At 25.1% G+C, this 72,089-nt stretch overlaps 6 protein-coding genes, 2 non-coding genes and 2 pseudogenes across 16 annotated transcripts in view; 7 read left to right on the forward strand and 3 right to left on the reverse strand.

Moving 5' to 3' along the window:
• The first annotated feature begins 3,833 nt into the window (after window positions 1–3,833).
• LOC112603770 lies at window positions 3,834–3,952 on the forward strand. The gene has a single exon (XR_003115181.1). It is a non-coding gene; the product is annotated as a 5S ribosomal RNA (ribosomal RNA).
• Window positions 3,953–5,070: 1,118 nt separating this feature from the next.
• LOC112603768 lies at window positions 5,071–5,189 on the forward strand. The gene has a single exon (XR_003115179.1). It is a non-coding gene; the product is annotated as a 5S ribosomal RNA (ribosomal RNA).
• A 1,694-nt stretch (window positions 5,190–6,883) lies between these two features.
• LOC112603752 (salivary glue protein Sgs-3-like) lies at window positions 6,884–7,876 on the reverse strand. The gene has a single exon (XM_025352483.1). The coding sequence runs from the start codon at window positions 7,874–7,876 to the stop codon at window positions 6,884–6,886; it is 993 nt and encodes a 330-aa protein (XP_025208268.1).
• A 5,024-nt stretch (window positions 7,877–12,900) lies between these two features.
• On the forward strand, window positions 12,901–24,445 carry LOC112603749 (cysteine protease ATG4B-like). Of its 3 annotated transcripts, none has more exons than XM_025352479.1 (10): window positions 12,901–13,158; window positions 17,720–17,900; window positions 18,724–18,888; window positions 19,582–19,759; window positions 19,832–19,911; window positions 20,000–20,124; window positions 21,569–21,647; window positions 22,008–22,162; window positions 23,754–23,943; window positions 24,165–24,445. In XM_025352479.1, exons 2-10 carry the CDS (start codon window positions 17,726–17,728, stop codon window positions 24,224–24,226), a joined length of 1,209 nt encoding a protein of 402 aa, XP_025208264.1. In that variant the 5' UTR covers window positions 12,901–13,158; window positions 17,720–17,725; the 3' UTR covers window positions 24,227–24,445. The 3 variants fall into 3 exon arrangements, with proteins under 3 accessions (XP_025208264.1, XP_025208261.1, XP_025208262.1); XM_025352476.1 differs by lacking the exon at window positions 12,901–13,158 and adding an exon at window positions 13,165–13,743; XM_025352477.1 differs by lacking the exon at window positions 12,901–13,158 and adding an exon at window positions 13,165–13,510.
• A 1,511-nt stretch (window positions 24,446–25,956) lies between these two features.
• LOC112603760 (small nuclear ribonucleoprotein-associated protein B-like) lies at window positions 25,957–30,861 on the reverse strand. 6 transcript variants are annotated; one of them, XM_025352489.1, is made up of 8 exons: window positions 30,552–30,861; window positions 29,145–29,206; window positions 27,772–27,865; window positions 27,427–27,678; window positions 26,651–26,752; window positions 26,414–26,587; window positions 26,114–26,346; window positions 25,957–26,026 (listed from the first exon to the last, which is right to left on the reverse strand). In XM_025352489.1, the coding sequence occupies exons 2-7, from the start codon at window positions 29,145–29,147 to the stop codon at window positions 26,117–26,119; spliced, it is 855 nt and encodes a 284-aa protein (XP_025208274.1). In that variant the 5' UTR covers window positions 29,148–29,206; window positions 30,552–30,861; the 3' UTR covers window positions 25,957–26,026; window positions 26,114–26,116. The 6 variants fall into 6 exon arrangements, with proteins under 6 accessions (XP_025208274.1, XP_025208275.1, XP_025208276.1 ...); XM_025352490.1 differs by having other exon boundaries at window positions 30,548–30,861; XM_025352491.1 differs by lacking the exon at window positions 29,145–29,206.
• A 152-nt stretch (window positions 30,862–31,013) lies between these two features.
• LOC112603736 lies at window positions 31,014–39,043 on the forward strand. The gene is made up of 14 exons (XM_025352458.1): window positions 31,014–31,192; window positions 32,829–32,880; window positions 32,984–33,087; window positions 33,904–34,095; window positions 34,666–34,815; window positions 34,878–35,072; window positions 35,160–35,388; window positions 35,452–35,728; window positions 36,452–36,645; window positions 37,194–37,301; window positions 37,369–37,501; window positions 38,284–38,514; window positions 38,589–38,753; window positions 38,827–39,043. The coding sequence occupies exons 1-14, from the start codon at window positions 31,185–31,187 to the stop codon at window positions 38,970–38,972; spliced, it is 2,184 nt and encodes a 727-aa protein (XP_025208243.1). The 5' UTR covers window positions 31,014–31,184; the 3' UTR covers window positions 38,973–39,043.
• Window positions 39,044–41,266: 2,223 nt separating this feature from the next.
• Window positions 41,267–49,194, forward strand: LOC112603740 (espin-like). Its single transcript, XM_025352464.1, has 3 exons — window positions 41,267–41,616; window positions 47,608–47,673; window positions 47,769–49,194. The coding sequence occupies exon 3, from the start codon at window positions 47,822–47,824 to the stop codon at window positions 49,007–49,009; it is 1,188 nt and encodes a 395-aa protein (XP_025208249.1). The 5' UTR covers window positions 41,267–41,616; window positions 47,608–47,673; window positions 47,769–47,821; the 3' UTR covers window positions 49,010–49,194.
• Window positions 49,195–54,679: 5,485 nt separating this feature from the next.
• LOC112603753 lies at window positions 54,680–55,842 on the forward strand (annotated as a pseudogene).
• Window positions 55,843–55,884: 42 nt separating this feature from the next.
• On the reverse strand, window positions 55,885–56,283 carry LOC112603754 (annotated as a pseudogene).
• Window positions 56,284–60,700: 4,417 nt separating this feature from the next.
• The window catches only part of LOC112603748, a 16,301-nt gene continuing 4,912 nt past the window's right edge, over window positions 60,701–72,089 (forward strand). The window contains exons 1-14 of one of the 2 annotated variants that reach the window (XM_025352475.1): window positions 60,701–60,877; window positions 62,549–62,557; window positions 62,749–62,757; window positions 64,282–64,308; window positions 65,031–65,072; window positions 65,278–65,357; window positions 66,322–66,373; window positions 66,828–66,875; window positions 67,048–67,086; window positions 68,212–68,232; window positions 68,407–68,427; window positions 69,021–69,029; window positions 70,108–70,176; window positions 70,253–70,261. In XM_025352475.1, coding sequence (XP_025208260.1) covers window positions 60,793–60,877; window positions 62,549–62,557; window positions 62,749–62,757; window positions 64,282–64,308; window positions 65,031–65,072; window positions 65,278–65,357; window positions 66,322–66,373; window positions 66,828–66,875; window positions 67,048–67,086; window positions 68,212–68,232; window positions 68,407–68,427; window positions 69,021–69,029; window positions 70,108–70,151 — 486 coding nt within the window. In that variant the 5' untranslated portion in view covers window positions 60,701–60,792 and the 3' untranslated portion in view covers window positions 70,152–70,176; window positions 70,253–70,261. The remainder of the gene's footprint in view (window positions 60,878–62,548; window positions 62,558–62,748; window positions 62,758–64,281; window positions 64,309–65,030; window positions 65,073–65,277; window positions 65,358–66,321; window positions 66,374–66,827; window positions 66,876–67,047; window positions 67,087–68,211; window positions 68,233–68,406; window positions 68,428–69,020; window positions 69,030–70,107; window positions 70,177–70,252; window positions 70,262–72,089) is intronic. The other variant, XM_025352474.1, reaches the window with a different exon arrangement.

The following is a 72,089-nucleotide window of genomic DNA, read 5'->3' on the forward strand; positions in this document are numbered from 1 at the left end:
ATATTTTAAGTATTATGTTCCCACATTTTATCGTTCCTTAAATCCATTATATTTCCTAAATCCTAATTATGTTTCCTAGTATTATTTTCTAGATTTTTATTTTTTTATAAAATACCTATATGTCAGCCTATAATAATATTCTTGTTCATTAAAAGTCCTTACAATCCTTTTCCTGTATTTATTTCCCCGTTAAATACATTCCTTGGTAATCACATTTTTTTCATTATTATTTCTTACAATGCCTTAAAAATTTCTTGTTTTATAATTCATGTGAATTGTGTTTCTGTGTCTTATTTTCCTATTATTTTCCTCGTAGATAGTTTTTGTATTTTATAAAATCAAATATAAAAAAATTGCAAGATATTGCAGACATTAAAAATTGAAGTACATACATTATACAATATACAATTAATAAGAAAAAATTGTAATAAGATCAAATATGATTTATCTGGTGACAAAAAAAAAAATGTTTAGAATAAATTATTGTTGGTCTTTAATTTTGATACATCATCGATTTATAATCAATAATCATAATTAAAATGTAAACATTTAAATCTGAAAATAAAATAATTTTATGAATGATAATATTATAAAAATATCAAAAATTGATAACCACGACTCACAATACAGTATTTTGAGCACTTAAAGTTAAAATATTTTATTTCATTTTTTATGAAACTATGAAAGTATGCTATACACTATTTAGACAAAAATTATAATTTAATATGCTAATGTGTAACATACTCTGTTCTTTTACCACAATACCACACAATATACTTTCATTAAAACTCTATTCAACTAGATATAAAATAGAGAACAAATTAACAATAAGGCGGAAATTAATAATAATACGTTTAAATGAAATTCAAACAATTTAAGTATAAGTAATACAATCTATGCCCGTAAATCCATAATATCACGCAATAATATGTCATAATTTCATCATAGTTACCTATGAAATAATAATGTTAGTTACATATATATTTTTTAGTTTATCTATAACCGTTATTAAGAATTATTATTCATAGTATATAATAACATGAGGCTACTACTCGTTTAAATTTTGACTTAAATGAATAAAAATTTTCAAAAAAACTATTTTATAATTTACAGTAAAAAAAGGATGGTTCTCATGTAAAAAAATTAAGAAAATTGCTCTTCTGTTTAGTAGGTGTAGGGTGTAAGTACTTCATCCATTAGCGTGACGAAAAACTTAGGGGCCCTAAGGCCATAAGAAACAGAGGCTCTCTTTATAATTTGCTGTAAAAAACGAACCATATTTTTTACTAATCATTTTTTCGAAATGAGCCAATTTATTGGCCGGTTTCTTAGAAATAATTAACATTTTACCTCATGTATTCAATATATTTATAAAAAAAACTTGTCATTTGGAAAAATTCCTAAGGTCATTGACTGTATCATTTTTGATTAATCTGGGCTTATTGAATATTTATTTTAATTTCGTCATTCACACTATCTACAGTTGTTATTTCGAAATTTTCATAAATACTAGAAATTCAAATAGTTGAAAACATATTGTATAGAAATGATTATGTCTAAAAGTAAAAAAAAAAAATCATTAGCTTTTAAGTCAAATATTATTTATAATACTAAAAGACTCACTTTATCGGTACTCTCGAGTCTTGACTTAGTCAAACGATGAACGATAAATATTTAAACGACTGGCGCTTGAAATGTTTATCAGTTGTGTGAGTAAGCAGTAGTACACATGTATAGCAATGATGACTTAAAACTACTTATTTCGTTCGCTGTTTACATTTATGTCTGTGGCAACCACAAATATATGAGGACGTTTGCTTTAGAAAAAAAAGATTGTCAAGTAGTTTACAATAATAATTTCGTTTTACTTTCAGACACATTTTAGTATAACATTTATTTTATTTGAACTATTAGAGGCAAAAATTGTAATCTACTAACAATTAGTTTCCGTAGACATAGATATTAGAGTTGTATTTAAATGTCTTAAATATGAATTATTTTCAAGAACATCTTTATTAAAAAAAGCATTTATTTGCGGGAATAATTTTTTTTTTTTAATATAATTTTTAAACTTGTACATATTTAAACATTATCAATAAACATAATAGTAATAATAATTGAAAATATTAACATAGATAATGCATAATATGTATATAAAAAGATGTCGATGAGACACCTACAAATCAGGATTTCATCAATAGATTATGGAACTGCAAATCCTATAATACGAGTATAATAGATTCTGTCTTAGAAATGATATTCTTAGAATAGCTGTGCTGCAATTACTGTGGACCCCTTACGATAGTTTATTTTTATAACGAATCGCCCATTTTAAAAACCAATGACGTATTTAAAGTTGGATAATATTATACAAGATAATAAATGTCACTACAATACCTACATTTTTTTCACATTTCAAATCAAATTATTTTTAACATATTACTTACAATTTAAATAAAAAAAAAAAAAATCAGTACTTTTTTAAATATAATGATAAAGGTCTTGTCATATTTTGTTAGTAATTATATATGAATAGAAACAGACCACAAATTAATAATTGAAAGCTAAGCTAAAACAAAATCAAAATAATAATTATTCGCAAATAAATAATAATAACAAAATATGTTTGTATCATATTATGGAATGTACAAATATTAACATTTGTAATATAATATATATTCAATTGCGTATTTACGGGTGGTCCAGAGGGTACTAGACCCGCTCCAGAGCAAAAGAAACAGATACATGTTCCTGCAACATAGTTAAGTAATAATAGTATAGAAATTAGACATTTATAATAATGTTATTTTGACGACGGTTCCCAAGTTGCGGCTAAATTTTAATTGTGATAAAGGCAATAAGTATTAGGAGGTACCTTTGTGGTAAAGACTTTATTGCACAGAAAAACGCTTATAAACTATCACAGTTTATATAAATAATTACATATGAACTGTGGACCCCAAGAAAAATTTGAAAATACGCCACTGTAGCCTGTAGGTATTAATACATATATTAGAATAATTATGTTATTATGCAATAATATACATACATGCATCATGCACAGAACACGTATCTAAAATAGAACAACTAGTCGCTAGATTTCGTACAAAGAAGTACTAACTAAGATTATTATAGTCGTCCATTATAGACTCAAATCGGGATAATTTCACAAGTCCTCTCGCTAATATTTCAATAATTATTCATGAACAGTAAATTATTCATTTCGCCGTCGCAGTGGCTACGATATTTCGCAAAGTTATGACAAAATTTAATAATATTGGCTAGGTGTGTTAACAATACGCAACCACCGGAAAATGAAAGCGCGCCAAACGTGCCAGGATTGTACGGGCCGCGACATACTATTATAATAACGAGGTCGGTGAACCAGATTATAGCTGGGAATCGTAATTGAACTTGAGAAGTTAAAACTGTTTTCAAATCACATTATTATACACCAACAAACAAAAATAACAAATTTGAATCATACTCACACACGAGTCGTGTAAAAATCGGTCAATTTAATAAATTTATCAAATAAAATAAACAAGTAATAGATACTGGCAGACGTAACTGATCCGGTATTCGATCATTTCGATCAACGAGCAATAATTAATAAAATCGAAAACCGAATTGATTGTAAGCGGATACTTAATTTTAATTTTTAAATAAAAACAATCAAATAATTATAGCATACAAACAATTTTTTACAATAGCCAATAGGTATTTAATAAATGTATAGTTAAAAACAATTTTAATCTCTCGACGTGACAACATAATATTACCATTTACCTACTTACATCCGGCTAGGTACTATCAGAATACGCGGAACCTTTGCCAACGACCATACCACGTTGAATACACCAGTTCTCGTCCGATCACTGAAGTTAAGCAACGTCGGGCGTAGTTAGTACTTGGATGGGTGACCGCTTGGGAACACTGCGTGCCGTTGGCTTTTTTTTTTAAATTTACTTAATATTTTTATTTCTATAGACTATAATAACCTAATGGCTAATAACTACAATTTATGAAAATATTGTGTTAAATTGTCAAGCCTAAAGAGTTAAAATTAAAATTTTGTGTTTCTTTTGGCGTCACAGCTAAGTGATCAGTCGAAACCTATTACCTACGAAATAAACAGCAGAGCGACTTGCCGACTTTGTCATTTATCTGTTATCTATACATTATTTAAGGTCAACACCCGTTGACATTTATACATTACAGCATCAGGTAAATACATAGTCTGGCTAATAATAGTAGATGCCATGATTTATGAAAATATAGTTTAAGCAATATGTCCACTGTAGGTAGTATTGATGTAGACATTATTATTACTATTAATATTTATTTACATAATATATAAATATAGGTATACACAGAGATGATTGGATAAGTTATAACAATTTGTTAATTTTAATTATTTATAAAAGTTAAATGCGGTATACCTATTGATATATCGTAATAGCTCAGTATCATGTGCTTAATTAATAAAAAAAACTATATGAAACAATGTGTAATTTCATAAGCTATAAAAATATGTTTGATGCACCTATGGTTATTGCTCAAAATATTAGATATTTCTATTAAAATCAAAGACATGTAAGTACCATCAATTTATGTATTACCTACACGAATTAAAATATGAGATGAATGAGATCGGAGCGCAATCTCTAGCCGATCGTACGACTCTTTTCGTGATGTTTTCAGTAAACAGTAAACACTTAGCCAAGTTTAGAAGACGCTACACGCCTACACCCTAAAATTGTATTCCGGTCTTACAAACATCAACACGGATAAATTGCGTCCGATAGAACTGATTTTGTGTTGTAAAGTTTTAACATTAAAACGAAATTATTTATTAACATTTTAACATAACACCGAAAAAAGACAACGCACAGATTATGTTCGTATTTATCTTTAACTTTGATAATATAAATCAATTCATTCCGATATTAAAATTAATAACACGAAATCGAATCTACTGAACTCATATATTTTGTTATATTGTTTTTACATAATATCAGAGACAAATAAGACTTTTTGCTATGTTTGGTCTAATATCAAAGGTCCGTCGCCAACGACCATACCACGTTGAATACACCAGTTCTCGTCCGATCACTGAAGTTAAGCAACGTCGGGCGTAGTTAGTACTTGGATGGGTGACCGCTTGGGAACACTACGTGCCGTTGGCATTTTTTTATTTTTTTTTATCCAATGTATTTTAATTTTTATAAAGCTTTAATTTAAATTTTATACTTGTATTATATTTGATTGCGTTTGTTAAATACCCTGAGGCCTGGGTTTCAAATTAGCTCAATTTCTCCAAGCAACATTTTATTATTAGCATTATTTTACAAATCGCTAATAAACTATTGAGGTTTGAAATTATTTTATTAATTAAGTCGCTTAAAAAAATATATATTTATATAACAAATCTTAAAAATCTGATTATCAAATCAAAAACTTAATATTGAAATTGAATAAATTATTTTTATAACTATTAACATTTTTTTCATTCGCATTATTAATTATTTTTTAACCTCCTGTATTCAAAAATATAAACAAGCATTTATTATATAAATATATTTGTATATAATAAATGTTATAATAACTTTTATAGTATAATATGTTGAATGTGGGCGATACTTCCTAAGGGGCCATGGAACAAATTATTTGAGCATTCTTCAACTTTACACATATAAAGTGTGCCTATAAGACCAATAAGTACTAGATATCTATATATTATACACAGAGAGTAACATTTGGTCTCATCGAATTTTTCGAAATTAAGAATTCGGACACAGACAGTGATATTATGTAGTTTGTAAAATATAGATCGAATGTATAGTTAGTTATACATACAATATTATGTTTTATTTTATTGATAATATATTTATAACGAATAATGTGCTGCAGAAAAAATAAAAATAATAATGTAATGATTTATGAAACTGTAGAAAATGAATGTTTTTATTATAAACTTTGCGATAAAGATACAATCTTAGAATTCAACAATAACAAATTGAAGTTATTCAATAAGTTAATTTTGCCTTTTTTTAAATTTTTGAAATTAATTTTAGAAATTATTTTTTCTACAAAAAAAAAAAAAAACAAAACAAAAGTTGTGGGTATCTTCAACGGCAATAAATAAATAAATAAATACAAATATAAAAACAATACAACAACTAATGAAGTAATAACTAGTGATTTCGAATTATAATCATCTGTGTTATCAGATATCATTTAAAGACTAAAATATAAAAGTATCTAAATAATTCAAGTCTGGATTTTATTACATAAGCCTTTATAATTTATGTCCACAAGTCGTTAATTATAATAAAATAATAATTATTTTTATTTTATCGCTCAAATATCATGAGTAGATTGATATTTATTTAATATTTATTTATTTATATTTATTCGGTATTAATAGCTGGTACCTATAATTGTATTAATGCTAATCTAACACATTGAAAACACCATAGCCCAATTAACCGATAAAAATGACTATATATTAAAATTTATAATATCTTCAAAGTAAAATTATAAATTTTATTGCTACGATATGACATTTTGATCTATTTCACTATATCCAAAAAAGTAGGTACCCCGAGTTAAGTTAAACAGAAATTAAAAGCCAAAAGAACGTCGTAATAAGAACAATAAAGAAAAATACATACAGGTAAACATATACCTAGCCGTGATAGAATGACAAATTTAACATCGTCATTTGTACTGTAAAATTTAATGTATTATAATTTTAATTATATATAGTATTTATATTTCTTCACTTTTTAACGACTTGTGAACCACTTTGTAATTTTGATAATTATTTTTCTCTGAAACGAGAATGGTAATAATGATGTTTTCATGCTGCAATAATGTTCTAGAGCTTCGAATGGCAGTTGCAACCACACGTTGGCTTATTAACTATAAAATCAGGACGGGTAGCAGGAGAGGTTGAGGTTGATCGATTGGCTGGTGAACAACTAGAGATCGGCCGATTGGTAGGCAAATCGATGGAGGATGGCCGATTTACCGGTGACGGTGTGCAGGTGGAGGTAGGTTGATTAGTTTGCGGTCCGATGGAGGTCAACCGATTAATTGGCGGATCGTTGGATGAAGTTGATCGATTTGCCGATGGAAAGTTGGACGTTAGTCGATTGGTTTGCGAACAGGTGGAGGTCGACTGACCTGGCGATGGACAAGTGGAGGTTGACCGATCAGTTGATAGACCGGTAGAAGTTTGCAAGTTGGCCGGTGGACAGTTGGACGTTGGTCGATTGGTTTGTGGACAGGTGGAAGTTGACTGATTTGACGGTGAGCAGACAGAAGTTTGCCGATTGGCCGGTGGGTAATTTGACGTTGGTCGATTAGTTTGCGGACAGGTGGAGGTGGATTGATTTGGCAGTGGGCAGACGGAGGTTGGCCGATTAACCGGTGAACTGGTGGTGGTCTGACATACTTGCTTTTTTTCCACCGAAACGGCCACGTCTTTAACTTCCGGATCGGTCTGCTGACTCGAATCTCGCTTACTGCACACTCCGCTGGTTACGACCGTTCCGAAGTTGATGATGATCTGCGACGATTGTATATCTTCCGGTACAGAATTTCCTTTCCGTTCATCGGAAGTAGGTTTCATTGAACACTGCTCATTCCGGGGATGTTGCTGACGCATATCGTTCACTTTGATCCAGTCTAGGATCGGTTGCGATTTCAAGAAATCACCTAAGCTTATTTGGGGGCGTCCGCTACAGTCATTTTTTCGTGGTTTTGATGTCACCGTTGCAACGACCGGTTTTTCCTCGCGTTTTTCTATCAGCTTACAACAACACCTGACAGACATGCACGGCTGCTCATTTATATAATTTTGGCCCATCGTTTTGATCGTTTGGGGCTTAAGTGTTATGTGATTAAATTTCTTTCGATTATTTAGGTAATGTCACCTTGGTAATTTACTTATTTTTTTAAATATCACATATATTCCTAGAAACAAACTATTGTATTTATATTTTTTTTTACAGTTATAACAACTCAACGTTACTAAGAGAATTTCATAACGCAAATAATAGTAATATGACATTATAATTTTTCCTCCATCTCAAACCCAAAATCAAAAAACGTGCAAAATAGTTTTCATTACTTACGTTTATAATCTGCTAAATAAGTAATAATAGTATAATACTATATAATACTATATTACCTATAGGCTATATAGTATTTATAACCAATGCTAATACCTATACATTATAAATGATGACATTTATTTTCTCGGTAAAAAATCTTCAAAATGTATTCCTCATTACTCATCAATTCAACAATTTTTTATAAGTATTTTAAAATCAAATTACGTAATGACATTATATTTAAATTAAATACTTGGAAATGTGATGGGAAGGTATAAAATTCCTCATAAGCTTTTCTAACTTAAATAAATAAAGTTTACCGTAAAATTACATTTTTTATGAGTATTAATCGTTAGGTTATTATAATTTTATGATAATAGATATTCACTTGTAAAATAACTTTATCTTCAATTGATTTTGATAGTTTATTATGATTCATAAATAAATAACCGTGGATACTTAAAATGTTTATCAAATATTTAAATAAGTATTTTCTACAGCTCATAATTTTTTTTTTAATATTTTGACTTTTTTGGAGCTATTTATAGATATTTTGTGTTTAAAATAATTATTCTCTATAAATGTCAGTGAAAAATTTTCCCTTGGTATGGAATTTTGTAATTAAAATTTATAAAATATTTTATTTTTATAGCTAAGGATTAAAAATTGAATACAATGCATCTCAAAGTTGTTCATACTGTGACCAGAAAATCTTAAAAATATAAATTCGAATTTTATTTTTTTTAAAATATTCTAAATTAAAATTGGACAAAATTACATATTTAAACGAATGAAATTAACGGTTTTAGTTATTTTGCTGTAATTTAAAAATATTATTTGTAGATACTTGAATCGTAGGTACTGTGTTATTTTATTTTTTACATTCAATAGCATTTGCAAATACAACATTTTTATTAAAAACTATTTCAATCTATTGTAGTATTAATTATTATTTACTATGATAAAATAAAATACTTTAATAGTAATATAAATATATCATAAAATATTGACTGTCATATTGGTCTTCGCTCAAAATTATTTTCCTTACATGCAATTATTATTTATTTATCAATGAATTCAAATTCAACGAATCATTACAGTGATTTACTAAATGACAAGGTACTCGACATACACTAAGCAAAGTATCTACAAGGTTTTAATTTCCTCCTTTTTCATTTTGTATTTAACAGTATAGATAATAATAAATAATATAGGCATAGGTATTTACTATAAGTCTATTACTATTTTTGCAGTTAAATTTTGTAACAATTACACATAAGTTATAATAGTTACATGTGCATTCAATAGAAGTTATTTCCTATTGTCTATTTAGTATTTAATACATGCATTACAGAAAAGATAGGTATGTTGTTTAATATATATGCGAACCAGTCACCTGGATAACGATATTATGTAATACTATACTAAATAATAGAACATTTTTGACAGTATACGAGTATTATCTTTAAGGCTATTATAAAGGATTTATTTAGTTTAATATATCTAGTAATATAAAATTTAGGAATACTAGGATTGTGGAAGAAGGGCAGTTATCCTTGGTTGCCGATTTGCACTCCCCGACTGTCACTACTCTCTATTATCTTACCCTTTTATACCTACATAGAAATGCCCATGGTTATAATAATGATATTAACTTGTCCTATTGTATTGTTGTGTAGATACCTATACATAAAATAAATAAGGTAATATGTATATTATATTATTATAATATTAATAAACACAACTACATATTTATATCTATTTCTTATACTTAAATCAAAAAAAATAATTGAAAATTATATAATACGAGTGCACAGCATGAAAACATCAGGAGCCCCTCCCAATAAATTAAACATCATGACAACTGCACTGGTTCTAGGTGTGGTAACATCGCATAGCGGTTGTAAGTTATAACATATTCTAGGTATTTCGCGAACGGTGAATACCTACCTATACTAATACTTATAAATATAAATATATGAAACAATAAAATGAATTGTAATCTGATATTCTTAGACTATATAGTAATATGTAAACAAGTTTATCGTACTGTGGTTCAATTATAGGTGTTCACTGCATGTCTGCATTATAATAGCAGCTAACGTTTTTTTTTTCAAATAATATTGCGTATTACCCCGAGGTTGGCTGCTGGCCTATCCAATAAATTCTTTAGTACCTACTAATTATCCGATAAATTCATAATAATTTTAAATTGTAGTTATTTTAAAGATTTATGTGCGTATTATTTATTTATTTATATATTAAACGGGTTTTTAAAACCCTTTATCAAAATAAAAAATAATTGTACATAGGTAATAATATATTTTCTGCTTAACTTTATTATGATATAATTTAAAAGGTTTATAAATATATGAATAAAAAAAAAATTTAAAAAAAAGTATGCATTAGTAAGTATGACAATTATAATAGTGGAAAAGCATAATAAATTAATAAAGTAAGAATTATTAAATATAACAATAAAAGTATGAGTAATAATCAAGAAAATGACTAAAAATTTCATAACATTTAATAATTAAACAAGTAAATTCGAAGCCATATAAATATTCTGTCTAAATGCGTTACGCAACGTAGAAAAAAATCAAGATGATCCGTCTACAGTTCGCCAATGACAGACTTCTGGGGGAAAATAAGGTGGAAGTATAATTGTTTTTACAAAGAGATACATAAAATAAGTTGGATTTTCTAAATCGGTGAGTTAGCATATTAAAACCAATCAGAGATAATAATTCTGGAGAACGAATAAGATAATTTAATAAGTCATAGGTGAACATATATCGCAAAATTTTTCCTAAAGCCATAAGACGTAATCCCCAATTGAATAATCTGCAGATTTATCCATGTAGGTAAAGCTGGTGAAAGATCTATAGATTTTATACATAAAAATATAATTTATACAGTTTAATATAGTTTAACATTTTAAATTTATAACTGTACCTATATAAATAATTATTTATTATTAAACATAAAATATGTTCATCATATCACAATTTAAACAAAATTAGTTTCATCACTTTCATTAGAAATAATACAGCACAACAGACTATAGACTATACTCAATACTGCTATACCTATAATATCTACTGGTCTACCAATTTAAATATTGTAAGTAACTACGTAGGTACCTAATATAATTTAATTATGCATATACCCGTGTAATTATATTAGTTGTAAGTGTTATAAGAGCTGGCAAGTGAAAAACTAAATCATAACATAAGTATACTATTTAAACTATATTATATCATACATATACCTATGTCGTATTGGGGTATTCGATATATAGCCATATTAATTGTGGTATAATTTTAAAATACAAATTTATATCGACACTTGTCACGGACTAAGATAGAGTTCCATCTATTCCATCTTGGATCAAGATTCTTGGTACCTACATGATACTTACTTATGTATATCAAATATAAATTAACAATAATCATTAAATTAAATTTTAAAAATTAATTATATGATAAAAGTAATTAGGTATCTATTAAATTATTTAATAAAGTACATCCGTCAGATCTCTCTGTTACACTCTATATATCTAGATATAATTTTGGTATTTTAAAGTACCATCTTGATAACTTGATGCAGGTAGTTGATAGTATAAAAAAAAAAAAGTGCAATTATTATTAGATTATATTATATATATATATTATTATTAGACTACCTACTAATTTAAGTACTAATTCCAAAAATGTAATTTCATAGCAGCTTTTATAAGTATTTGTTTTGATATATTATCGTTTATCATATAGGTTTAAGTAGGTAGGTAAGGTCAAAATAATAATCGTCAGCTTTTGTGCTCGGATACGATTTAAAGCTTCGTAAAACAAAAAAGGGTTGATTATGTTTCTGTTAACTTATCAACCGATGCCGAGCAGTTAAAATATTATTTCAGTCCACTAAAGCTTTTGATGGGCAATTGAGTTTAAGTTTATTTATTTTCAACTATTAATCTTTTGACGTTATAAATTTGATAATTTGTGTTCTTGTGTTTACTCTTATGCAGAATTATTTTGTTTTATAAAACTATAAATTTAAATTAAAATTAGGTATTATTTTGTATTTTATTTGTTCAATGTCGTCTGTCGTGGATGTTTTAGACTATATTAATATTATTTAGAAGATAAAAATCGTGAAAAAAAATAGCAAAATGTAGACATGTAGTAAATAACATATCAACGTATAATCATTGATTATAGAATATACTATAATATTAGTATATTAATTAATATACTTATTAATTTATTAGTATATTCTATAATCAATGGTATAACATACCTAGTACCTACTACCTATTTTTGAAAAACACAATAATACATATTGTGTACTTCATAATTATTAATCAGTAATCACAAATCAATAGGTACTCATAGGTATTGAGTACCTATAATACACTTCTATGTACTGACATAGAATATTAATGTTTGGTATAAATTTTAAATTATTAGGTATAATAATACTAGATAATATGTTGCAAACTTACAACCTACAGGCTACGAGTCACCTACGTCCTTATAAAATAAGATATTATATTATGTATTAACGCGGCCTATGCGTTGTATCGTAAGGCAGTCGACCGATAAAACGGGTATAAGAAAAAGAGAAGGATAAAAACCGCATACCGTCGGCGCGGTAAAAAACGTGAAAATCGTACAAAGCTGGTAAGTAATAGGTAGGTGGTATCAGATACCTATTACATCCGCAAAGACAACCGACAACGCGTGCGCAGTGGACAGTCTTTTAGAATGCAATGAATGCATCGTACGCGCGTCCTGTCACTATTTCCTCCGTCGCGTCAGCTGTTGCAGCAATAATTGCACTCTGCGCTGACGATAAATCGAATACGTTCCCTTATCACTAGCTAAAAAATTTATCTTTACGATCGTGAAAACAACAATACTCGATAATATTAAACGGATGTAATAAAGTTGGTGTATCCGTAAAACAATTGTAATTATTATTATATCATTATAACGGCGAACGGACGGTTTGCCAAGAACAAATATATAAACAAGTAATTTAATAATAATATTAATAATAATAATAACAACGTCGTATTCTTATCGTTTTCACGTTCGTGTGCGTGTGCCCCCTTCCGCCCTACCGTCCTCGAAAAAACCGTCGACTGTTCGTAGTTCGCACGATAATAATAATACTATCGTTGTCGTCATTGTTGAATCACTCTCGTCGCTTTCGGCGACTTTTGTCCGCGTCGTCCGGCAGATGTGTTGGTACCTATTTACGTTTTTTTAGTACGCGCCGGCCAGAAGGACGTTTGTCGTCGATGTCCGAACGCGGAAGCCGTATTCTTTCGCGTCTCGTAGATAGCAGACAAAGCTCGTTGTCGTCAACCGTTCGCCCGTTAGGTATCTTATAAATGATTAAATAATTTATGTAGTAGGTATCATGACTTGTGAGCCACCACTTGGCGACCATCGTCACCGACGGATATACGGTTGGCCGTCGGTATTCGTCACAGCACTGGGCACATTAAATATATCACACGTCGCATGAATATCGCTTTTTGTTGTTGTTATTGCTATATTATTATTATATAATTGCAAGTCTTATATTTGGACGTAAACACTCTCAACTCGCTGTAAGTACACCTACCTACAAGCTTAATATTTTTATTTTTGTATCAGTACCGTAACTGGTCTCCACAATAATATTGCTGCTTCATATCCAACTAATACCAGCACAGAGCAATTTATGTTACTTAACCTATATCAATACATACTTGTGCATTTTTATTTTATACAACTTGTGAAATTTTGTTTGGTATTTTTTTGAAAGTGTCCAACAAATTAAGGTTGTGCAATTAAATACCAATCCCATTGATACTTAACAAAAATTGATCTTTACATTTATCCAATTCATTTTATCTAACTGCTTGGCATAACCATAACTAAGATTTTGTTGTAACTGGATATAATCCTGATAAATCAAAGTTAAAAATAAGATCTGGAGTCAAAGCTTCTCATATCTACCTTTCCCACATGACTTAACAATAAAATTCTTACATATAGGTACAATATTAACAACAGCATTTTATGTTTTAGCTTGTAACTAACGAATAAAATATAATTCAATTATTATATCAATGTGTAGCCCAACATTCAACCATATAAATACATATACATTTTCAAAGAAAATAATTAGTCATTTTTTGGGTTATCTCTAGCAATATTTTGCCAAAATAAAAAAAATGATAACTGTGTCACTATATTTTTGCTTTTTCAAATTAATGATATATGATGCATCAAAAATTTGAATCACCACAAGCATAAAATATTACGCAATTTATATTGAATATTTATCTCGTAAGATATTAAACCTAATTATAGTTTATATTTTATAATAGTTATAGTTGATTTGTATAACTAGACATAATAGCCTAATTCATAATTCTAATTTTATAAATATTAGGTTTATTTTTTTTAAATATTAAGTCTCACAAGTGTTTAATACTAATAATTAAACCAGAGAAAAATATATATTTATGATTTTTGTAAGAATTTGATAAAGAAAAATCTTTAGGGAGCCTAAATTAGCCCTCCTCCACTTCACAAGTATCTTCTAATTATTATGAGAATGTAATAATATGTAAATAATTAAAATTAATTTCAAGGCCACCTTTTTTAAATACGATCCATAAGCGCTTATTACTTTTTGCTTATATATATTTTGTTTTGATTAAACTAAAATGTTACTAACTATGCTGGGCTTGCATGTAATTGTATTTAATTGGTAAAAAAATCACTACCCTATTTGATAAACATGAAATTAAATACTATTCTCAACTATATTTTTGAAATAATTACTAAACAGTATATCAAATAAATCCTTTTTAAGTATTGGTATGATGAGTGTTTTTCATTGAATCTCAATTATGAGCATTAAAGTTTTATATAAAACTTCACTATTTAGTATGTAAAATGTTTAATTGTTACACCATTGAATTGTGCAAACTGTGTTTTAAAATACATAGCTTTACAAATATGTTTTGAAATATATTTTATTAATTAGGTATTTTATTTTATTTTTGTTCTTACCAATTCATTAATTTTAAATATTAGCTTGTAATATGTAATGAATTTATTTTATGAAAAATCTTAAAATTTACTTTATAAGATCGGTCTACATTTCTAAATACTTATCTGATTTTTAGTTTCTTTTTGTTTAAAAAAAAAAAATGTGTAAGTAAAATATTGCTAATGAAACAATTAAATTGTTAAATATTTGAACTATAAAACAATTTATCAATATTATATATATCATATATAATATATTATAATTATACAGATAAATTTAAAGGATTGCAAATGGTAATTTTCTGTCGATGTCTAATATACACACAACATAGGAATTTACCTATTCTATTTTCATCATATCGATTGATTTAGTGAAGGAATAAAAATTTTAATTTATCGTCAAATCTACTTGAGATCGACTTTATTATGTTTAAGATTTGTTGATTTAAACTTCTTTTAAAATTTAAGTTTAACAATTTTTAAATTTCTACTTTTTGAGTGAAATTTTATTATGATTTAGAAGGATAAAATCAAAAATATGGAAAAATTAATTTAAAGCTAATTTAAAAAAATTAAAATTTATTTCTAAAATTCTTTATTAGAATGCGATAAAAAAAGAACACGAGTGTTAAACTTAGACCTTAAAGTACATTTAAGATATACTTTAGAAATACTTATTTATAACATATTGATTATAAATTGAAAATATAAGTACTAAATAAATTTAAGAAAATTAATATGCTTAAAAAAACTTTAGTGTAGGTACCTAATAATATATTGTGACATTATGTTCCTTTTCACAAAGTTTTGATCTTTGAAAAATCTATTCATTGGTATTTTTATAATTTGTTTTCAATTTTATATTATTAAATTCATTAAACTGAAATAAATAGCCATATCCATAAATACGAGTATTTAACATCATAAAAAAAAAAACAGCTGAAATTGATTTCAATGTAGTATTCTTTATCTTTATTATTGATAAATTTTAAAATAATCATTCATTTATTCAGTAAATATTTATGATAACTAACATAATTAAGTTAAATTAAATATTAAATTTTTAAAGTAAAATAAATCTGGTGAGTTAAGCCTAATTGATTCTATCACTAAATAAAAATTGTTAATATGTGTTAAAATAATATTTTATATATTTTATTTAAATCTCCGAAATTTAACCATCTGTGCTTAGTAAATTATGTCATAATATAATAATTTTTTTCAATGTAGTAATTTATACTAAATAAATAGCAGTTATTCAGTTGCTATCTACACATTTTTTTTAATGAAAAATATAATAATAGAATATCATAAAGTAAACTTAGACTTTTACTAATTATTTCTTGTGTTGAAATATTGTATCTTAGACTTATAATAAGTACTTATTTTAGTTTTTAACTTAACCTTTTGTATCAAAAATAGCTTTTAAAAATCCAAATATCAATAATAAGTTAATGCTTTTTATTAATGTTTATTTTAATATTTTTATCTATTAAAATGTTTTATAATAATAATATATTTAAAATGATTGAATATCACTAGTTTCTGGCTAATTAAAAAAAAACCACATTTTTTTCCACTTCTTATAAGTAACTTATAGCCTATAGGTTTTCACATTTTAGTATTTCATTTACATTGGTATTTAATAACTAATAATACTGATAACAATTTATTTTATGTTTATTAAAATACTATAAAAATGATACTTTTCAATATATGTAGGTAAACTGAAAGTTTAATTTATATATAAACATTAAGCAGTATAAATAAATATACCTAAAATATTAAATAGAAATAATTAAATTTTGGATATTTATGTAATTTACATGATTTTATGTTTGTAGTCATTCAGACAAATTATAATTAATATATAAAATATAGCATAATATTTAAAAAATATATATTCCTAAGTTTAATATTATATAATTTAATATAAACATTCAGTCAGAAGTCAGTGCCGGTGAGTTATAAAATTTATAATTATAAATTACTGATACATTTTATTAGTACGGTATTATATATATATATATATATGTGTGTGTGTATTTATTTATTTGTATAGCACCAATTAATACAAATAACATTAAATTAATTATAGCCTTTTAAGATATACAGACTTGTTTATTTATATTTTACTAGACAATCATTTATAAAGTCATCTGAAAAACATTCTGGTAATTTATTAATTTAATGATTAATACTTAAAATATTATGATACAATTATTCCTTATTATTACAATATGTATGCTAATATATTATGTGTCCATTAAAAAAAAGTATACAGTATTAGGCATTAGAAATATTAAATCATAATATTAAACATAAATATTAATTCCTAAAATGTAAAATCCTATAATTGATTAGTGTCAGTAAAAAAAAATGAATACTGTTTTTTTTAATATGTCAGAAACAGGTGACACTTGAATTATTTGTTATCTTAAATTTATTAATTATATTTTTTTTGCAAATAAAATCTTTTAATAATAATTTTTATATTGTTTATATGTATTTCAAAGTTGTTACATTTTATTTTTGATCTAGACATGAATGGATTGGAAGCAAATCATTCAAAAACATAGTCGTAAGATCTTGAATAGAATAAGTATGGACTTGATCTTAGAAGCGTATTTGACACACGAATCAAGCCTCATGGATTTAGAAGATATACCTCAGACAGTTGATTCTGTATGGATATTGGGAAAAAAATATAGTACAGTTATTGGTAAATAAAAATTATAGTTAATTTATTATATTTTTTCTGGAGAATTATATCATTATGTTTTTAATGGTATAATTACTTGTTAAAAAGAAGTTACCTAATTAATACTAAAAATATTTTTGTTATTAATACTGTTTTCATAAATTAAAATTATTTTGTAAAATTAAATTTTAATTAAAAACCATGAAACATTACAAATTAAGTTTTTAAATAGAAACTTCATAAAATTTAAAATTTTTTTTGGTTTCTTCTACATTCAATTTGTTATAACTTAACATGTATATTAATATGTATAATATACATTCTAGAGATCAATAACATTAAGGGTAACTTAGAAAATCTAAGTATTGGATTATTACTACAGTTCAATTCATTTATAGTTAATATTTGAGCAAATTTAAATATTATAAACTATACTTTTTATTATATTAAAATAAATTATTTCAAAACATTTTGTACATTTATGTTTTTTATATACATGAACTTAAGTTAAATATTTCTATTAATTATTAGATTTCATTTGACTAGTATTTAATATTATTGTTACTTTTCAGACATTCAAGTTTTTATTGAAAAATGGTAATGTCCACTATATTACTTTTTTTCGACAGAAATCAAAAAAAAAATAATAAATTTCACAGTTAATTTAAAAAAGCAAATGAGAGATTGTTTTTAATTTAAATGTCATTAGTATTCTAAATTTTTATTTGTGTATTGAATAGGTAGATAAAACGGCAAAAATTATTTAAAAAAAGTGTAAAACCATTAAATTAAATTTATTTAATAAATATAATATTATGTATTTTTATTTATTTGTTTTATGTAGATTTACAACAAATTCGGGATGACATTCAGTCCAGATTATGGTTTACTTATCGGAAAGGTTTTCTTCAAATTGGTAATACAAATTTCACCTCTGACAGAGGTTGGGGATGTATGTTACGTTGTGGACAGATGGTTATTGGTCAAGCTTTAATTTTTTTACACCTTGGTAAGTAATCTAAGCAATATTTAAATGTAACTTAACATACATTATACACAATATTATAATGTATGGAGAAAAGTGTTTTTTAATTAATGATATTTGATTTCTAAAAATATTTAAATTACCGCAAAATATGTTTTAATGTTTTATTCAGTATTTGATATTTTGATATGTATATTTAAGATATTTTAAAGTTTCTATTGAATAAATTGTTTTGGTTATATTAAAATATTGTAATAAACAGTTATTGCTAAAATTTAAAGTATTTTGTTTTTACACAATATTTATATTTAATTATATTTAATTTAAAATTGATAAGTAACTCATAAAAAGAAAAAGTTAGCTTGCTTTTAGAATAAACATTTCTGAACTGTTTTTTTTTTTTTAATGTATCATACGTTATTGTAAAGTGTCTATAACATTTTTTTAAATTATATTTATATTTATATATTTTCTCAAATAAATTATCAAACATTTAGAATAATTATTTATTAACTATGCCATCAATATAGCGTGATAATAAAGTATATTTTTTTATTGAATGAAAAATATTACAAATTAAGATGAAAATTGAAATGGAAATAAATAAAGAATCACATTAATATATATTATAATAAATATTAATTTATGTTTTTATACAATATAAAAATGTGTAATACCTATATATAAATATAAATATTAAGAAAACAATCTTTTTAGGAAGAGACTGGCGCTGGGACCCAGATAAGAGGGATATAGATTATTTAAAAATTTTAAGAATGTTTGAAGATAAGCGATCTGCACCATATTCAATTCATCAAATAGCTCTTATGGGTGTATCTCATGGTAAGCAAGTTGGTGAATGGTTTGGTCCAAACACAATTGCTCAAGTGTTAAAGTAAGTTTTTTTTTTGTTGACAAAAAAAAATAATTAAATAGTTTCTATATAATACGTATTATTATTATGTAGAAAACTAGCCACTATGGATGAATTGAGCTCTCTTGTTTTTCATGTAGCATTAGATAACACACTAGTCATTAATGAAGTCAGTGAGTATATAATATTGATGATTAAAATCTCATTTACTAGTTGATTATATATATATATATTTAATTACTTAACTGTTTATTATTTTAGAAAAATTATGTACTGTGATGGAACAAACTAACTCTAGTAAACAAATTTGGAAACCTTTGGTACTAGTGATTCCACTACGTTTAGGTATAAGTACAATTAACCCTGCTTATGTTCAAGGTGTTAAGGCAAGTAATATTATGATGTTTTATTGCAATAAAATATTAATACTAAATAAATTGTATTTTTTAATATAAAAATGTTCCATGTATATTTTAGATTTAACCTATAGTTTATTAGCTTATTTAATTTCTTAATTCATTTGATTAGTAAATTTAAATTAAATTAAATTTTGTCGATATATACTAAAATGTATTGTAGTTCTTTGTTAAATTAGTTTAAATAATTTCTAAAATATAAACCTATAATTACATAGTTAAATATTAATTACAATTACAGTACTCCCTTGTTAACACGAACTCGACGGGACCGCTAAACGATCGGTTCATTTTAAAAAAAAATTGTGTAAACCGATACGTTTAACACAAATTTGTTTGTGTTAAACAATTTATACTTACATTAACGAATTCAAGTTATCAAAGTAGTTTAAATCAAATACGCCTATTAAAGTACAATAGTACTTATAATGTACAATAATATAATAGTACAAATTATTACATCATTTTTCGTATAGTTTAATCCAACACTAATATTAATAAAATTAGTTCATACTGTAGTAACAACATAAATTCAGAAACACACTTTCCAATCATTCATATTTATTTTACAATTTTTTATTTTATTTTATTACTTTTATCTATTTAAATTATCAATTACGCGTAAATATTAAATACATACTAAATTGTATTATGCATACAAGAAATATATAAAAATTATTATTGTACATTACATTTAAACTAAAAAAAATAACTAACAAAATCAATTTAAAACTGATCGATAGAAAAATTGATTTGAACCAGATTACCAGATTGCACAAATATGATGTTTATAATATGTAGGTAATAAGAGGGATAAGATAAGGCAACAATAAAACTACTTACATAGCTGTAATAAAGATTAAATGATATACAAATAATAAAATAAAAAAAGAAAAAGGAATTTTTCTATTCGTGCTCATCAAAAAAATGACATTATGGTTTGTAAATTTTGTTCGAGTTTTGTGTTAGCCAAAAAATTTGTGTAAACTGAGTAAATAAAAAAAAAAAAACCTGTCTTTAAGTATATGTATTTTTCTGGACTGAAAAATTGGTTCGTGTTATCCAATTATTTGTGTTAACAAGGGAGTACTGTATATTAAAAATCATTATTAATTTTTTAAATTTTATTACAATAATAAAAATGTTAGTAAAATTAATTTTTTTCTGTAATTTAATTTAATTTTAGTTTGAATATTTTTTTTCTCTTGCTAAATTCTACTTTATTAAAAAAAATATATTAATCTGTTATCCAGATTTGTATTTAAAATAATTTATTCCTAATTTTTCAACCAATCATACCCAGGAATGTATAGTAACTCGGGCTCTAGTTAAAAATTAAAAATAGAAATAGATAAAACTTCAAGTATTGTAAATGTAATTTCTGAAATTTTAACAATTATTTTAATTGTTTCAGATGTGTTTTACTTTCCCACAGTCGTTGGGTGTGATTGGTGGAAGACCAAATCACGCTCTGTATTTCATAGGTTTCGTAGGTATATGAAACATTTTTAATGGATTTATAATTTTGTCAAAGGGCCTGCGCATGACCATTTTTTGCTCAAAACCATACCATGAAAAACGCACATCTCGTAGAATGATCTACAAAGTGTGAGAGAAGTTTTTCTTGTAGCATGTGTTTTGAATATAAAATCATGCTTGTAATTTTTCTGTCTGATTTTTACTGATGATATGTGCGTATGCATGCTCACACAAATCATTATCATTCCTTATTAGTAATACCTACCACACACTAATAATCATTTACGGCAAATACAATACTCCTTAATTATTGATTTTTTTTTTTTGTTGACGATTACCAGTAATATAAATTTCATTTTATTACTGTAAATTAGGCAATGATGTAATATTTTTGGATCCACATACAACACAGCAAATAGGAATGTTGCCGAACAAAGATATAGAAACTGAACATAAAATTGATCATTCATATCACTGCCAACAAATTAACCGATTACCAATCCTCAACATGGACCCATCACTTGCTGCGGTAAGTGGTATTTTACTCTTATTGACATGGTCATGTGTTGTTAAATATGTATTGCCTAAAATTGTTTTAAGTAAATGGAATAACTTCTTTGTCTGCTGTAACTGGGTCTCATTTATTTATTTAAATTTATTACTAATTAATTTATAACTTTTTGATACATTTACTCAAAGCTAATACTAAGTTAGAGAATTAGAAAAAGTAGGTCAATATTGACATTTTATACAACTCAATGAATAACATTGTTATTGCTGTAATATTTGATGAAAAGAAACATAACAGAAGGTATTTGTTATAGAGCTTTAAATTATAATAACTATGGTCTAAATCTTTAGATTTTTTCAAATTATTACTGAGTATAATATGTATTTAAAAGAGTAAAAAATATGGATGATTTGTTTAACATAGAATATATAGGAAAACGTTTTTTATTTGAAAATATTTTAGAAGCAAGGGAATATTTAATCTTAACAGTCTTGGAATATCTTGGAATATTTTGTAAAAATAATGCTCAGTTTTTAATACATTTTCCACAAAATTAAATAATCTAATTCTATGAAAAACTGATCTTACCAAGGATCAATAAAATGTCTTCATAGAATAAAGAAGTTTGAACTCATTCAACACATGTTTATAAATTCAATTGCTTTAAGAGCCTTCAATATACTTATGAGAAAGTTAAGTTTGTCAAGAATACATCACCTATACTGTATTCAAGTTAAGTAGACAACTCAACATCTCAGCTTGTTTGTTGGAGGAATGCTTTAACTACATTACAGTTATACAGATGGTTAAAAATGGATGCTGCTTGACTGCTACCAGATAAAAATTGGTTGTCACTGAGTTGGCTTCTTAACTCAAATAGAATCTATTTGTCTAAAAACTGATTTAAAGAGAATATGAAATGTTTTATAACTTTAGACTGAAGTAATAAAATATGAATAAAGATTAGTCTTGATTATATATTTATATCATATTCAGAAAAATTATAAAATAATTGAATATAAACATTTTTTATTGTCATATTAGGCTGCTGGTTTCAGGATTGATAAATAATAATCATTATTTAAACATTATTATTAATTTATATTTTATATTCTTTATTTTTTGTATAATTTTATCTTAAATTTTAGCATCAATGAAAGCAATTATTTTTTCATTAATTAAGTGCTTTGATAAAAATTTGTTAATTTTAAAATCCTTAAAAAATTCTAATATATTTTAGTTGAATAAAAATATACTAAAAATCAACCCTACCTAAAAATTATAGTACAAATAAATAACAATATATTTATGTGATAACTTTATAATTAATAATTTGTATGCTTACCTTTGGTTCTATTTTATCTAAGATTTTTGAAAAGAAAGATTTTTTTGTGAGGATTTTCAGCAATGTAAAAATATCTGTAATTTTTGTTTTGGTTTATTCTGCTTTATATACGGTATATTTGATTTTTCATTGTATTAAAATAACATTTTCAATATAGTATAGTATAATACACTACTGATAAGTTATTTTCTCATACAAACATTAGAACTACAAACTTAACCATCAAATAATTAGATTTTATTATAATATCTTTGACAATTTTAGTGTTTCATGTGCAAGACTGAAAACGATTTTAATTCACTATGTCATGAGCTAAAAGTACATTTAGTGCAATCTGATCAATCACCATCACAACCGCTTATCACTATATGTGATGATCGACCATCTGACTGGATGTTAGATACCTCTGGAAATCTATCTACATCGTCTGAAAACGTTGCTGTATCATTATCAGGTAGGTGACATCTTCAAAATGCTGTTTGTTTCACAGAACAAGATAAATTATTAAAACTGTAGCACCAACCAACTTAAAAATAATCCATCAAACTAAAAAGTTGAGAGTAAATTGTTTGCATGTATACATGATAAATATTCTGAAATTACGAAAAAGAGATTTTCTTAATACCTAACTGCTATTAAAATGTATATTAAAATACTTATTGTTTTTCTTTTCAGACTTGGAACTAAACGAAAAAAAATTACTAACTGATTCAGATGATGACTTTGAGCTATTATGATATTCATATGAACCAAGAGGATTCTTAATAATTCTAAATAAATGTATTTACACTAACATCAAAAAATGATATGTACCTTCGAAGAGATTATGTTCAGTTCTATTCCTGGTTGGTGCCACAATGAATGATTTAGTTGCCCTTCCAATTAAATATTCTTTTGTAATAATATATTAATAGTTATTATTATATCATTATTTTTATTATTATAATTATTATTAATTTATTATTAGTATCAGTTATGTTTTATTTTATTAAATATTTTGTTGTATAACACTTGAAATAATATAAATTTCTAGAAAATTATCAAACTTGTTGAAAGACCGGTGATGTGCAAATCTTTATTTTAAGATTTTTAAATGATCATTTATTTTGTTATTTAATTTTCATATAATTTATTTAGGAAAATATTATAGCTTAAAAGCCTTAATGTAAAACTAGTCTGTTATGTTTAATTTCTCATATATGTATACTTAATCATAAAAAAAAAAAACGAAACAAATTGTTTTTTTATGTACATTAAATATGTTGAATTTATCATTATTTTGTCCCATTAACCCTATTTTATTATTTATATGTTTATGTGTGGTTAGTATACACAGTCAATCATTGTTTAACTTGGCTCCTGTATAGCAATAAAATATTTGCAATAAAATGCGTTAATAACAATTGTTAAATTGTGTAATACAAATAAATAATTTAATTTGTAAATGTACATGAAAAGAAACCAAATAAAAATAAAAATTTATTTTATTTATTCTTTGTGTATACTTTCATTTATCAAAACCTAGAAGTATTATATTCTGTATACTAGATTTTATGTATAAATAACAACAATAATTTAGGCTTAACGGTTATGTTGGAGATACAGTGTTTTATGTTGGACATTATTGGACGTATACTGGATATAAGTAAAAATGTGTTTCATTAAGCTCCATTAATCCAACATTTCTTTGGTCTGATAACTACTTGATTACCGAGAGTCTACTGCAGTTAGTTCAAACAGTTATCTTATTACTCTAATAGTATTTAATATTTATTAATCATGGTTTTGGTTAAAGATGAATTTTTTTTAGAAAAAAAACTTTATCCATAGCAATTGTAGATTATGATTTAAGAATTTTTTTAGTTCATAACGCTTAATAGATATTTTAACAATATGAATACCCATACCAGATACTCATCAGCATATTGTATAGTAAATTTATCATTTATCATTTAACTAGTACTGATCTACCTTTATAAAAAACCTTTGTATGCTTGTATACATAATTTTATGTATAATATAACCTCAACAGCAAACTTTATGTCCAAAACTAATTTTTAAAGTGTTTCTTTATATGAATTTCTGTACCTAAAAGATATTCAAAAAATATCCATTTATATAATTATATAATATTTTTTTAGTATCTAACGAGAGAAATTTTTATTTTTATCTTTTAAAACAATACAATTAATTTTATTTATTGATAATAAAGACACAGGCTCAATAAGCTTTCGACTTGGGAATTACTTTATTTTTTTGAGTCAATTACTTTGGTAAAAAAAAAACAAAAAATACAAATAGGCAGGTAAAAAAATTATAAGTATATTAAAAAATTAGTACTTATGCAAAAATTATATTCCGTAGTTAAATAATTAATTTTGACACAATAATTCTTTATTGAATAATAATGATATTAAATAACATAAATTCTATTTTATATGATATTAAATTAATTGAATATTGATGTATTTTATGAAAACTTTAAATAAAATAAAGTAAAAATTTATATTGCTCAACTTTTTGACCATCCTTGTAGCCTAAAAAACAGATAATTGTTAAACAAAATTGATCGATTGATGTACCTAAAATATATTTTAAATACTTAGTACCTACTGAGTATTTACCTTTTATTTACGTAAAAAACGGCGTTTGTTACTTTTTGACAAGGGTGGAATTAATAAAGGCGGTCCCATTAGACCAATTTCAGGCATTGGTGGTGGTCCACCTTGAGCCACACCAGACATTGAGGACTGTCCATTTTGACCTATAACTGGCTTTGTTGGTGATTTACATTTACCCATAGTAAGCATTGGTGGCTGTCCATCTTGACTTATACCAGGCATTGGTGGCTGTTCATCTAAAATTTATTGAATGTCTTATTAATGGAGCTATCACTAATATTAAATAAATTAGAAAAAACATACCTCTTATGGTTGGTAGTAAACGAGGCCTTATTGGTGGTCTACCTTGAGTCACACCAGACATTGGTGCCTCTTCATTTTGACTTCCGCCAGACTTTATTACTAATCCACCTATACCCATAGTAGACGTTGGTGGTAGCCCATCTCGACCTATACCACACATTGGTGGCTGCATATCTAAAATATATTATAAAATGTATGGAGTTATAATTAGTAGTAAATAAATTGAGAAAAACATACTTCCTATGGTTGGTGGTAAAGGAGGTATCATAGGGGAGGGAAAGTTTGTTGCTAATAATTGACCATCGTTCATATCCATAAAAGCAGTCGGTGGATTTGACACTGGTAATAAATAAACAGCTATAGTATATCTTGATAAAAAAATATTTATTATTTTATCCATATTTAATATAGTATAAAAATAATTGTATTGTATTATATTGTATGAGCTTTTGCCTTTTAGACAAGCAATTAAAGTGATAAAACTTTTTTTGGTTTTATAAGGTATATGGACATGGAGTAAATTTTGAGAATTTCAAAACTTGTAAGGTATAAATATTAAAAATATTATGTGATTTTTTTTATAGTAATTTTAAAACAAATCATAAATAATAAATATGATACTTCCATCCACTTTATGACTATAAGTAACACTAATGTAGAATAGGTATGAACTATAAATAGTTCAATTAAAACATCTAGGTACCTTCTGGAAAGTTACCATTTTAAATAATTTTGTTAGAAATAAAAATTGTTAAGAAAATTTTTAAATTATCCATGTAATTAAAAAATTTAAATAAACATAACACATAATATAAGTAATAAGTAATCAGTAAGTAACAAATCACTAATAAGTAAGATGTATATGATTATAAATTATACACCTATCTAACAAACTTATTATAAAATAAATAAATAAAATGTTGATCAACCATCAATAGCATGATATGTTGTAGCCATCATTATGATATAATAAGTTATGTGTATTATACAAATGTATAGTTTAAAGATATTACCGGACATCGTAGTTGTTAAAGGCATTCCTTTTTCGGCAAAAAGTTTTGCTCCAGAACCAAATTTACTTGTGACTGGTACTTTAGGAACCTCATTTTCGAGAGGAGGAGGCCCTTCAACAGTTATAGATACTACATTATGCCCCCGTAAAATAATGAAACCAAGCGTACGACTTTCTTCGATTGGTCTAACAGACTCTAGAATCCGAAATTCTTCGCAATCGGCCAAAATCAAATTCATAAATTTATCGAAAGCTGTAAAATATAAACAAAGTCATAATACATATAGGTGTAAGCAAAATTTATTATCAAATGTTTAACTATTTTAATTGCATTTAAATAAAATACCTTTAAGTATGCCGATAAACATTCTTGAATCTTGTAAGATAACACGCACTCTGAAGTTAACGTGCTCCATAATTTTGTTACTCCTTGTTAACGGCTAAAACAAATACAAATTATTTAATAATAACAAAACTTCCAGCATTGAAAATTAAAAATCAATTAAATAGTATACGACAAAAACATTTAAAGTATCTTAGTATTAACTGTCTTAAATAGGTAATCTTCTGAATTTAAAGTTAACTATTTTTACCTATGCTTATTTGGTAGGAAGCAACATCCCGCTATCCTATCACTGTATAGAAGTCAATTATATTCTTCTATACCAGCGGTCGCCAGTCGGTAGTCCGAAGACCATTGGTGGTTCACGCTAAAAATGTTGTCGTTCACAGAAAAATTTGAACATTATTTGTAATGTTGTGTTTATAATCGTAATATACAGAAGTATTGTATAATGTCGTATTAATGTTCAGTTTACGACAAATAAGAATAAACTAGTAATAATATTGTCTTTATTATCTTACGTTATAAAATAAATAGACCTAATATCACTATCGTAATACTTTCTAAAAACAGTAATAATTCGAATCCAATCTTCATTTTAACTTTTTTTATTATTATTATTATTTTTTTTTTTTTTTTGTAATCAATAATAGTAAAACTAATTTAAATAATTTTGTTGTAAACAAAAAAAAATCCTTTTATTGATATTTTGTAAAATATATATTAATATAATTTTTTTTTTAATTTGGTATTTAAGACATGAGTATAAGTGGTCCGTAAAATTTAGAATTATGGATTTAGTGGTCCGTGAAGTCAAAAAGGTTGGCGACCGCTGTTCTATACTATGTAATTATATACTTTATAGCATAGATTCCCAACCAGGGTGCCGCAAACTTTATTTAGGGTTCCGCGAAATTATTTGAAATATATTTTTTAAGAAAAAACGATTTCATGAAAATAATAATTAAAAAAAATAAAATATTTGTATATACTATATATCTACGTCTTTCTACTTTTATTCATACTTATGCACTGCTGAATAAAACCGAAGTACCTAGTCTATAGGCCCTATAGACTACTAAACCTAACCCTATACTATAGGGTGCCTCCGGATTTTTAGAAAATGATTAAGGGTGCCGTGAGTCAAAAAAGGTTGGAAACCTCTGCTTTATAGGTTAGAGAACATTGTTTTTGTTATATTTCTCATCAATAATAGCCCAAAAGTTGTTATGAGGGATGAGTTTAAATGCAAGTCAATAAGATTTATTATATCTTATCTGTTAAAAAATTGCAATAGTTACTATGAATTACATCGAAACTGGAACATACGTAAAGCTTAATATCGTTATCGAAATTAAATGTACAGGTATACTAACCATTATGTTTACTGCAAAAATGATGTCGTATTTTAAGCTATGGAGCAAAACTATTCAAATATCTGCAATTAATTAAAATTATTGAGTGCTGTACGTGATCAGTAGTAAGTATAGTAAGTTTAGGTAGATAAAAGAAACGCTGAATCGAACCGACTCGGCATACAATTTAGTTGAGAATTATAAAATTGCAATGCAAAAAAAAACTTGTTGAGTCACAAAAAGGAAGATAAAGAGCATCGTGGTCATCACGCATTATCAACAGATTCATGGAATTAACCTTCAATAATAGTTAAATATAATATTTTTCAAAATGGTAATACTGTAAATACATTTACTGTCGATGTTCGTTTAATTTTGAATTATATTGATCTACAAAATATGTGTATACTATTATTTTTTTTATTATTTTTTATTTATAAAGAAAAGATACATAATTATTTACAAAAATTGTGTATAAATATAACAGTTGTAAGTACAATATAAATCGATAAAAATGTGTTTACAGTATAAAAAATAATTTGGATGTAAGTATGTTAATATAAAATAAATGTGTACCTATAAAATACAACAAAGTAGTAAGTATTAATAATAATAATAATTTGGTAATATAAAATTAGATTTAATCACATATTTGTTTAATATTATTATTATTATTATTATTATTATAATCAAGTACATTTAAATTAGCAAAATTAAATTAGATAATAAATAATTATATCAGCATATGTACAGGTGCGGGTTGATTTAGTAAAGCGTATGTTCGTATGTTTTGTAAAAAAAAAAACATTACTTCTAATGTTTTTATGATAAATTATTAAAAAATTAAGTTTTTAATAAATGGTTATGTTACATTTCATTATTAAATAGTTTGAATAAAAATTTTAAATTTTAACAGTTTCTATGTCCACATATCAAAAAAACCTAAAATTCCATCATAACCAATAATGAGGCTGTCTTCCAACCATTGAACTATACATATTTTAAAACAATCAAATCGTAAGAAAGCAGTTTGGATAGATTTGAGATTTTTAGTAAGTGTAATAGAATTAGTAGACCAGACGGGGGTGGCATATTCTAATCGGGGTTGAACAAAAGAGAAGTAAATACAAGCGGGTTATTAAATTCTGAGTAACAGCGTTTACGAAATTCTAGTTTTGCTATTCATTTTATTAATATGGTTTGTCAAAGTTTAATTTATATACTCAATTTTAAACGAGAACACACCGTTCTTGTCGTTTATCGTTGTTGGAGGCGGAACCACGCGGCGCCTCTCACACAAAATTAATAATTATTTTTTAATTGATCACCATCTGTAGGCTACTATCGATCTACCGTGCATACAGAGAAATTCAATAATTCAATATTACTGACAACGTACACTGTACAATATTATACATTTATACCTACGCATTTTCTACCGCATCATTCACTTCACTACGTATACAGATAATTAGCGAGACCGATGGCGGCTGAAACCGTCTGGAGCGTGATGAATGTGCGGGATTTTTGATCTGTTTTCGTTTGCCGGTCGATGCGTTCTTGTTTGATATAGAGTGTAGTATAAAAGAAGATTTCTAATGGCTAAATCATTAACTAATGATATACGTCGAGACAACGGCAACAAATTGATAATTGACTTATTCCATATTGCAAGGACCGCATACATCAAACGTGAAAAAGTATAGAAAATTGTATTTATTGTTATATGTAATTACTAATTATTAATTAACAACCGCTATTTAACATGAATAGCTCGTTTAGTATATGATGATTAGCTACCACTTTTTGATGCGAACCATGGTTGTTGTTTATTATCTACAACCGTGACGCGGACTCCTTATCACTTTATCAGTTACTCAGTGATCGAAATCCATGTGCTTAGTCATGACTTACAATTTACTGCAGTTCACACTGATCTGCGAAGTTGTTTGATCATACCAATTGAGTTATTTTAGATTTCAAATTTTTTAAGTCAATGGTTGAAAGCGTGGAACAGAATTGATTTAACATTAATACAACGAGTGCATTTCTTGATTAAAAATGGATAAGTGAGTCGGAATTTAACTTTTGTTATTACTATCATAATACATCTCATTAATTATACTTATAGCTATAAAGTTAGAACAATGACTTTAGTTTTTAATTTATGCCATACACTTAAATACACTTAATCTATAAACAAAAAAACCTAATTAGCTGATAAAATATAAAATATGTATAGCTTAATGCTGTATAGTGATTCCAAGTCTATGTTAAGTTTTACAATATCATGTTAATATTTGCTTATAATAATTGACTTCATACAAACTAAACAACTATAATGTTTTATGATGATCATCTAATGACTGTTTGTATTATACAAAAACTATAAAATCTACTTACATCAAGCATATAATAATAAATTTGTCTTCAACATTTTTGTTTCATTTAAAGTTATTATAGAGGGTACCATCGCTGGATGATTTCCCTTATCATGTGCCTCATGTGTATTTTTATTATGTATATAGGGTTATATCAATTATCCATTTTACTTATTGTATCATGTAAATACAGATGGTAAATTTTCTTAAAAAAAAAAAAAGTTATTATATATTTTTCATTCATATCTGCATGTAGATTAAACAATTTAACATATACCTAGTGAAGGTACATGCTCATAGTAGATACCTATACTATAAACTAGATAATGATAATTATTTCATAACTAGTGGTACCTATAACCCAACTAAGCTTGAAATAAAATGAATAAATATAAAATATGGTGTAATATAGGTATATATCAGTTCATGGACAAATTTACATTAGTGTATTTCACTTAGTAAATTAATTTGACCGAGTTAGATCATTTTTCTATGGTAAATATAGAATTCGATATATTGTCGAATGTGTTGACTTTTTTGATATTTTTATGAACAATATCTGAAACTTACGTCAATATCATTGGAGTAGTTTTTTGAATCTATAAACAACACGTATAGACATCATCATTTGATTTACATATAAATAATATTTGTTTATGTTAACATACTGTAACTTGTAATAGCAAAATAAAATAAAAAGTATGAATATCATTACTAAGGCTTGAATTTGCATGTTTTTTCTGAACAGTTTAAAAATAGCTAGGTAAGCTACAAGTTTTATTTGTAGTCAATAAGTCCGAAATATAAAGTTATATTTTGCATATTTCTGTATTTTATGATTTTTAAATGTATAATATGTAATATTTTGCTTATTTGAATAAAAATAACGAATTTATAGTTATATTTATAGTTCATGTAATTTGATGAAGTCATTTTCTTATCTTATCTGAGACCTATCGAGACAAGTAGTCATATTTTATTGAGTAGGTTTTAGTGAATCATATGTTAATCATGTTTGTTGTCATCTCAGTGCGTGTCACTTTCATTCGATTTTATTTATTTATATTTAATGAAAATAAAAGACTTTTTTTTTGCATATTTTTTATTTTATAAGGTATATTTCTACAAAACAAAAGCATAATTGAATATTTTATAGTGCATATTTCTGAAGTTTTTTGAGTGTACAAATCTGAGCCATAAATTTATTACTATATATTACTTTGTGACTTTAATTTTAATTAATTCTAAATATTTATAAGTACATTAAATAATTGTCATTAGGTTTTTATAGTTTAAAATTTAAAGGGATTGGTTTTTTTTTCAGCGATTTTGTTCATGAAATTTGTATGGTTGATTCATCAAAGCAATTACTAAAGGTTAGTTAATATTTATAATTATTTTAACTTAAAAATATATTTTAATTCAAATTTAAAGTATTATTGAGTAAAAAATTAATCTACTCTTATTTTATGATTGCAGGAAGGCTTTATTAATTTATGCAAAAAATATGGTTCTATTAAAAGTATAAATATTCACAAAACAAATTATGAAAATCAAGCATTTATTCAGTTTGAAGATAATGAGTTAGTAATTTTGCTTTTTATAAATGAAATATGCATTTAGAATTTTTTAGCGTTGCTGTCGTATAATCATCTACAATCATCTTTAGTTCTTAAATTGTATACTTTTGTGATTGCCAGTGTCCATAGTTGATCATTACTACCACGTTACATGACCACTGGCGATCATTTATGAATATGATTTTAAATAATTTATTTTTCTATGGCATTACAATAATGCAGAAAAAAGCCCAGTAGTGTAGTGGAATTATTTATAATTTATTTGATGTAATAAATATATTATTTTTATTTTTTAAATATAATAGTATAGCAAATTAGGAATAACATTAATAAATATAAGTGAGTGTCGATAAACTTTATACTATAACACAGTAAAATGACAGTCAATGTGTTAAAAACATTATAATTATTTTATTTATTACAATTTAACCAAGGCTTAATATGATAACCTAATACAAATATTACTATGAAAGTATTAATCTAATGCCTGTTATAGGCTTTTTTCAATACTTCTATGTTAAAGATACTTCATTTGAAATTATTTGTTAAAATAAATATTAGATCAATGCTTTCTTGATAATACTCATAATAAGGTATAATTTGACTCGGTTAACTCAGTTTTGAAAATTGAAAAGTATGAAATACGGTTTTGCAATATACTCTATTATAGTTAAAAACCATATTTGGTTGCGCACTTATATGTAGAGTAATTATATAGCTTATAACTGTATAAACTAATATATCATATTGTATAGTTATTTTTTAACCTAAATGGAGTATGCAATAATAATTATTATAATATCTTTATTATTTTTATAGTGTTGCAGTCAAACTTTTAAATGAAAAATCATATTTGCCATCCTTCATATCAGTAGATCTTTCCAGTCGAACACAAAAAATGATGAATTTACAAGATGAAAAAGAATTTCAAGAAGATCAAAAAAAATTAGAATTGAATAATAATCCGGAAACAACCAGTAATAATGATGGAATAAATAAAACAGTAGCTGAGTTAGTTTTTAATAATTAATTAGTTTTATGTTACAAAAATAATATTAATTAGTTATTTGTGATTTTCTTTTAATTTATTTTTAATGTATTGATGATAAATACTTCTTCAAGCCAAGTTACCACAACTTGTGTACTTTCTCGGTACACCAATAATCAATGGATGAGTATATAAATGTTTTAACAACTGTATATTCAAACATATTTGCTGCTTTTGAAAACTTACTATTAATATATAACTGTAGAAGTTTTCAATTCGGGTGCATAGTAAACACCTATAAGTGATAAAAGTATTTTGAAAATATTTATCTTATACATGAGTCTTAATAACTCAGGTTTATGAGAAAAGGTTCAGGATGATAATTGATTATTTACTATGAAATTGAATAATCACTGATCATTAGTTATTACTAATTGTCTATTTCTTTCAAATTGAAAACTTTAAAGATGATTTATGTTGCTAAGTGTGCAGTTAAAATCCTCATCATTTTTCTTAAGTTTATTTTAACAAATAATAAATAGTATATGGGTTTATTTATTATAGAATGATATTATTATTTGTTTCATTAACAGAACTTTAGTTTATATTGGACCTGAGATTTCTGGAAGAAGTTTAATGGAGGATTACAAACAATTTAAAACAGAAATCAAATTACCTTATAATCTGGGAAATGATGATCTTTTTGGAAAACCTCTTAGTACAAAATGGGAAAAAATAAAAGAGTATTTATAATATTATCATGAAGTTAATTAACTTTTACAAAATATTACTAATTAAATTGCAGGCCTGAATTTGAAATTAATAAACTTGATTTTTATAATCGTTTTGAAAATTGTATGGGTGGTGAAATTAAAATTGAAAAAAAGTTAAGTCCAAACATGTTTACTGGTTTGACTACAATTTTTAATGATGGTGAAAATGTACAAGATAAATTAAAGACTATTAGCAATGATATTGAATGTTCTGATATTTTAAATGTGTAAGTTTTTGATTTATTTTAAAATGCAAATAGTTAATATTATTATTATATTTTATTGGTAATTAATTATTGAAATAAAATATTTAGAAATAATCTGAAGTATGGAATGTTAGTGGGTGCATTTGATAATGCAACTAATTTGTATGGTCGTGGATATGTGACTTTAGTTGCTGGAAATAGTGTTAATGTCGCTTTGAGTGATTATGGTAGAGTAATCAATACAAAACAAATTAGGGTACTACCTGAAAAATATAATCGGGTGCCTGCCTATTCATTTAAAGTACATACCAAAGGTGACCATGTTCCACAATTAAAAGTAAGATTTCTAGTGCTAATCTTAAGAAATTTTTAAATTTCTTATTTATTTTTCATGTTGTAGAAAACATCTTATACTTTCAAAGTGTGCAGTGTTTGTCCTGAAAGAATTGTGTTGATAATATTTGATGAAAATAAAGAAATTAAAGTGCAATTGAAAAAATGGCAGCCTACTATAGAAGAATCTGGTGTTTCATACATTGATTTTAAGAACAATAGCTCTGTAGAATTACTCAAGTTAAAATATATGAACTCCGTATTTATTAGATCAAAAGAAAAGCATCATTTTGACTTTTTTTTTTCATCTTGGAACAATTTAGCAGCCTATTGCTATAAAAATTGTAATAATTATTTTTATACTTAATTATTTATGTATTTTATGATTCTATTTCATATTAACTATATGGTATATGACATTTTTAAAATATGTTATCCTTTTTTTTTAAAAATATATTCACTAATCAAACAACTTAAATATTTATCTTCATATTCTTAAACATTGCAATAAAATTACTAGTTAATTATTTTGTGTTTTAAAAAAAGTGTTGCTCCATTTTTTTAAAAATTTGAAATATATTTTCTTATTTTGTTCTATTTTTATTTGATACAATTTTTATTAATCGATATTTTATTTAAAACCTATATAAAGTCTTTATATAGAAAAAAACTAAACTTTAAAAATTATTAAATAAAATCTTATTGTATAATCAATCATGCAATTAGTAGAATGGCTATCTTGGATATTTTTTAAGTCTAATATTTCACCAACTCACTCATAACCTAATAAATGCATTTATTTTCACAGTTCTAACTAATAGTTAATACTAAATTATTATTTGTTGACCATTATTCATCTACCCACCATGGTTAGCTCAGAGGTTTTTACATCTCGATTTTCCCTTCATCAAATCATTATATGAGACATCTATGTTATTTTTGTTTTTATTACAAAATGAAAATAAATATATTTATTTTTTATTATCAGTTCAAAGTAACTTAACAAATACACTTTGTAAAGCATATTGTTTTTATTTTAAAATATTAAACAATAATTTTTTTTTTAGCTCAGCCTTTAAATAGAAAACCAGTTTATGGTGAAATTGTAGGTTTTAAATCTACTTTAACCAATAATTATGTCAGAGGTAGAGTTCATCAATTTTTAGAAGACGATATTTATTGTGTGAAGCATATGGATGATCCCTTAAGAGAAAATATCAAATCATCTGAAATGATAGAATTACAGTTTAAACATAAAAGTGTATGTATTTTTCAAACTTAATTAAACTAATATTCATTTGTTCATTTGTGTGTTTATATATATAATATATACCTTAGTAATTATTTAAACAGTAAACACAAATTAAATTAATTCTAAAAAGAAAACGCTCCAGTATAATCTTAAACAAATAATTGAGCTCTGTCTATATTATACATTTTTATAAATTTATTTAATTTATACTAAGATATTGAAATAGATGGCTATTTTGGTGAATATTGAATTAATATTATTTTTATTTTGAATTATAGCAGACTTAATTATAATTTTTTCACAGCACTTGTATTTTCTTTACATTATTGTGAACTATTGTTTCTAAAGAAAATGGAAAAATAAAATATTCATTACTGTACGTACAATTGGACACTATTTTGAAATTTGATTACTTTTTTTTACCCTGTTTGATAATTAAAATTATTTTAATAAGGCTAAATATTATATGTATATTAAATTGAAAATGTGTGCTATAAAAATTTTGTAATTAAGCAATTTTAATATGTGTGATTATTTTCAAGTTATGTTTGTTATAGATACCTGTAAGTGTTTTAAAAGTAGAACTGAATAATGCTTTGCCATATCCTATGCTGTTTGATGCTAAAAATTTTGTTGAACATGTTATTGGTATTCGTCTTTCTGTGGTAAGTTTACACTTAAAATCAAGAAAAATGAACAGTAATTTTAATTACATAAAAACTATTTTATTAGCACTTTGATGATTCGAAAGCAGAAGGATGGAAACATATAGATTTAAATATTAAACCTATAAAAGAAAACTTTAATTCTATTTTATATAGTTTAGCTGAACCTTTGTGGCTGAAAGATAACATTACCATGAATAGTATGTATTCAATTATAATTTAATTTTTTATTTTTAACATAGTAAAATACATGACAAATTTGTCATGGTAAAATATAAAATAATGTATTTATTTTAGGTATGTAAAACATTAGTACTTTTAGTTTTGGATTTATTTAGTATTCAATAATTGTTGTTTGGTTATCGTAGATAGGAAACCTAATGTGTGTAACCTAGTTAAAGTATGAAAAGTAGTTATCTTCTATCTCAATTTGTATTCTTTAGAATTTTTATTGAATGCACATCAATAGTGTTTATGCATTGCATAATAAAAACTAATAATTTTTATTAGGTTTCAAAAATAAAAGTAAAAAATTGTCAATTTTATCATCTATTATTGATTCCTTAAAATAATAAAATTTTAATGAGGCTTAAATTATTTTGAAATTGGTAAAAATTCTATTTTTATATATCATTTTATTTACTAAAATTGTGTTTTTATTTATGTACAATACTCTCTAAGTGATCGGTGTAATTATCATTGTTCAATTATTTTTTGAGTATTAATAAAACTTATCAAATATTTCATTGGTATCTAATTCATTATCTTTTTATTTGTTATTTATCAGTATGATTGGGATTTTAATGACGTAAAAAAGGACCAAAATTGTCTTTTATGACCTAATAGCTGTATAATACTTTTTTAATTTTAAACACAGTAGTTTAACATTAGATTAGATATTAAATTACAAAACTTACAAAATTATTCAAATTAATGAATATTGTTATTTTTAGTATTAATTTTTTTTTTTTCATATATATAGGTTCTTTGGAAAATTTTCCTAAATACATGGATTTATTCAGCATCGAATTGGTTGAAAAATCTGTTGTAAACTTGAAGTTTGTTATGTATCATGATGGAGTATTTTATATGAGAGACAAATTATTTGGAAAATCTTTTTCAGTTTTATCTTATATGATTAGAGAGTATTGTAGCTTGAATATGAGTCCTTATTTACCACATATTAATGAAGTATGCCTAGGCCATTTTCCAGGTATTTATTACTCTAATCTATTCACTTTTTATATGGTTATTTTAAAATATATATAAATATTTTTTTAATTATAGACGGTTTGTGGTACAGAGTAATATGTGATCAAATGAAACCTGGTGAATTGGTTAAAGTACATTCTATAGATTTGGGAAACGTTGCATACTTGAATACTACAAATTTAAAAAGACTTCCAGAAGAATTAATGTTTTGTCCAACTCATGTTTATCTGTGCATTTTAGGTAAATACTGAATTTTTAATATTTAAAATTATAAGCATCATTGGTGGTTTAATTGCAGTTTTTTTTTTTTTAGATCCTTCCATTCAAATAAATGAAAACAATATTGAACTATTACAAAAATATGAAAATACTGATTGTGAATTAACTATTTTAAAAAGTCTAGGTGGTAAAAATCATTACTTATTCAACTGCCCATTCTTCGAAGAGATTCTTCAATGACTTATAGTTACTAGTTTTAACTATAGTTATAATATTTTAATAAAATAGTTTTAAGATAATCAAATTATATGGACAACATATGTAATTAAAATAATGTATAACTATCATAAATTAGATTTAAAAAATTGTATTAATATTTTTATTGCTAGATATTTTATAAAAATTGATAGTGACTTAATTTTTTGTGATCGATAAATTTTAGTGTGAACTAAATACATAAATAAGCAGTTAAAAATTTGTTTTTAAATAACATCTTACATTTATAATTTATCTTGTCAACATTTTGATCATATTATTGATTATTTGACTACTAATTTAAGTTATGATTTGTAAAAGTTTTGTTATTCAATGTAAATTATTAATTTGTCAAATTAAATAATTGCATTTACAACATTTATGAGATTTTTTTTTAATAAATCATTATTGAAAATACATTATATATAATATTTAAATAAAATATAAATAAATCAAGTTATTGATGTTTAAATTTAATTTTCACTTTTATTGTTGGTATTTATAGTTGAATGATTGGAACATTACGTTCACTTGTTATTTATGCTTCTAATAAAAAAATTAATTTAAGGATTAAACTTGTATTAGCTGTAAGTTTTAAACTAGCTTTATAACTTATTAAATATTTAAGATAAGTACCTTCATACTTTTTTATTACAATCACTTTTTATTTGGAAATTTAAATTAAAGGTTTATCAATAATATTAATATTTATTTTATACTTATTAGAGATAAGCTTTAATTATATCGAATTTGATCAAATCCTCAATTTTTTTTTTTTTTTTTATTCATAAATAATAATAACTATAATTGTATCATTGTAGTAAATAGGTTATACTGTAGACACAGTTATTAAATAAAACTTTGATTGCTCAAAATAAATTTATTTCCAATTTTCAAGCTTAAATATTAGGTATTAACTACTATAATAAATTTGATAAGTAAAAAAAAAAAAAAAAATGGTCTTACTTCTTTCGATAATGTTTTTATTTATGTAGGTAGTCTATAAAATATATAAACATGAAATGTACTCAGATCTCATACTATTTTGCTATCCCATAAAATAAATACAAGACAGCTAGAGTGTTATGTTGTGTATACTAACTACTAATTATTAAGCATCATACTTGAACGAGAAAAATAATTATATGCTAATTAAATCTAATTATTTATTATAAAAGAAAAGTATATAAATTGAGTACTCAATCAGGAAATGAAAAAATGAACTAATTGAGTTCACACCAGAAAAAAGTTAAGTATTCCTAATCGTCTTAAGCGATGCTTGGTTTATTTTAAATTTTAAGAGATACCTATAGATTATATCATGATTGCGATCTTCTTCTGTTATTGTACGAGTACACCAGTACCTACATGGCACAATTCTTCGATTTTCAAAAATTAATAATTATCCATACGTATTGGTATAATATTGAGTATACATATATATATATATATATATATGTATATAATGAAAGTCGGGCACATAAAACGTGACTACTCCTCATCAAACTTTTCTTCTAGTAAAGTTATAAAATTCTAATATTTCTGTGGACTATGCAATCACTAATCAGTTATCACCAGTAACCATTAAAGATAATATTTAAGACTATAATAAACAATATGATTAGTGAACAAAAAAAAATAATAGTGCGTAATACATAATATTTTGAGGTCTATGTAGGTATTTATAGACCTAAAAATTAAAGGTTCAACATTTCTAACTTAAGTACCTATAATATATTCGCACCAGGTGTTTAATAAGTTTCGAAACTCTAAGTAGTCTTAACTACTGTATGCGCATATTTTAATGAATTTAATGCCTACACAGTACACGGATCCTTTTAATTTGAAAATTGTATGATGTAATTTGAAAATGTAGCACGGGCCAGATAAATAATAAATGACTCGCGGGCCGCCAGTTGCCCATTTGCTAGCTGTGCATTTACGATTTAAAATATTTAATGACTTCAGAGTCACACTATTAGCCTTATAACGGTTTCCACGCTTATTATTTATTGAACATTGAACAGTGAACACTCTGTATGACAATATTGTACGTAAGTATTCTTGTTTAGTTCCAATTAAACCCAACATAATTTGTCGCAAAACAATTAAACTACGAAATTTAATCGTAGATAATTAATGATCGTTGGACCAACGGGCTAGACGTTCAAACGCTTCGTACGTTTTGGTTTTCGGATTTTCCGACTTCGGGACGCCGGTCGCTGTGCAATAAGTGTAGTTACAAACATTATCAAAGACTGTTGTCCTATACTAGAAACGCAGTCGCACCGAATCATGGAACAAAATAATAATACGACGCTGTTAACTTCCACTGGCGATTAGGCGTCTAGTGTCTACCAATAGGCAATAACGTTATTCATCATCAACGATTTTTACTTAATAATTACGAATACGCCGAACACCGAACAACGACGTCGTCTTCGATTTACATCGTTCTTTTTTACTACCGGTGCCGGGCATTGTGATATTACGTTTAGTCGGTGTAGACCGTGTACAGTGTAAATTCTGAAATTTTGTTTGTTTCATTGTCAACGAGAACTTTGTCGGTTTGTGACGTCGAATTGACCTGCTCGCAGTATTCGTATCGAAGTCTTCAACAACCGTATACGTAAGTATAAGCACCGCCTGCGTGCTTCACTGTTTGATCGCAGATGGTATATATTACTATATCAGCGTCTCTAGCGTGTGATAACTTATTAGAGGTATAAGTATCGTTTGTTGTTGTTATAAGATATTTTGTATAGGAAAGATTGTGTGTGTGTGTGTGTACGTGACTAACTTAGGTGTAAAGGAGCAGTGGTATATTTAAGGCTGTGTTTGGAGGGGATTTACGCAAAAACGATTTTCACTACTTAAAAGTTAGTCATGGGAATAATGATTTTAGTATAATTGATTTATTTTGTTGTTGAATCCTTTTCTTTCTCAGTACCCGTATATTACTGACTACTTTATACTTAACAGCTATTGGTTTTATAAGTGTATTCATTGGTATAGTGTATACCAGGGGCGGCCAAACAGTCGATCGCAAACGATTTTAAAGTCGATCGTGCTAGAATTTATTTTTAGGTTGCGCTCACAAAAATTAATTATGGTGGTATAGTAACTTAATAATAATAAAAACTTTTTTATCAAAGTCGATCCTCAAAGGTGAAGTATATTTTTAGTAGATCGCAGCCGAAAAAAGTTTGACCGTCCCTGGTGTATACGAATAATAGTTAATACAATTAGGTAACACTCAGTTGAAGCGTATTTATTCTTATTTACTTAATATTGTTTTTGTATTTAAAAATAATTTATACCTACCTTAATTTGAACCGAGAATCTATCCAATTATGTTATTATTCAAATTATTTTTAAAATAATAGAATTGATTCAATTATTCAAATAATTGAATGATTTGATTATTACCAATACTATTAAAAATGTATGCTACAAATTTAGTAATATTCACTTGGAAATGATATGCCAAACATATTTTTCAATGTTTTCCAAATTTGTGTACACTAAATATTTAAAAAAATTGAAAAAAAAATATTATAGGTACCTAAAAAATTGTAATAATTCCTGCTACGCCACGGTCATTATTTCGGTGCATTATTGTAGCGCCATAAAAAAGTTAATAATATAAAACTAAATTAATTTATGGTCACCGGCTGTCATGTGCCGTGGTAGTAATGATGAACTATGCCCCCCCCCAGTGGTCACAAATATAAAAAAATTGCGAATTACTGATGACCACCGGCGGTTAACGTGTTAATTTAATAAATTATTTATTTTCATTAGTAGGGCACAAGTTTTTATATAATAAAAAAGTTGAAGTATGTAAATATTTATATTCTTATTTTTGCTAAAATATGTATTAAAAAACACAAAGTATTTAATGAAACAAATTTAGTTTATTAATTTATTACATACTGTTTTTCTTAAATTGTATTAATTAATTCATTGACAATAGTTTATTCTTAGAAACAATTGGATACAACATATATTTGGAGATTTTCAATTTTAAATATACAGTGATTAGGTTTCAAAATTGATTTTTAGAGTATTTAATGCCGATCTAGGATAATGAGACATATTTCTTACTTGATTTATCAGATGGTGATAATTCAATAGTCATTGATGTTTTTCATTTTTAGCTAGTACATAATTTAATTATTTTTTTTATATAATTAGTCCAGATTCTCTTTGAATTTTATTTAATTTGTTTGCTGAATTTTCCACTATCTAAAGACTTTAAATAATTGTTAGATTTGAAGTTTCTAATTTTTTTTATTACTTTGGCCAAAAAACCAAAATAAATATGGAAAAATATGTAAAATAAAAAAGTGCTATTTTATTCAGGGTGTTATGAAATGTACTTAAGATCAGAATTAAGTTTGATTAAAAATAAGGACGTTTCATAACACCCTTTAATAAAAATATTTATTTACATTAAGATCTGCTCCCTATTCATTAGTAATATTCACATTAAGTACCTAGATGTATTCTTTATTAAAATAAAATGTTTAAAAGAATAAAAATGAAAATTTTAATACAACAATTTTGATGATATAGAGTTATATATTATTAATAGATGCTTTGTAATCTTACCTTAATACTTAATTATTTATACTCATAGTTTCAGTTTTTTTTATTAGAACAACTTTTTTCTTTTGATTCAATAACACAAATTTTAATTTTTTTTTTTTAAACTTATTAATTTATCTAAAAAAAAACACAAAATTATACAAAGATTAATAAATGTGGAATCATGAATAATAATATAATATATATATATATTAATATATTAAGAGGACGCTATACAGACATACCAAATTTACGTTCAATAGATTAGGTTTAGCTTTGTTAGTTTAAAAATTATAGTGAATTGACCTATAATGAAACTTGATGGTAAGAACATTTTCTGTGTTTGAATGTGATCTTTTATGATAATTCAATTTTTTTAAGTGAGTTATGAGCATTTTTAATTTACTTTATTTTACATATGCAAAACTTGCTAAAAAATTGAATTATCGTAAAAAACCCACATACAAACACAGAAAATGTCCTTACCATCAAGTTTCATTATAGGTCTATTCACTCTAATTTTTAAACTAACAAAGCTAAACCTAATCTGCTGACTGTAGCACTTGTAAGATAAGTGAGAAAAACAAATGTTTGTGTAGTGTCCTCTTAATATCATTCATCAAGATAAACAAAAATTACAGCAATACACCATAGACAGGTTATGACTTAGATTTTCTATGGCTTCCCACATTCATAATAATTTTTTATTTGTATGAAATTATTAATATACTATATATTTTGTTCAAAAATAATGATATAACAAATGTATGAACATTTGAGCTCAAATCAACAATTTTCAATTGGCTTATCTGTTTCTGATGTATCTCTGACTTCTATAAAGATCAAAAGTAATATTTGATTTAAATATTTGATACTTGCCTTCAAATGTATTAAATTAAATAAGGTGTACCTTAGTCTGTATTTTGTGTAATGAGTGACAGAGTAGATTGCTCTTTGGTCTGTTAATAATATCTCTATAAATCCCATTAGTTATTTTTTTTTTAATGGTCATTTTTTCCTTGAATAATAACTAATAAATATAAGGATACATAAAAATAACTCTCTGACAATACATATCTACTAATATACTACAATACAGACTGTAATAATATCTTATTATAACACATTTTTTTTATTTTATCTATTTTGTTTATTGTAATTAAATAATAATTTTTTTCTACTTTTTAGTAAAGATTACAATATTAAATTATTAATTTTAAGCAATTATTAAAATTTTTCAAGACATTGCTGAGGTTTTTTCATGAAATAGTACTTAAGAATATTTTTAAATACCTTAACAAAAAAATATTATTAATTTAATTTACTTAATACCATATTTTATAATACAAATACAATATTATAACATACATTATGTATTTAATAAATAAATTATAAATTATAATTTACTAAGATTAAATTAAATTAACAACAGTTATAAAATAATCATTACATTAAGTTATATAAAAAAAAATTTAATTTGTTCTTTTTACACTTTATTGAAACAGATATTTTATAATAATAATGACAAGTAAATAATTTTAAGTTTAATAATAAATTTATTTTCATGTTTAAGATTATTAATAATTGTACTTAAAGGTTTGTTACACCATAGGTAATTAGAATTTTCAACTTTACTTTTCCTTAATGTTTTTTTTGTTTATTTTCATTGCACTTTTTTTTTTTGAAATGATTATTTGATATCAATAACTTGATTGTACTTTCAATTTCATTTTTCTCTTGTATTTGTGTAGTGAGCATATGAATATTAGGATGTAATTGTGTTTAACTTTTAGTTTTACGTTCAGACATGAAAAATATGATATTATCTAGTCTAATTCTATTAACATTGAATTTTAATACATTATACACAAACTATGTATCTATATAAATAATTAAAAATTAAAAATATATTTAAAAAAAAGTAATAATAATAAATATGTTCTTACATTTGGAACATTAATTTTTTATTTCAGCCTATATTCTCTAAGAGTATTTGAACATTTATAAAACACCATTATTATAAACACAAATATGCACTATACAACATAGATTTTAGTGATACCTATAAATTAAATCAAGTTTTCATTACTGTGCTAGTTAAAAGTATATTAATCATCCTAATAGATCCATTGCATCGCACAATAAGGTTTGTTTTAATATGAAGTAACACAATAACAATCTGAATGACAGTATTATTAAATACTTTGCTATGTAAAATTTTCATAATATATTTTTATTATATTTATGATAAGTGTTACCTAATTACTGTATGATTTTATTTTTCAAGTAAAATAACTAAACTTATACTAAATATAATAAAATATATTATTTTTACATATTTTAAATTTGAATAACAATACCTATTATTAATCTGTCCATCAACTTTAAATGTGATGAGTGCAATCAGTATACAAAAAAATGATTTTAAGCACTATCATTAAAATATCAACATTTATAAAAATATATATTTCTATAAAATATTTTTCAAACATTTTATGCTGTGATAAGTTCTATAACCATTTACTTAATGTGCTGTTGATCATAATATTCATAACTAATTCAAATACAGTCCACACTATAAGCAGTAATTAAAGTTAGAAAAAAGGGACATAACATAATTTAACTAATAAAAAATGTAAATAAAAAAGATAGAAGAATGCTATTAATAGTGAAAATGAATATGTTTAAGAATTAAATGTATATTTATTTAGTATAATACTTGATAAATATGTAGATTTTAAAATTATAATACTATTTTCACAGAATTTCACTTATTAAATCCAATACAAATTGAAAAAAATTTAAAAAAACCAAATAGCATGTATAAAGTAAAATCATGCTCTTTTAAAATGTAAATGAAAAGTGAAATTAAAGTTTCTTCTTGATCATAATATTATGTTGATAATAATTGTGATTCTTCCAATGCTATTATAAATTTACAGCTATTAGTTAAGTTGTATAAATAACTTTCATATTTCACAAACCTTAGGTCAATATGTAAAATATCAAAATAGTAACAAAATTATGGGTATTGTTCAGCAAGTATCAATATTATGTATAAAAATTGAATTAAAAGTTAAAATATACTATTAAGGTCAATAAAGTTCAATGAAAGTGAAACAGCACACTTTTTATTAGATAAAGTTACAAGAAATGAATAGCGTCCAAAAATTCATAACAGTGTTTTATTTGGTCAGATTTTAGATGGAATTTTTTATTATAGAATATCATATACCTATTTAGAAACAATCCATTTATTAAGTAAAAATAATTTGTACACATTGAAGCATCTTGTTATCTAAATAATTAAACTGTACACTATTCTAATGTATGACAAGTTGTAAGGTAAATTGATGAAAATTATGTATTTATGTAAAACTAAAAGAAGACTTTCTTAATTATTTCACTAATCATAAATCAAAGCTTGAAAAATTTGGAAACAATGTTATTTGTATTGACGAGGTACATATAATGAACGTGTATCATTTCAATTTATAATTATTTTGATTTTTGATGACTTGAGTAAAGGATTCTCATACTTGTTCATAACAAGTAATTAAATTGATAAAATGGTATTAAGAATATTTATTATAAAATAAGAGAGTCACTCGTTTTCTTCAACCAAATATTTTCATGTCAGATATAACTAAAAGTTTTTATAATGCATGGGTGGTTGTTGGTTGAAATTAAAAATATGTAATATACATAGAGTTTATTGTACATGGCACGTTGATTGATCTGGAGGGGAAATGAATATAAAATAACATTTAAATCAAAGTGTAAGAAATGTATCCAATTTTAATAACTTTACTCCAAGAAAAATACTGACGTGTTTGGCAAAGTATTTGAGAAAGCAAATTTCTAGCAGTTTGTTGTAATTTCTTAATGAAATCTGAAGTGTCTCAATAAAAGAGGAGACATTTTTTATTTAATTTTGAATATAACTTTTTCAATTTTAATACAATATAGCAACTATTCCACTTTAATTATTGCAAATCTAACTTGTTTTTATTTTGATATTTGTTTATAGATTATACAATGTAATATGGAAATCAATCTGATTTTAAGCTTGCCGATAAATAACAATAATTCTTAAGTAAGTATTCTTATTATAAGTAATTTAATTGTACATTTTAATTATAATGATTTGTATGTATCATTAATTAATGGTGATTCATTTTTATGTTTTAGGCTGATATTAAATATTTTAAATAACCAAAATATTCGAAAACTCAAATTTGACAATGTATACCTTATCAAAACTAGCATATTTTGAATGTAATGAATTGCAAAAACATTGGTATAATACTACACCAAATAATGTAATTAAAATTGATATCCATCATTGTTGCGAACATTTAATTTTATATATGAAAGGAGAAAAAAAAATTAGACCTCAGTTAGATACTCTCATATGTAACGCTGCTTCAGATGCTGGACATTTAGATTGTATAAAATTGGCTCGCAGATTAGGGTTTTCTTGGGACAAATATGTTTGCATGAATGCTGCTGAAAATGGTGATTTAGATTGTCTAAAATATGCCCATGAAAATGGTTGTCCATGGAATAGAAGCGTTTGTTACACCGCCGCAAGATATGGTAATTTGGATTGTTTAAAATATGCTCATGAGAACAAGTGTCCTTGGGACAAATATACATCCAATTGGGCCGCAAATTGTGGTAAACTTGATTGTTTGGAATACGCATTTAAAAATGAATGTCCTTGGGATGAAAGAACATGCATGTTGGCTGCTCATAACGGATATATTGATTGTTTAAAATTTGCCCATGAAAATGGGTGTCGATGGGATTCAGAAACGTGCAAATGGGCTGCAGATAGTGGACAACTGCAGTGTTTGATATATGCTCGTAGTCATGGTTGTCCGTGGTCTATTGATACATGTACCATGGCTGCAGCGAAAGGCAATCTGGAATGCTTAAAATATGCTCATGAAAACGGGTGTGAATGGGATAAAAAAACATGCACTATGGCTGCCACTAATGGACATTTAGATGTTTTGATGTATGCCCATGAAAATGGATGTCCGTGGGATGAATGTACAACTTTTTGTGCTGCAGAAAGTGGACATTTAGATTGTTTAATTTATGCTTTTACTCACGGATGTGGATGTGATTATAAAACGGCCAGTGCTGCCAGTAGAAATGGGCATTTGGATTGTTTAAAATATCTACGTGAAAATAAATGTACTTGGGATTCATTTTCAACCTATGGACCTGCAAAAAATGGACATATGAATTGTCTCCAATATGCCCACGAAAACGGATGTGAATGGCATGAAGATACATGCTATATCGCTGCAGTGAATGGACATTTTGAATGCTTAAGATACGCTCGAAAAAATGGTTGTCCATGGGATCTTAAAACACGTCAATGGGCTATCAATCATGGAGAGTTTGAGGACTGTTTATAATGTATTTATGGAAAACAGATGAATGATTTATATACAGGATGATATTCATTTTATTTTACTACTAAATATTTTAAATTTCTTTTGTAGCTACATGACTACTGTTTTCAATTTTTCGATATCTGTTCAGGAACAGTTCTTAAATGTAATTAATACTATAAAAATAATGTTGAATTATTTAAGTTTAAAATGGTTTTTTTTTTTTTGCTATTATTATTTATTTATTCAGATTATATAAATCAATAAAATTCTACTTAATTTAAAATACAAACAAGAGTGTAAGATAATTTATTAAAATGTATATAATAAATAGGGCTCGGAAGTTGATGCATTTTGCATTTTTTTGGTGTTTATTACTTTTTAAGTAATTTTTCCACATTTTTAGTCATTTTTACTAATTTCACACTTTATATTTGGAAGTTTTTCCAAATATAAATATTTATTAACAGATAATCGTCGTTCATTTACTTTCGATAACATAAAATACACTCTAATTGTACAATGCAATGATTTTGATTTTTAAATAATTTGTAAGCTTTGATGAATTTATAAAACAATTATTTGTAATTTTTTAGGACATTTTTATGTCATATTTGCATATTTTTTTTAGGTCATTTTTTATTGTTTTTAAGATCATCAACTTCCGAGCTCTAATATTAAGCAAATTGTTAATTTAAAATATATTAAGCATTTGTTTTTCTGTAAGAATAAGAGAAAAAAAGTCTTGAAAAACACCACCCGTTTTTAAGAGTAACAAATTAAATGTACAGTATTATTTATTTAAGGAAGGTGTATTAAAATAACTCAAGCAATTTTAAATTCTCATTTTTGATTAACATTTATTACATTTTTTTTTTATATATTATATAGTTTTATCAAATTTGTAATTGACAATAAATAGAAATTATATATTTCTACTTGATAAAAAATTTTCCAAGTTATCTTTAATATTATTAATAAATAATAAATTAATAGTAATAGGTTTTAATTTTTAAACTGGATACATAATAATATTAAAATAGTATATCATATTACTTATTTTAGTGTTAATAAGACATAATACATGCATGTGTTGTCTTTGTTTTACAATTCCTTAAAAAACAGTAAATGTATCATGTTCTGAAGAATGCATTAAAATCTTTTTTACTTAATATTAAAATTATTGTACCTATTATAAAACTTATAATAGATTATTATTTAGTAAACAATTAGTCTTGTAAGATATTTTTTTTACTTTTATTTTTAAGAAAACTGAACAGTATAAAATTCATTATTGTTTATGAATTCTAAAATGTTCACAGTGTGCTTACTATTAAGAAAGTTAAGTTATAATTATATACTAACCTATAATCTCAATATTTTATTTTGAAGAACTGGAACCTATAGAATTATTTAATTTTAATCTTATAAATTGTTCTAATCTACATTATAATTGATCTATAATTTTCTATTGTAACAAATATTTATCATCGATTCTAATTTAAAATATTGTAAAATACTGACTTTCATACAGTTTATGTTCTTGTCTTAGAAATTAGTAGCTGACTTTAATATTAGAGATAACCACACAAAATTGTGTCTACTGAATACAAATTTGGTTTGTGATAAGTTTCTTTGGTAATAACTGTAAAATGTTGTCATAACTTGTATGGTGTATCAATAAAAAATTAATATTAAATGAGAAATACGAGATGATTTTGCTGTTAGTAATGTTAAAAACTTAGCTATATAGTAAGTTAAATTTTAAGTATCTATTTTAAATTAAATTTTAATGTAATTTATTGTAGGTACTTAAATGATGGCCTGGTATCAATATTCAAGAGCAAGTGATAAAACTATTTTGATTGTGTATGTTGACATAAATGTTGTTAAGTAATCAAAATATATATTTAACAATATTTTACCTATCATATACATATGTATACTCGTATATAAACGAGACTGTTCGAGTGACCGATTCATAATCATTCAGAACCGAACCTATTAGAGCTATCGATTTGAAATTTTGAGGGTAGATTATTATTGTTATTTTACCGTGCACTATAAGGAAGGATTAAAAAAAAATTTATTTTAAGGGATTAAAATCGGCAAAAAACAAAATTTTAGGTGTAAATTTTATACTTATATACATGTATGAGTAAGCGTTTTTAAGCCTTGAGTCTTTAGCTCATATTTTTAGGCTTTTTTTCACTTGGGCAATTTTATGTGACATGCTCCAGTGTCAATACCTACGCCTATAAATTTAGTTACTTTGGCATCAAATGAAAATATATTGTAATATGTAGTTTATAGAGAAGTTTTATAATGAAGCTGTTGTCATAAATTATCATTTTGTATCATACACTTATAAAAATTTCGTGAGCAAAGCTGCGACAGGTAACCTGCTAGTATTATATAATACACATTTGGTATTTAAAATTAATTATTACATTTTTATTTATGTAGGTATTGCTTATTATATTTTGTCCTTGATTTGATGTTATTTCTTCCTTTGATGTGAATTTATAACTTTCATTTTTAAACAGCTTCATGGTAATATGTAGGGCTCTGATTATAAAGTGTAATAAATGACAAAAAAAGCACAACATTATTTTAAAAAAGTAATAAAAAAAGCTTATTATTTTAAAAAAAGCGTAACCAAAAATTAATTTAAATAAAATAAAATTAGATAATTAGTAAGTATTTTACTAGATTTTCAGTTGTGAAAATGACTATTGTCCGATAGAATGTTTTTATACGTAGAAAACGAATGCTCTACATTCACTAAAGTGATTGGTGCATAAGTACTTTTTGGAAATTTTAGTCAATGTATTTTCATAGCATGAATTGAAATATCTATTATTTAACATCGACTCGTCAGAAATAGTTTTTTTGCAATACTTTGTTAAAAATTCGAAAAAATATTTATTATTTAATTATTACCTACCTATTCATTGGAATATTTGCAGCTATTAATTTTAACATCAATCGGCATTAAGATCTGACTTACTACTAAATTGTTGATAAAATGATAGAAGTACCTACCTACCTAATGTAGACTTTTCATTTTCGTGTTTTAACAGCTTGCACATGTTTATCTTTCCGCTTTTGTACATATATTTTTTCTTGCTTACTGACTATGGATTCTGGCATATTCCAGTGTATGGCAACAAATCCTGCTGGGAATATCAATCATCTGTAATTTTAAATGTTTTGGATAAAGGTACTTAATTTAATAGTATTTTTATTTGTTTGCAGATCAATAATGCTTGAATTTAATGAATTAGATATGTACTTATTATAATATTATTTTATTATAATTAACATGCTTAATATAATATACCTACAATAGAACCAACAAATGTATTATTATGGAACTATATTTTTTATTAAAAGTTAATTAACTAATTTTTATTATTTTTTTTTTTTTGTTTTACGTATGTTTATATGTTTTTTGTATGAATTATACATTTTTTAGAAGATGGAATTTAAAATTAAAAAATTAATCATTTTTGAATAATGATACCTAATGTAAAATCTAACTTAAAATAACGGTTTTTAAATTCATTATAACATACACAACAATTACATTTCCATAATAGTTTTATAGATATAAGTTGGTAATGATTTTGTCATTTCATTCTCTGTAGCTGAAAAATCCAAGAATTTAAAAAACAATCCATTATATCGGTTTAATCAATTTAAACCTAATGACGAGATATATACTGTTAAAAATAGCCTATCTTCGGAGTCGTTTACAGTTTTAACATTTAATAGGGAACACACTATCTCAAATGATCTTACTAATTTCAAAGATTAGTTTTCTCTTGATAATTATAGTTTTATTTATTTTTTATTCTAAAGTTTAGTCGTTAATATTTAGTTTTTAAATATTTTTAGGTGATATCCCTTACACTGTTGCAGCTGAAAAACTCAAGGAATTAAAAAACAATTTACCATCATTCCCTAAAGCATTAGATGCAAGGGTTGTATCAACTAAGTTAGCAGCTTTCTTATTTTGAATTAATTTACTTAAACCTAATGGTGAGTTATTAATTAATATAATATTTAAGCTGAAAATAAATCTCTTTTGTGACTTGGTAACGTCAATAGGTACCAACTCATCGAATCTGTTTTTTCTAATATATTCTTAGTAAAAATATACTATATAGAGTATATTTTTTCAGCTTGAGGACACACAATATTTATATTTTACATTCTAGATAAGATTCTATGCACGTTAACGTCGTGAACAGTTGACGCAGCAAAGGTCTTGTTTTCGTTTTCCAATATACTTGTATTACTGTATTAGGAATGTTTTGTATGGATAATATCATATTATTATTATTATTATTATTATTCAGGAAGATTGATAGTTTCCGATTAATCACTTTTCATGGTGTATCATCGCGCATTTGACGTCTTTTGTCCTTTTCAACCGCGCGCTGAGTCAAATAACCTTCCTATTATTCAATTTTCAATCATCAATCGCCGTTGTATGGAACGTCCGCCGTGTTGGGCGTGCAGAAAACGCGACCATTATAGGAGTTAAGAACAGCTGTCAGATATGTAATATTTATATTACCTATTACTTAACTGCGCGCGGTTATGACGACTCGTATCCATAACCATTGGTTGACATTCGTATATATTGTACAAATGTACAATGTTATTACCTCCTTGTCTTACCTATTGCTATACCTACACTACCACCGTAATTGTATCCATAGTGAGTTTTTTTTTCATATGTATTCTTCAGTCTATTCTTAATTTTACATAACATTTTTTATACGATGTACACTTGTTCAAGTCAAACTCAAGTTTTTTACGTGTTACAGTGCTCGAAATGGACCGGAACGCACCGGAACGCAGTTCCGGTTCACGACAAAAAAATTTTTAGCGTTCCGGTTCGTAAAAAAAATACGTTGGGTGAAGCCCCCAATTCTATGGTATGTACCTATTCCAAAAAAAAGCGTTCCGGTTCAGAAAATTTTCCATTTCGAGCACTGACGTGTTACAGTGTGTTCGAATAAACTGATTTTTTTAAATCTTAAATTTCGTTTTACCGTCGATTGTGAGTACACAGATGGCGCATGCTATTACGTCTATACGTCGTTTCATTGTAAGTAGGTAGGCAAATACTTACTTGTTACAATTAAATGATTTTATTCCTTTAAATGTAATTATTTGTGCTGTTATACTAAATTGATTAACTTTTAATTGATCAGAATATATTTCGACGTTAAATTATCTTTTCAATATTTTTTACTATTTTTATTATGTTTACTTATTTATCTAAATTAAATTTATATTAATTGATTTTCTAGGAATAGAAAAAAATTCATGATTTTTATAAAAAATGTTAAAGAATTTTAAAATATATTTCCCAATTAAATAATTTTAACTATATAGTATCTTTTTAATGTTATTCTATTAATGATACAGTTCTCATTTGTATTATCAAAGTATATTGTGTTTAGTTTATTTATTAGTTAATTTCTTACTTTACTCTTCTCTATTTTTTAATGACATATTTTCGAATGATAGTATTTTTTTATGGTTAAGAATTATAAAATCATTCTGTGCTTTTATATATATTTATGTTAATGCTTCTATTATAATGTTTTAATTATGTTATTTATTTCACAGACAAATCTAATGATTTCTTTATAAAAGAAAACAAGTTAATAGGAGATGAAAAATAAATCATACTCTTTATTAACCAAACAGATTGTCAATAATTCTAAACACAAAGAGAATGATTTTTGTTCTGTATGCAATGTATGTATGAAAAGAATAAGAAGAACTCAAATACTTGATACTTACCAAGAACATAATGAATTTTCATCAGATAGGGCTAATGAACGCCAGTGTTCTATAGATTGTTTACAAACTCTTCATACAAACTTACATCAAACAGTAGATCTTAGTTCAGAAAGAAAGCTAAAATTAAATCCCTTTTTAATTTTAGATACTGATCCTACATTGGGCAATTTAAACTACTCAAATGCATCATCTAAATATTCTAATACATTAGGTAAATAAGATAACTTTATCAAAAAATAGGTATTTATTTTGAATTCAAAATGTATACTATTGCTTAATAATCTAACAAATTTAGGAACTGTACCAGATATTTTTTTTTGCTCTGCATGCAATGCATATATGATTAGAATAAAAAGATCTGAATGCCCATCAAGAACACAATGTATTTCCATCAGATAATACTAAAGGATGTTGGTTTCTTAAAGATCGCTTACAAACTTTTCATACAAACTTACATCAAATAACGAATCATAGTTCAGATGCACAGCTAAAATTAAATCCTTATCTAATTTTGGATACTGATCCTACATTGAACAATTTAAACTACTCAAATGCATTATTCAGATATCCTCAATCATTAAGTAAATAATATAAGTAATTTTTAATTAGGTACTTTATAAAAAAATTCTTTTTTTTTTTTTAAATAAAAATTGATATTGGTTAATAGTCTTCCATATGTATTGCATTCTACAGAGTGAAGATTACATATTTTAAAATTAATCAATTAATATCAACATTTTATGAAATAAAAAAAAAAATAAAGTTTTATGAATACTTACATAGTAAAATATCAATTTATTTTTAAAGAAACAAAAAGAAAGATCATACAACACTATTTATATATGAAATTAAACAGAATGATAAACACAATGATGTTTTTCAATATCATAATAATTCAAGACAATGGGAAGAAGAATATGAAAGCTGTGTAGAACAAGAGGAATTAAAAGATATTGATCAATTTAATTATGCATCAATTAAAAATTATGATACGCATTCAAGACAATCTGCTGCTCATGACAGTATGGTAAGTATTTTAGTAAAAATAATTTTTTTATTATCCTTATTTTAAATTATAAATAATTAACTTTAAGAAAAATCCAACCTGCATTTTCATAACGGTTATAGTTATGTGGTGTACATGATAGATAACCTTTCAACGAGCTGGTAATACCTAGTAATCGAGTATTATCTACTTCTATTCCATTGATTTCAAGTCGTATTTGTTCAAAGAGATATGAAAAAACCGTTATTAGCAAGTTTTACTTCACTAGCTTCTGATATTTTACCTTCTAAAAAAATAAAACTCTCATGCAAATACGGATAAACATCTGTTTGCTGGATTGATGTTCGTATTTCATCATTATTATTAAATGAAGTCGTATAAGGTGTATATGAATGATATACATTTTCTTAATTTTAGAATCTGTTTCAAACCTCGAACTTATATCCAAAATATCACTTTCAGGCATTCTGTTTCAATATATAAAATGTTTTTATTTTTCACTGTCAATTTTTTAACTTTACTTGATGTTGACGGTAACACTTTAGTCGAATGACTAGCTAGTCTAACCTAAAGTAATGGGCTTATATTAAATTTTAATCTCATGTCAAGATCCGTAACGTTTAATATGTAGTACAATTGTTAAAGTCTCACAAAAATTATCGATTTGATTAAAATCTTGATCAACTAATTGAATAGTTATTGAATCAATATTTGTTTTGTTCAATTTATAATATATAAGGTTTGGTGGTGATTGAACCACTTTTGTTCCAGTTTTTCCACTAGGGAAATACTCGTAAATTGAATGAGTTTGAACGTGATTACTGAATGATCCTTGAGCAATATTACACATTACTTTTATACAGTTAATTGTGTTTAAATTTATAGCTTTTTCCGAACGCAGAACTTTAAAATCTGGATAATAGTCCCGTTTTTCAAACCCTAATAAAGGTGCTATTCCATAAACCTTATTAAATTTCGAAAGATATAGATGTTCCATTTTCTTTATTAAAGTCTGTTACTTGCTCTACAACTTGCTGGTTAATATCTTTAATATTATAACAACCTTTTTTTAGCGTAATAAAACAAATTTCCAATCCATTTCGATTCTTATCTAATACTTGAATTGCAAATTTATTATTTTCCGAATTAATATTTGGAAATAAATTGAACGTTTATAAATATAATAAAGCTATTTCAGAGTCCTCATACACGTTTAGAGGTGGGAAAAAAATTGTTGTCAATGTAGTATCATTCCCAGTTAAGCGTAGAGTCATCGATTCATTCATCTAAAAAAATGAATATCAAGATCCACAACGTTTAATATGGAGAACTATAGTCAATGTTTCACAGAAATCATAAATTGGTATATTATCCTGATCAACTAATTGAATAGTTATTGAATCAATATTTGTTTTGTTCAACTTATAATATATAAGGTTTGGTGGTGATTCAATTACCTTTGTTTCTATTTCTCCTCTCGGAAAGAATTACACGGAGACGAAAATGAGCTCAAGCGGGATATTCCCCCTTAAACTTTTAAAATCTCCCTGCCCAAAAGTGCTGTGAACATACAAATACATACTACTCATAATCACTGTGAATATTCTCAAAACGAAATACAGAAAGATATAATCCGAAGTTCTGTTATGAGAAAGGTCATTGAAGAAATTCATACACAACCAAGTAAAATTATTAGACGAGAATTATTATTAAAATCTGATTATAATTTAAATCATGGTGACATTCACTTATTACGAAATTCAATGTATGCAACTAGAAAAAAACATTTCCCGAAACTCTCAAATTTTGTTAACGAGCTTGTATTACAGCTGAAAGAATTTAAAGTAAAATTCAAAGATGAATAATATATGTATTTCAGTGTCGATAATTCTGTAGTATTGTTTACATGTCCAGCAAATTTAAGTGCTATGTGTGACGCTAAGCATGTATTTAGAGATGGGACATTTTTATATTGCCCAAAATTATTCGCTCAGCTTTATACCATTCACATTTATCAAAATTATTTTTACGTACCAGTAGTATTTTGTTTTTTAGAAGATAAACATACGTCGACATACACAACTATGTGGGAAACAGTTCAAAATCTTTGTACTCACATTCTCGATCGGTAACTTAATAGTAAAGAATTTCATGTTGATATTGAAAAATCAGCTCATAATGCAATTTTAAATATTTTTCCATGGTGTAAAATTATATGTTGTACATTTCATTTAGCTCGTATACAAAAGAGTAGTAAATTATTATGGGAGTATAAAAATAATAATTTAGAGATAGGTAAATGGCTAAAATATTTTATTATTTTGGTTTTCCGTATTTGTCATCTGAAGAAATAGAAATAGCATTTTCAAATTTAATAGCTATTGCTCCTCCAGATGGATTATACTTTTCTGATTATGTTTTCGCATCATATTCATATATATTGCCTAATGCAAACTTCAATCCATCCCTTTGGGCTGGAAAACTAGATGATCAACTAAGAACAACTAATGGAGCTGAAGCTTTCCATAGGCATTATAATAATCAATTCTACCCCTCATCCACATGTATACCAAGTTATTGATGTTATTTTAAACATTCAATCAGAAACTGAGCTTAAATTCAATTCAATAAAAATTAATGTCAATAACTATCGCCGAAAAGAAGTGATACAAACAATTGTGTACATGAAAAATGTATGGACCAAGTATTCGAATAACGAAATGGACCAATTGAATTACTTGGAACAAATGAGTAACCGCTTCCAAGGTAAACCATTGAAGTAACAAAAAAAAAAAAGACAAAATCGAAAATAATCGAAAACTTTTTAACACAAAATATATTACATAATACATAGAAAACACATTTTTAACCACACCAGTGAAAGTAAATATTCACTGACAGTCCTAAGTCTGTATAAATGGGAAGGGAAATGTGTGCGCAAACGAGTGGTTGCACTAGAAATAATCTGTGAGCGAACGAGTGGTTGTACTAGAAATATTCTGTGCGCTAACGAATTGTAAAAATGTGCGCCAACCAGTTGTAATCAAGTAAATGTGCGCAAACTAGTTGCACCCTCTCAATGACGGCTTTTTATTATATTATATTATTCGATCAGCCGTCAAAAAAAGAAAAATATCATTCAAATGTCTTATTGGTATATGTTTTGTTTTTGCATGTTTCGGTTTGTTTCAGGTATACGGTACTATAAATTATGTACTCTGAAAGAACACACATTAGATCCCAATGTTATTGATTATGCAATTACAAATAACCTAATAATGCACAAACAACATTAGTGTCCCATTGTGGTGTGGAGTGCGTTTACCATACTCTTATGTTCAAGAAAAATATTGGAAAAATATTGTTTTTTAAATTTATTTCTAATTCAAACAAATTCCAAATTTTTTGTTGGCTTCACCTTGTATTTTTCTACTGTTAAAATATGGTAATAAAATATAGTAAAAGCTGTTTCAAAATATTCGAAATGTAAACTTAATAACAGCTTATAGTTATGTCACTTTTGTAAGTATGACGTGAAAAAGCTGTGGTTTACCAAGACTTTTCAAGTGTGTGGAAACAAATAAAGTAATATAGTATCTTTTTTCAAATAAATTTTCTTTTCTTTATGTATTTAAATATAGTTTTATTATATGCGTCATAGTAATATATTAACTTTTAATTAATTTGTTAAAACATGCAATTTTTAACTTTCTTGAAAGATTTAACATTAACCTAAATTGTTGGTGATTGTGTATGACTTCCGATTTTTTTTGATTTTTTTTAATATTCAAAATAAAGGTCCAAATCTTAAAAATGATATCTTACCTTAGATGTTAGTAATTATTCATAAAGAAAAATAAACTTTAAATTTATAAAAAATTATGTGGCCAAGGAACATTACAACACTTGACTGACCAATAGAAAATAATGTACAACTCGTATTAATCTGCCCTCTACTACTGAAAAAACAAAATTATATTTGCTGTTGTAAATATGACGGAATGATTTTTTTAAAAAAAAAAGTTAAAAATGATAATAAAACCAACAACCAATATGCTAATATCATAGAAAAATTAATCCCAAATTTTTATGTAAGAAAATATAAAACATAAAACTATTTATTTATTGCATAAATAATGTATTGTAATAGAATTAAATTTTTATTCGTTAGAATTCTCATGTACATATTTAATATATTTTAATATTTAAATTTTATGGTAACATACAATATAATTTATGTATCTAGACTGATAAACTGATGTAAATAATATGTATCACTATATAATACATATAAACTATAAAATTTAGTTTAGAAACTGAGAATATACTTAAGACAAATACCAGTAAATTGATAATAATGGTATAACAGTTGTTAATTGGTGTGTAGGATATTCGCCTTATATCATTGTTATTCTCTTGGTATAAACTATAAAATGTAATTAGTAAAAGCTGTTTCAAAATATTCGAAATAACAGCTTATAGTTATGTCAATTTTGTAAGTATGATGAGAAAAAGCTGTGGTTTACCAAGACTTTTCAAGTGTGTGTAAACTAATAAATTAAATCAAAATTTGATATAATTTACAATAAATAATACTTTTTAATAATCGTATGCTTTAATAAATTCTAAGAGTTACAAAATTTAATTTAGTTTAAATATATTTCATATTTTGATTCTACTTTTACAAACCTATGTATACCATATAACATTATTAATTAATTTAACATGTTTGTACCACCTCACATTACATTTTTTCATTTCGATTGTTAAAACAGATGTTTTTAAAATAAATACATACAATATTTATTCCTTTGTTTTATTGCATATATTCCAAAATAAATAGGCACTCTTTTAGTATACAGTATCATTGTACCTAAGTTGAATGCGATCATTTTAAATTTGTTCTTTGTAAAACAAAGTTGTAATTATCTAAGTTGTTATATCTTTGTAATTATCAAAACAAAAAAAAATAGCTATGATTTCATTTAAAGTTTTAATAATATTAACTTTTACAATTAATTTAAGCCACTGTAAATATTCTAAAGAGCAAATTCAAAATGGTAACGAACATCAATTAGTTTATAAATATTGTAACTATTTCTAAATAATTGAAAACTGTTGATTAAAAAATTTTTATTAAAAATTAGGTTATAGATTCATTATTTTAAAATGAAATAACACAAATTCACATAACATCACTGTTAATTTAGAGTATTGAGTCTTCTTGTACAACCGAATGATAGGAATAAAAAACTTCATAATTATATTAATAGTACTATATAATGATAATAACAATACAATATTATTGAAATTTTGTTATTAAGATCATAGTTATTAATAACTATTCAATTTTCATTCGTTTATATTTCATGAACTTATTTAAACTTTTTGGAAGACTACTTACTGACACAATTTATTACTAATTATTTATCATATCTGGTTTCATGTTATTTTTTACGATTAAAGATCAAAATGTAGATTTGAATGGTACTGATTTATAAATTTAAATTTCCATTTGATGCTTAGTAATGATTGATTCACTTGAAATATTAAATAGGTTATATATTCATAAGTTACAAAAAAAAAACTCTATAAAATAATACATATAGATCAAATGTTATACATTTTCATATATTTTATCCTAAGTTCAGACGATTAGTGAGTAAACCCCGGACTCACGCGCCTTCAAAAATTATGATTGACACCTTTACTCTGTGACGTATTGAAGTGAATACCCAAATATCTCATAGTATGACTATTTATATCAGACTCAAATATCCAGTGATTGTTTTTAAAATTGACACAACGAATGAGGAAATAAGATGTTGACTAACGAATTGAAAGTTTTAATATAATAATTATACTGCTAAATAATATCCTCGTTTTTTGTTAAAATATCATATCTGTTGTTTTAATTATTAAATTTATTTTTTACTGTCATTATGAATGTTATTATTGTATTATTATCATAACTATTATTATTCACACAACCATTACTATTATATTCCAATATTTGTATTTATTTACCTATTTGTATTCAAAGGGCATATTCCGATATTTTTTAATAAATAAATAAATTAGTTATAGTTACTATATATTATATAGTAATCCATATTATTTAGTCAAGTTTATTTATTTAGGAATATAAATTATGTTGATTGATTTTAATATTGTAAATTAGGATAGTATTTAAATACTTGAACATTTTAAATATGTATTTAAAAATCAATTAATTACAATATAATTCGGATGATACATTATTTATGCAATAAGTCTACAATAGTTTTTTTTTTTTTTTTATTGGTTTAGGAACTTTAAAACGCTGTGTTTCTAAAGGTCTCTGCATAACCAAAGACGACTATGTGTGCACTTTACACCCACATTTAAATATAATTTGGTTTACATACAAAGTTACTGTAAAATTACACAGTTCAATTCATGTTTACACACAATATGGTGTTTATACTCATATAAATATCAACGCAGTTGTATGTGTGTACATTAAATAAAACACAGAATATTATGTCGCTTTAAACAAAAAATAATAATACATGTAAAAAGTACATAGACTTTACCAATTCATCCAATTTAAAATACGCAAAATATATAAATGATAAATCCCAGGATCATCAACCACTGTATTTTATATTATAATTTATAATATATGTAATACTAAACATATTTTAAATATCAAACCATAAACTTAATGCATATTTTGTTTTTGTTTTTAGAATGCAAAAGTAATGGATTTTAAATCAGTAAATTACAGTTGTATTGTAGATATGACATACTATGATAAAATGGATTTATTATATTAATATTATGTACCAACTTAACATACTTTTATAATATTTTAAGCTTTATCTTATATTAAAATTTAAGCATTCATATTTGATAAGTTAAAATTATTTTATTTTATTTAATATTTTAGTATGCGGAGGTAAGATATTTATTTATGTCAGTATATGTATTATTATACATTTTATAGTGTATTTGTAGAACATTGTTTTAAGATTCCAAGGGAAGCACTACGTTGTTAACTTCCTTCAAATATAAGATTGAAATATTATATTTACATTACTATTTCTTAATCATTTTAATTTAAATTTTCTATAGAATTCGTCAAAATTTCGAAAAGTACAAATTATTTTGTGGTTAGAAATTCATAAAAATATTTTTGTTTATATCTAACATAACATTAGGAATGTATAATAACTTAAATTGTTTTTAAAACAGTTATTTATTTTATGGAGATACTCATTATTAGTAATCATAACAATAATTACGCATCTGGCGGGTAAAACGAAAACTGGTCAAAACTCCTGCTACATTTGGCGCTGCCGCCGACCATTCTGGCAATTGCAATACTCTGTTTACTACGACGTCGTCGACGGCGACGACTATAGTTGACTAAAGGCGACAAAAAACTAAGTAATTAGACTCAGTCCTAGCGGGGAGGAGGTTCAGGCGTTGCTCTGTGGTGCATTTGGATGCGCCATGGTAGTGTGCCCTTATATTAATTCATAATTGGAACAGAGTATACGAATTAAGTTTAATTTTTCATAAATTCTAAGTGAAGTGATGAATGCATTAATTTTATAACAATTTTTTTTTCATCACCTTTTAGTGTCATAATATCGTTTTGAATTACAACTTTTCTTAGTTGTCTCTGGTAGTAAATGAATAAATTAACCTCATTTGGTACTTTGGGAATATCAAAAGTAAATAACTAACAGTATTTTTCTAAATAACTTTAAAAACAAATAAAATTGAAAATAAAATACAAGTAAGGTAAATAACATTTCAAATTCAAATTAGATAAAATTGTATATTTAAACAAAAATTTAAAATTTAATTTATTTTTTCCAAATTTAAAAATATTATTCATGACTACTTGAAACATCTAATGCATATTATTATATTTCTTACATACAATGACATTTTTAAATATAATTATTTTGGTAAAAATCAATTTAACTTACCATTTATATTATAATTAGATACTAAAATAGTTTATTTGAATATAAATTTATATATTATAAAATATATAGTGGCAAATTATCTTTGCTTAGAATCGTTTTTACATAGAATGCTTTAAAATTTAATTCAAATTAAATATATACATTACAGTGACTTACTGATACAATGATAACCAGGGATCAGGGACTTTATGCATTTACATATTTGTTCGAGAATAGATAGAAGAAATCGGATACGATACTTATTTTTATTTATTTTTTTTTTTTGATATTTATAAGGATGTCAAATTAAAAATTTATATTTTACTTTTCATATGTATGCACATTAAGTCCCAAGTCCTGCTGATAACTGATAAATTACATTAAAAATATTATCTGTACATTGAAGCTATTACCTACTTATTCTAACATTTTCAAGAAGACATTTTTAATTTAATTTTATGTTTACTTATATTATTTGTTTAATTTCGGAAACAAAATAACAGAGTGTTTAAAAGCAACCGGGTTTCGATGTAAGTATGCTTATTTATAGTATTAAAATTAAGTGTTATCGGATCAATTTTTGTTATTTATATTATATTCCTAATCATATACAATAGGTGAAACTATTTTATAATTATCACCAGGTCCGTGAATTTAAAACAATGAAAAACCTTAAAAAATTCTTTTAAAATTTCAAAAATGCAATAAAATTTGCACTTCAAATGACAAAAATTGTAGTATCCTCGCGAACGTCGAAAAGGTACTAAATGCCAATAACATATTAAAATTATTAATCAACCAGTTTGGAAATTCGTGACTGTTATACTTATATGCCACAAATAACTAACAATAATGCCTTATTTTATTGAATCATTATCTTTGACCCGCATACAGCTTATGTAAAATATAAATTTGAGGTTCATACAACCTGTATAAAATAAAAATATTTTCTCAAAAATGTCAATTGGCAGAATTTGATTAAAAATACGAAAAAATTAACTAAAATAAAAATATGACTTAAAAATTTAAAAACGTCGAAAAATTCAAAATAAAAGCTTCATAAATGGAACTTTTGTTACATAATTCAAATTCATAATCAGTTTAAAAAAAATATACTTTCCTACAAATTTACACCCCTAATTATTACATATGTGTATTCAATACATATTAATATAAAAATTGTGCGTTACATAAATCTCCATATAATATGAGAGAGTAATAAACACCTGATGTATTAAATGTTTTTCTGTAGATAAATTAATAATAATAAATTACAATTTTGCAAAGAAGTGTGGTAAGTAATTTAATGAGGTTATAATTTATATCTTTAAAATATATTTGATGCCTACGATTAAAAAAAAAATATTAGACATATAATATTCTTTAACACCCTATATACGGCAGCATGTATCGTATATCTGAATAATAAATGAATACAATAAACATTTTTTTTTTTCCATTAATTGTGTGGTAACTCATGTTCGCGGATAATAATCAAGAACTAATAGGTACTGAAATGGGCAAAAATTTTTTTGAATTACAAACAACACATAAATTAGAGTTTAATGCATCAGAAAAAGTGAGTTTTGTAAAAATATTTTAAATTTAATTCTCATCAATTAAACTGTCATATTTAAGTTAAAACTATTTTTAATTTTTTTTTTTTTTATAAAAAATAAAGCAATCAGACATTATAGTTATTTTTATATCTTCATAAATACTTAATGTTAATAAAACTAAATTAATTATAATTATAAATAATTTACACTCAATTCACATTAAATCAAAACTTTAAAAATGTAATATTATAAATTATTTAGTTGAAAACCTTAGAAATTGATTAATATATGAAAAAACTAACGCTTGCATAGTATTGATTCTTTTTTAAGGCTTTGTAAATGAGAATGAAAATATATAATATATCAAGTATAACTTTCAACGCAATTTAAATATTTTATTCTTCCAAATATTTCTTTAAAATACGAATGATATTTAGTATTATTTAATTAGAGTTCTATGAATTGCTTATTTACTTTTGTTCTTAACGTTTGAAATTAATTTAAATTTTATTAAAAAACATTATTTTGACTAACTAACTACAAAATTAATATCTGACAACGATATCATCATTCATTTTATTATTCAGTATGTCAATAATACATTCAAAATAGAAGATATAATAATAAACGCTTTAGATGTTACCTTATTTAATTTAAATAGTCACTGTATATAATCATTTCAAGTAAAATACAAGAAAAACAAGGTATTAATCAATATCAATTATCAATAAGTTTCACAGAATGAAAGATAAATAAAAGATGTTGTTATCTATTGGTTGGTATTTAAATAATGAGTAACAAAGTGATTTAAACTCACAGTCTGCTACTTGTAGTTCAGCGTTTTTTTGTTTTTTGAAACTGTCATAATGATTATGGAGAAATTTTTTTTTTTTTTTTTTAATTTCATAGCTTCTTCAAATTTTAATATATTATTACAAAAATCACAAATCAAATATTATTGTGTTTTATATATTTTGTTTACAGCTACACTCGAAGGCGTATGGATTATCACTACTATCAAAAGCTGATATTAATAGTATGTTATTTAATACATTTTTATAATCGCTACAGACATTAATTATCTTTTATATATCTTAGCAAAAGTTTTAAATTATTCAACTAATCAGGGTGTTTTGGTTAAGAACTGTTGTTTATTACAACTGTCGACTGTATACCCAAACTGCAGTCATGCAAACATTTTTAATACCAACTTATTATAATATTATATAGACGATATAAATAAGTATATTTAAAAAATAACATATTATAATTATATATTCACATCTTATCATTGTATTATGAAAGTTTGAGTGTAACAGTTAATAAATGATTGCCAGATTATTTTTTCCAAATAACAGGAATCCCTAATATTATTATTTTGTCATTGATGAAAGCATTAGTATAATATTATTATCCATTGATTTTAACACATATTTTTTTTTAAATAATAAAACTAATGTATAGATTATAATATTTATAATTTCTGACAGATTTTATAACTGCGTATTACAATGAAATCATAAATGAAAGACCTGAAAGTAAGTATTATTCTTAAAATGTTTCAGTTTTATAAGTTTGTTTCAAATTAATTATAAAGTTTGTTTTAAACGTGTTAAACTTATACTTGTGATTGTATTTTTATATTTATTATGTATCAAGTAAAAAAAGAAACAAAACCAAATAATAAAGATTTTTATTCATTTATTACAGTTACCCCGATGAGTCTAAATGATTATTGTGAAGAACGTTGTGAGTAATACAATAAATATGTACATAAAATAAATTCAAATGTTTCTAGTACAAATTTTCCATTCTACAAATTTATACCAAAAAGAGATATGAATATTTCACACATAAACAATATGCGCAGTGGTGAAAAGTTCTACGTTTTATACTTTTAAAATAACATAAAAAAAAAAATCTTTTATTGTTAAATTAATGATAGCTGTTTTTATTTAAATATCAAATGTTGTCAAAATATACGAACTTAAACATTATAGCGGAAAACGATGGGTTCAATGTTTTTGACGAATTTTGAATTTGTGAGAAATTTAAAAGTAAAATAAAATAATAATATCACATTTATATTGGATATTATAGCTTTTAGCCTTTGTAGGTATTTTTCATAATATGCAAATGCAAAAGACAAAACTAACAAGTATATCTATACAACATCAAATAGCATTACTAAATTAATGTTAATTGTTCAAGTTTATTATCATTGACGTGTGCATAGAGTGTGACATAAACATTTTAACATGCTTTTTTTATGCTCTTTCATTGAAATGCATTAAAAAAAAAAAGTATTATGTGCTCAGCTAATATAACAATAATTATTTGTCTTTTATCAGTTCCAGTCATTAAGTACAATTAATTTAGAATATCTTATATTAGGTACTTAAATTATTAGATTTTAAAGTGGTTTTTCAAGTAACTAATAATTGTTCAAAAAAAAAAAAAAAAAAAGAGAACAACACTTTGAAAATATAAATTGTAGGTATGTACCGCCTGATTGAAATTGTAATTTGTTATGTAAAGAATGTGTCGACTTTGTCAAGGACAAGTCTTTAAAAGTATGAGAAATAAAAATAAAAATGTAAAAAACATTACTGGTCATTTTTTTAGCTTTGGATTATTTATTTTTTCATTTTAAACACTTTAATTATAATACATAAACTTTCCAGCACTACGTTTGATTTATCATTAAGTGAATTCATAATAAAACTAATTTATATTTTTGAAATAATATAATATCAAGTATTAAGCTAAAGATTTAAATTTTTTTTACTTTGTTTAATTTATATTCTAAAATCAACTATAACATAAGAACTATTTTAAAATAACACTAACATTCATTTAATATAATTTTTAAAGTTAATCAATTGAACTCATACAGTATGTATTATTATATTGCATTTATTTTTAATCGGAATAGATGTTTAAAATTATCTATTAAATTTAACAAGTTGTGTACGAGTATAACTTATTTTTACATCGCGAATTATATCATTAAACATAATTTATAACATAAAAAAATTTTAATTACTTTATTGTATTTATCTTTTATAGCAAATTGCACTTATAATAAGAGTAAGGCCATAAATGTGTTTATAATTACAGTAATATTTGTACTCACATAAAGACATACTTTACTTAATATCTAATTATTCTATCATAATTTTAAATTCATTAAAACACTTAAAATTAAACAATCCTTATATAATAATATTTGTGTATAAATTTTAAAATAGAGCTTTCTTATAAGGTATTAAACAGTTATAAATTGTTATTTAAATAATACGTTCTTGTTATAATCCATTCGGTCTTTTTATTGTTAATTCTATCACTGGAAAAATATGTTTTTCTTGATTCTCTGTAGTCTGTAAATTAGTAGATTCATAGTTAAATAAAAAAGTGATCATTTTTTTTTTTTCGATGAGAAGTGTTTTTATATTTGAAGCAATTGATGAATATTTCATAAATGTTGAATTTCAAAAATTTTTCTATTTTTAATATAACTAGGTATGTATTCAATAAACAATGGTCACAAATATGTCTTTTTTTTAATTTTATAAAATATAAAAGGAAGAAAAATTTCAATCACAAAACCACTTCTCATCAATTTAGTTAATAACTTTGTTTATATATATATATAATTATGATTTACTTTTATACTTTCACAGTTGGCATAAGTAAGTTCGTAATAGTATTGACTATTTTATTTTGTTTAAAATTAAAAAAAAAATATGTAATATTAAGCTATTTGGTCAACTTTAAAGAATAAAATGATAAATTTTTAAGCATAACCCTGACGTTAGAATAATCACAATAAAATCTAAAATTAAATTCATCTTTTATCTACTTTAAAAAGTTTACTTTATTTGATTTTTAAGTAATAATACTCAGTTAAATCACTACAAAATCTACTAATAAGACTCATTATAACAGTCTCTGACAAACTATTAACTAACGATGGTAAATAATTTATCCTGATAACACTGGGCATGTAGGATAGTATTTAATAATATTACTAAAATCAAACACTATTTACATCCGGCTAATCAGACGTTTGCTATACATTTATACAAGTAACTAATAATAATATCCAAAGAACATTAAATCATACACCAATTAAAATATCTTCTGTTTCCCTTCCTATCTACCCTACTATTAATTCAAAACTAAAAGAATATTTCAAATATTTTGGCAAAACATTTTGATAGACGATTTCAATGCCAAACACTCTCTATGTGGAGCATATCATATGACAATCCAAGAGAAAAAATACTTCGAAAAATTCGTAACCAATTACAATTATACACACATATTCTTAAATGGCCCTATCTACTGGCCACAATACTAAATTAAAAACCTAGGCATTTTAGATTTCTGTATTTCAACATTACCTATATATATAAAATTAACTGTTACCAACTTAAATGATCTTATCTCCTCTGACCACACGCCTGTCTCCCTTAAATAAAACAAAGCTCCAAAACTATATCCTATGCATCATTCTCTTTTATTACAAGGGTTTAATAAAATTGAATGAAATCTCTAAAACTATGCAAAATACTATGATAAGTCACAAAATTGTGCGAATTAATTTACCAGAACAGTTATGCAACCGTACTAACATAACCCGGTACGGTTATTTGGAATTTTCATACTAACAAATTAAAGCTGGAGTTCCCCGAGGTAGACACATTTCTCCCGATTCATTTAAAATTTATACAGCTGACATTCCTAAAACTTAAAATACTATTATAGCCACTATTATTGAGACGACACCGCAATTATTTCACTTAAACTGATTCACCGTATTCTAAAATCCAAATGGTAGTGTATTAATAAATCTGTTAATAATTATACCAATATGTATAAATATATATGATTTACTTTTATAATTTCACAGCTTTTGATAGTAAGTTCATGATATGATTGACTATTTCTTATTTATTATTATTATTTGAAATAAGGCTTCAACAGCAATGGTTTTTAACCCGTTTTATTTTTACATTTAGTTAACTTATATAGTTTAAACTTATTTACAATATTTTAATAATATTTGTAATGTTTAGAATGAAATAATTTTTAAAGTTTTTTTTCTCGTCGATTTCTTATGTTAGATGGCATATTGAGGTGTATTGTGTGCATTCTTGCAATGTGTGCTCGATTTTAAGTATTTGATAGTATGTTTTGCATATTGGTTGAGGATCTTAGCTGATTAAAAATGAGTGTGTGAGCATGGATGGTCCAATTCTAACACGGATGATTACTATGTCATGACGTCTATTGAAGTATGAAAGGGTGTGATATATTTTTGATTGTTTTTTTAATGCTTTTAAGTTATAAGGTATTTGGTATTGAATTCCAGTTATCCTGCCATGATGAGGGGGCATTTTTAATAATGGAATTATTTTATGTCATCAGAAGCTATGTTGTTTTTTGTAGGATTAGGAATTTTTTTTCGTCGTGAGACCGGCATATTTGTCTGCTTGTTTATTTCCTGCAATACCAATGTGAGAAGGTACTCACTTGAGTTTAATATTTATTTTTATTTTTTGATTAATATTGCTTGAATGTTTTAGGTTATGTATTTTATTGTTTGTGGATAAGTTTTTTAGAGCTGATAAAGCACTAAGGACATGGGCGTTCCCAGACAATTTTCTAAGGAGGGGAGGCAAAAATTAATTTAAAAAAATAAATGAAAATTTTTTTATACGTTTTTTTTATATTACATTATTATGTTTTGTCATTATTATTTTTATTTATATATTATTTTTTTTTCATCAAATATAAATTGCAATCTCCGTGGACATTCTCTAACAAAATGTGTCAGTGCATTTTCAATAAATTTTTCTTTATTTAAATTTACTTTTTCTTGATGAACACTCAACATACATGTTCTACTCAATATATTTTCACACATCGTTGAACGTAGCCATGTTTTAACACGTCTTAATGTACTGAAAGAACGTTCTCCTGTACAACATGAAACCGGAAGAGATAAAAATATTTCTAAAGCAACAGCTATAATTGGGAAAAATGTAGAATAATTTAACAAATCGATAAAATCAATATCTTGGCAGTCCGTAATTTGCCAAAAATTGTAATGGCAAAATCTATTTCAATGGCGATTGATTTCACATCGTTAAATAATGTTTGAAAAATGTTATGAGCGTCATTTCGATGATTAGTAATGAATTAATATGCTCCCTAATTTTATATAGGTCTGATGAAACACCTTGTAACATATTTGTTACAAATTCTAAAATAGCACTGTACTTCGCCATGGTAATCATAGAAATTAAGAATGATGAATTTAAGGCTGTAGAATATAAGAAATGAGCTCGTTGCCTTGTATTAGAATTCGAATGTCCTTCAGTATTTGATAATGATTTTAAATTTGTCATGATTGAAATAAAATGTTCTGAAAATACTCTTATACTTTTGTATTTAGACGACCAGCGTGTTTTACAAAAAAGTGGTATATTAGGTATAAGTTTTCTTCTAAGCGTACTTTCACGGAAAAATCTTATATATAAGATGCTAGTTATTATTGAAAGCTTATGTTGAATGATTGTGTCATTTTCAATTACGTCAAAAACTACATCTAACACATATATGTAGAATTTTCCAAAAGACTGAGCATCCTGATACAATTCAGTATTTCCTTTGAATCGTGGCCATAAGTAATTTTGGACTGCCATGTAGAATGCTCAAATGATAATGGATGATGATTAACTGCG

The sequence above is a fragment of the Melanaphis sacchari genome, unplaced genomic scaffold (genome assembly GCF_002803265.2).
Source record: "Melanaphis sacchari strain LSU unplaced genomic scaffold, SCAv2.0 Contig110_pilon_pilon, whole genome shotgun sequence".
Taxonomy (NCBI): domain Eukaryota; kingdom Metazoa; phylum Arthropoda; class Insecta; order Hemiptera; family Aphididae; genus Melanaphis; species Melanaphis sacchari.

What these genes read in the sequence shown, in the direction of transcription:
- LOC112603736 (XM_025352458.1), top strand. An exon ending in ATTCAGTTTGAAGATAATGA is followed by an intron (nt 33,088 to 33,903) that starts GTTAGTAATTTT and finishes TTATTTTTATAG; the next exon opens with TGTTGCAGTCAAACTTTTAA. An exon ending in ATGCCTAGGCCATTTTCCAG is followed by an intron (nt 38,515 to 38,588) that starts GTATTTATTACT and finishes TTTTAATTATAG; the next exon opens with ACGGTTTGTGGTACAGAGTA.
- LOC112603749 (XM_025352479.1), top strand. Translation starts at nt 17,726, where the DNA reads ATGGATTGGAAGCAAATCATTCAAAAACATAGTCGTAAGATCTTGAAT. An exon ending in ACTAGTCATTAATGAAGTCA is followed by an intron (nt 19,912 to 19,999) that starts GTGAGTATATAA and finishes TTATTATTTTAG; the next exon opens with AAAAATTATGTACTGTGATG. An exon ending in CTTATGTTCAAGGTGTTAAG is followed by an intron (nt 20,125 to 21,568) that starts GCAAGTAATATT and finishes TAATTGTTTCAG; the next exon opens with ATGTGTTTTACTTTCCCACA.
- LOC112603752 (XM_025352483.1), bottom strand. Translation starts at nt 7,876, where the DNA reads ATGGGCCAAAATTATATAAATGAGCAGCCGTGCATGTCTGTCAGGTGT.
- LOC112603740 (XM_025352464.1), top strand. Translation starts at nt 47,822, where the DNA reads ATGTATACCTTATCAAAACTAGCATATTTTGAATGTAATGAATTGCAA.
- LOC112603760 (XM_025352489.1), bottom strand. An exon ending in TTTACCACCAACCATAGGAA is followed by an intron (nt 26,588 to 26,650) that starts GTATGTTTTTCT and finishes AATATATTTTAG; the next exon opens with ATATGCAGCCACCAATGTGT. An exon ending in TTTACTACCAACCATAAGAG is followed by an intron (nt 26,347 to 26,413) that starts GTATGTTTTTTC and finishes AATAAATTTTAG; the next exon opens with ATGAACAGCCACCAATGCCT.